The sequence below is a fragment of the Cajanus cajan genome, chromosome 3 (genome assembly GCF_000230855.2).
Source record: "Cajanus cajan strain Asha chromosome 3, NIPB_CcT2T_4, whole genome shotgun sequence".
In the NCBI taxonomy this organism is placed as follows: Eukaryota; Viridiplantae; Streptophyta; class Magnoliopsida; order Fabales; family Fabaceae; genus Cajanus; species Cajanus cajan.
This window is the reverse complement of record NC_138519.1, coordinates 58,181,142-58,253,230: the sequence shown is the minus strand read 5'-3', so window position 1 is coordinate 58,253,230 and position 72,089 is coordinate 58,181,142. Positions and strand designations below refer to the sequence as shown.

The following is a 72,089-nucleotide window of genomic DNA, read 5'->3' as shown; positions in this document are numbered from 1 at the left end:
TAAAAAAATAAAACTTTGATATATTGTTATAAGTATTGTTAGTGTTTTTTTAATCAGAATTAGAATTTTATTTTAATAATTTTTTGACATAAATAATAATAAGAAAGTAAAAAAAAAGTGAGATAGAAATAAATAACACTTTATAAAATAATTTAAAAAAATATTTATTTAATTTTGTAAAATTAAAGAATAAATGTGAATGATACTTATCATCTTAAAGATTAAAATGTGTGTCTACTCCCATACACCTATAATAGATAAAGTATATATTAGTATTTTAATTTGTATATTGTATATAATAATTATTTATATTTTGTATAATTAAATTTATAGTAAATAAATAAATATTTTTACTATATATTATATTATAATTATATTTTGTAAAATAACTTGTTATGCACACATAAAAAGACCATTCAAAGATTTGTTTTTCTTTTCCTCATTTCATTAAAAATAAAAAATATAGAAAAGCACGGATTTAGTGGGGATGTTGTTTTATGCAAGTTTCGTTACAGTGCACTAATATCCTTTTCACGAATATTTATAATTTGCATACATATTAATAGGGGTGGGTAGATGGACCTGGGTCCGCGTACCGGTCCGTAAGTCTATGGATTTCGTGGATAACAGGCCCATTTTTTCAAATCTATATGAATATGTTTAATTTTTGAGCCCAATTCGTGAATTTTGCGGACTTGACAAATTTAATCTGCGGGCTTGCGAGCTGGTTTGTGGACTTCACTAATTAATATTTTAAAATATTACGATTTTAATATTAAGTTGTGTATTTAATTTTTTAAATTATTATGACATTAAATTTATGTTTAGTTGATATGTATTTGTCATTTGAATTATTTTTATGACATTTTTGATGTTTTTATTATTGAAAGTTTGGTACTATTATTTAAGTATTTGTAATTATTTTTATTTTAATATTTAGTATTTTAAACCATTTTAACTATTGATAAATTTTAGTATGATAAAATTTAGCTTATAAATATAAAAAAACTTTTTTTCTTCTAATTTTATGTATTTTTATTTTTTAAAAATTTATCTTTTTGAACTATTATTTAGGCTCACAGACTGGTTCGTTATCCACGGATTTTGCCAGGCCGGATACGGACTTAAAAAATAAGTCCATTTATTTTACGGACCGGACTTATCTGACTTGTATAAAACGCGGATTTTACGGACCGGGCTTTAAACGAGGTGGACCGGTCCGTATACCCACCCCTACATATTAGGAAAGATCATAAAAATGAGAATTGTTAAGTTACATATTTTTAGGTAAAGATATACAACTTACATATTTTGTTGAGAACCAAAATCTTTATGATTTTTTTAAAACTTAAATTTATTTCTTTTTTAATTATTTAAATATTTTTTATTGGAAATTCAAAATAAGTCTTGTTTAGATAAATTTTTGTAGAAATAATTTTTAAAAATAAATAAATTTTCTTATTAAACGGATATATTGAATTGAGATTTCGAAAAATAGTTTTAACAATTTTTTTTATATAAATTTTAATGGATTTTAAAAGTTTTTGTAAGAATATATATCATGACTTTTAGGATATTTTATAAAAGGCTTTTAAAACTCAGATTTTAATGGATTTGTGTTATAAGATTTTAAAGGATTTTATAAATTTCACAAGAAAACATGGATTTGTAATACTATAAGATTTAATAAAAAATATATATATAAATAATAAAGAAAAGTAAAATCAACACAATTTTTTTTATCTTTTAAAAATATTTGACTTTAATGTTCTCCTAACTAATATTTCTTTACATATCTAAAGTTATACTAGCCCTCCATACATTGACATGTTCTCTTTCTTGCACTTGAGACGTTTGAATAATATGTTTAAAATTATGGTCTTTAGCAACTAGTAGTATTGAAGATGAAGATTCATCCACTAATTCAATTGAAAAATTCATCAAAATAATATTCTTTGTGTAGAACGTCATATATAGTACTATATGCTAATACAAGTCCAGTTTGTGTCTTAAATAGAAATAGTGGCCTTGACTTAAAAGTCATGAAATCTGATTTAAAAATACTAAATATCATCTCAATCGCATATTTTAAGAACGCATGACGTAAATTGAAAACTTCATTTTCATTTTCATTTTCATTTTGAAGGTCATTATCATGACCTACAAAGTCTTTTTAATATATGTTTTAAAATTTTATATTTCAATATTAAATTTTATTAAAAATGAATGGTCAATTTTTAATATTTAAAATTTTAATAATAAATAGTATTAATTGTAACACGGTGCTAGGTGAGCTGTTTAAAGTTTAGTTACTCTTAAAGGGAAAGGTAAATAAAGTTTCTTTAGAGAATAGAGCCTCATAAGTTCTTTCTCCAAGAAATCTAGAGAGAAGGGCTTTGGGACTCTAAGCTCATTTTTCTCCTAAACTTCTCTATTTGATTCCTTTCTTCCCATAGATTACTAATCTCTTCTGTCATTTCTTGAAATTCAAGCTAGCTAGAAAGCTAAGATTTTGGAGATTGAAGTTGTCGGATCGACCTCTTGGAGTATCTTTTCCTTCTTCCTCTTCTTGGCTGTTTTAAGTCAGATTCAGGTAAGGGAAGCTAGATTATTTAAGTAGATTGGTTGAAATTGAGTTTAGAAACTCAAATTTGGTGCATAGATTTGGGGATTTTCTGTTGAATTGAGGTTTTAGCAGTTTCGAGCTAAAATGGAATTTTGGTGATTTTGGCACATCCAAGGATTGCATGTTGGATTTAAGCTTGTTTTTACTTTCCTTGAGGTCTGTTGATAATCTTGTATGGATTGCATGTGGTTGAATCTTCTGATTTTTAGGTTTTGGATGGAATTTTTATAGGTTTGGGGCTGCTATTTGAATTTGCGCCGAGTGCATGTTCTTGGTGTCAGGCGTGCATTCAATAAAGGTAGTCATTTCCTTATCGCGTCGGGCGTTAGGTTAGTCGCGTCGGGCGTGATTTGAGATGAGAGCCTCTAGTTGAGTCACACCAGGCGTAAGGAAGGCCACGACGAGCGTGATATCAGATAGTCGTTATGTATGGTATTTTACTGATATTGCATCAAGCACAAGGCTGGGTGCACCAGGCGTGGAATCCACGGAAGTCTCTATCTTCGTTAGGCGGGGTGCAATGTGAATTGCACCGGGCGTGAGAGAGCCCTGGGACTTTTAGGTTGGGTTTAGGTCGGGCACAAGCTGGGTTGTGCTAGGCGTGAGTATACATGGTGTTATAATTGAATATGGTGCTTTAGCATGTTTTGATGTTGATATTGGATCATGTATGTATGGTATATGATGTGTGGTGATGTATGGTTCATATGTATGCTTAGAAAGGTATGTACGAATGCTTTAAAATAAGATTGGATATGTATGTACGTTCCTATGTGGACAATATTAATCATGATGGTGGATTGACCATGAATGGTGTATGATACATTGTTTGCATGTGGTGCCTTATGGCATGTGTCTAGCATAGGATTAAGGAAAGGGAAATTATTTTTGAACTTGAAAAGCTCACATAGAATCTCTTGAGTGGTGCTTGGATAGGCCACTAAGATGCATGAGAGTGGTGCTTGGAGAGACCACCGATATGCATGAGAGTGGTAGTTAGATAGGCCACTAGTTTTGGGTGAGAGTGGTGTTTGGATAGGCCACAAGGTTGGATAAGTCTCCTCTAAGTCCTTAGCTAATGTTAGAGCGGGGTATGAGGTCGAGGGTTATTCCCTTAACCAAATACTGGGGAAGGTACGTGATTCCTTGCAGATAGTCGGTGGACGAACTCCACAAGTGACTTGGTAATACATATCAAGGTCGTGGTAAGCTCATACCCAACTATGTTATACCTGACAATGGAAATGGACTTCCAATTGTGTAAATGACACTATCCGAGTAAACACCTAGGGCGATTTGATATCCCGATTTGTTGATAACCCAGTAGGGCGCTTCAAGCGTAAAAGCGATCGGGGTGATTTCAATAGGATGAGATGTCATTTATATTGTTATGTTGTTAGGGAGATCTCCTAGGTGAATGCGAGACAATGCATTAGATGATTGATATACATCGGTATCTTTCATGAGTTGTATTTATTGCATGATGGTTGTATGATAGAGTTCATTGTTTGACTCTATGGAAATGATTGATGAATTTGATGATGGTGTAGCATAGATGCTTATTCTTATGCTTGTATGAGTTGATTTATTTACACTCTAGCTTACCCTTCTGTTTCCATGTAGATGGTCTGTGATGATCATACTGTGTATGGGAGCAGATCAGGATTAGGTTAGAGTTTGTGCAACTGCTGTCGAGGTGTTGGATGCTTTTGTACTAGTGTCAGAGTTACTGTTGGGGTAACTGATTAGGTGTGCTTAATCGGCACTAGGATAATATTATTTTGGATGACTGTATATACCTATTGTTATGATTTGGATGTAAATATTAAATTTTCTTTTATTACCTCTTTTACATGTATATATGTTATCCCGCTTAATAATTTATCCTAGTTAACTAGCGTAGTAGTGTGATTCTACTAAATGTAGGGACCACAGTAGGTTGCTACACTAATAATATAAAAATCATTTTTAATATTTAATTATAAAATGTATATTGATAAATTATACATCAATTGATAAATAAAAATAAATAAATAAAAAAAAAAGAAGAGATAAATAAGATAAATGAATAAAAAGATAAAGAGAAAATACATAGAGAAGAGAGATAAAGAGAAAGAGAAGCAATAAAGGCGAGAGAAAAGGAAAGTGAAAAAAATGAGATGATGAAGAAGGAATAAATCAAACAGATGAATAAAAAGAAAAAGAGAATGAGATAGAGAAGAAAAGAAGAAAGAAACAAAAATGATGAGAAAAGGAAAAAAATATGAGAGAGAAATAAGAAAGACAAGAGAAAAGATTTAAGAGAGTGAAAAACAAAAGAAATGATTAAAATAACAGGAAAAAAGTCTTGTGAAATCTCAAACGTTTTTGTGAGATTATTTAATGAGTTAATTACACATAAATTATACTAAAAAATATCAAAAAATACAGTATTCAAAATAATCCATTGAAATCTTTAAATTTCTGAATACAAACAAACTTTTTTAAAGTAAAAAAGAAATCTCAATTAAATATCACTAGATTTTGACACTCCTTAAAAAAATTTAATTGTTTTAATTAAATACTATCAGATTTTGAAAGACTCTTAAAAAAATCCTAATTGTCTTTTGAATACCACATAATTTTTTTATATGAAAAAAGGTCTCGATTAAATATCACAACACTTTTATATAATAATTTTTTTTAAATCAATTAAAATCCTAATCCAATACACTCATATAATACTATTACAATAATGAAGGAGATATTTTGGATCGGTCTCCAATTTTTTAGTTTTTTTCACTTATTTTTCAAACGTGTATCATAATTCTATATTATTTATTTTTAATGATAGAATATCCTAAATATAGTAAAATTTGTTCATTTGATCATAAGATTAGACACTTTAAAACTTTGCATCTGGTCTGCTATTGCAAGAAGAAGAAAAATCTGCTTATTGCCAAATTGTTCATGATATTGATTTCTTTTTTTCTTGAGATTGTTCATCGATTAATTGGAGAAACAAATTAAAGGAGAGGAAGACAACTATTAACTGAAAAGGAATCATGCACTAAACAAGATAGTTTATAATACTTTTGAGTGGGGTAATGAACATCACTAGGAAGCATGGGAGACTATGGTATATGCTTATATATTCTATGTTTTGGATATGTTGAGCAAGTGATATAAAGTAATATATATACAATCAAACTTTATATATAGGCTAAAATACTCTCTCTTTTTATGTCTTTGTCATGAATAATTTATTATATGAGTGTCAAAAGACAAAGCATAATCAATAAGACAAATTAATTAATTTGTACTTAAGTAAAAATTAAAACAAAGTTCACAACATATCCTCACGAAAAGGTAGTCCATCATACAAACAATGTGACACCCTTACTACCCCAATACATATATCGAAATATAATAAATAAAAAAAAAAAATTAAGGAAAATAAACTTTTTAAGTTGGTAAAAGGGTTCACATAATACTTCATAACTGTTCTGACTGAAAAATAAAACTTGAAAGATAAAATTCAAGAGTTTACACATTTTTCAAAGAAAATAACATTTATTACAATACCAAATATTCTATCCTAGAGATCCTCTTGCCCCGATGTCACACTATCAGAGCATTTCCCAAATTAACGGATGGCATTCTATATACCACTTGCAGTTGGATCCTCTCCACCTAAAATATCAACAATTTATACGGTGAGAAAAGAAAAATTATCTATATGCAAAATACATTCAATCATATCACAGTATAATTTTATCATAACTCATTATATAGTGTATATATATATATATATATCAATTACTCATCATATTCACATACAACATTCGTGCCAATCCAACAATTAACACTATGCCAAGGCCTCGCCACATCTGACACAAGTGATACAAGTTAATTGCCTCACTCAACCCACACCAGACCAGGGGTCACGCCCTCCCTGTAGCATCACTTACCTAGGGGCCGTGCCGTCCCTCGCCATTTTGGTGTGAGGAAACACAATCACATTACAATCAATACAATCTCTTGCAATTAACCCTATGCCAGGGCTGCCATAAGCGACATAAGTGGTGGTGTTAACTGTCCTACTCATCCCACATCATACTAGGGTCACGCCTTCCCTATAGCACCACTTACCCAGGGGTCGTGCCATCCTAGTCATCAATGTGAGACATCACAATCATAATCATACAATATCTCAACTCATAATTCAAACTCACATCAATATCATCCATCAAATAACGTAACAATAACTAATATAATAATCAATAGAATAATTAGTATAAACTATAAACAGCGTATCAGGGGTTATACTACTCCTACCATGCTCATCCTTATTTCATATGAAAGATAAGAAAATTTCCTATAACTCTCATGAAGACATCAAGTCCTAATTCCATCATCTACTTTGTGAAAAATGATAAAAACCGCAACAGCTATAGATAAAGCTGACAGCTTGACCCCTCTTCACTAAAACATCCATATTTGGAGTTCTAGACCTCCTTTTTGGGTGATTCCAACGCCATTGGAAAGCTAAAATCCAAGGCTACAACTTTCATTAAGACCTCAAAATCAAAATATTCACGCTCAGCGCCCAGACTTGCACTCAGCGCGCCCAGCGCATTCTGCAACCAGCAACCCATGAAAACCTTGAAAATTCCTTCCAATCATGAATCCAATCCAAATTACACGAATTTGAACCATTAAAAAAAAACATAAACAATATCAAAAAAACATCATTTTAAGCAATAAATTTAAGTTTTAACCATTAATCCATGGAAATCATGAAGAAATCATGAAAACCCTAACCAAAACCTTTTCCCTTCAATCCAACCTCAATCATACATAGAACATGGAATTAATGTGATAATTCAAACTCATACATACCAGATTAAGTCTTATAAGTACTACCCTTACAATATAGTGAAAAACTAGGAATACATATATATATAGATAATAATAAAGAAAATATAAATTAACTCCAGTAAAGGTGGCAGTGCCTCCTAGTTAGGAATCCATTTATATTTTCCAAATCATAAAAATATAACAAAGATGTAAATTTTAGTCTTTTATCAAGAACATTTAAATTACAAAATAATAGGAGGCTCAGCCTTCCATTCAGATAAATTCCAAATTATAAATTAATAGGAGGCTCGGCCTTCCATTCAGATAAATTAAACGTGATTTTAAGAAATTATTCCTCTACCCAATTCCCTCATGTACTCTACATATAAATAATCCCCTTTTCCCCCGTACCTGGATGAATAGGAACTTGGGCAGAACCTCCTCCTCTTTTTCTTAAATCGGGACCGGAATTAGAGCAGAACCTCCTCTCTTATTCTCTCTTTTTATTTCTCTAGAATTTCTTCTCTCTAAAATTATGAATTTCCAAAAACCTTAAACTCCTATTTATAGAATTTATGAAGTTACTATGCATAGATTAAAATAATATTATTTCATTATTATATATTAAAAGTTACTTTTTATTAAAATATTCAAATAAATAGAATTGGAATTCAATTGAATTCCGCAGCCTCTGCATTCCACCGCAGCCATTTCCTATTCAAATTCTAATAATTGAAAAAAAATACTATTTAGAAATACGTATACATGAATAGTAAAATACGTATACATAAATAGTAAAATACGTATATATGAATAGTAAAATACGTAAAAATATGATAAACCTTCTAATAATCCCAATACATAAAAATAAAATTTTGGGATGTTACAAACAAAGTTGTCGCCAAACACATGCTTATCTTGAGAATATGCATGGATTCGGATGCATGGTTGAGAGAATGGCCATAAGATTCTATAGATGATTTTTATTTTTCTTCATGTATCTCAGACCATTTATTATGAAAATTAAAGTGCTGGTATTCTCATTCTTTTTTCTAGCTTTATTTTTGTTTTGCTACCTTTTCTATATGCTTTTGATTTTGTTTTATTCTCAGAAAATTGAACAAAGGGATGATTGGTCACCATTTGTGTGAAAAAAGTACCCGTGCTTGGACCTATTATAAACCAACAAAGGTTAAGGGAAAGCAAACTTTAGACTACATATACTACATTGCAAAAAAAAAAAAAAACTATGCTTTCTCAATTCTCATCTGACCAAATATAGTTTATATACTTTTATACAATACCAGTATAAAGATTTTAATACTATCAACTACTTACAATTCATGTTAATTATGTATTACGTTTTTCAAAGTAATCAAAAAAAAAAAAAAAAAAAAGACATTTTGTGTATCTCAATTTTCATTAAAAAAATAATAGTTTTTCAAATAGTGTGAGAACTATCTTTAATTGTAGTATGAAGGAAGATAGTAGTTATTAAAAAAAAACTCTTTTTTTTTTTAATAATTGAGGACTGTAATAGTTAAATAAAATGTAGAAACGAAAATTGGTTAATAAAATAAGTATTTTCTTTATATAATGATATCAAATCAATAATTTTAAATTATATAATTATTTTTTCCCAAATATTATATAATAATTCATAATTAAATTATATTATAAATAGATTCTAATTAAATTCTACTAAATATAAGATTTACTTTAGATTTTTGATCTATTTCATGATAAAAGTAAGAAATGGTGAAAACCAAAAGTACAATTCAGATTAACCAAATCTATTCCAACCCATAGTGACCCCTTTCTTTGAGGACACAAATAAGTGTAAAGTGATGAGTTTGTGAATAACACCAAAGGAATCACAGAGTAGGTTCTGGTAAAGTGAAGTAGAACCAAGTGTCTTCAAAATTCGCCACTATAGACCAATAAGTGAGAAGCTATCATAACTTCATTGAACATTTTGTTCCTAATGATTAATTCATCTCCTTTTTGTTAAGTATGGTTTGTGTTTATGAAGTGAAGCCCCCACGTTTTCCTCTTCCTGTCTTTTTCTTTAATTTTGTTTTGCTTACCTGATTTTGTGCAAAAGCAAAAAAGGTTGATAAGTAATGTGCCGTTATTGATTGGTTAGATTGAGAGGATTGTGAACAGAAGATACCAATTGCATCAAAATATCAATCTCTTTTGGAACTTGAAGCTCCTCTGATATTCTTTACCATCATCATTTGTATTTAAAGTTGGATTCATTAGGGTCAATGAGACAAATTAATCTGTCTCATGCAATATTACCAATTTAATCAAAAGAAATTGGTTCATGTAACCACCTTAATTTTTCCTCATGTCATTTCATTTGATTTTGGAATAAAATATTTTTTAAAAAAAATATTAGGGACATATTCATTTGAATTTTTTTTTGATTAATTAAAATTTATTAAAAACATAAAAATTGATAGATCTCATCTTATTTAATAACATTTTCTTTCAATAAAATGTAACTAATAAAAAATAAATATATTAGAAAGTGTGTATCTTCAATATTTTGTTGTAATTTGTTACTTGTTTAACAGGTGAGAAAACTATAATAACTGCTAAGAACAAAATTTAATGAAAAAAATGATTTTTAATTAATAAAACAAAAATGTTGTGAGACGGTAATAGCAACTCAAACGATCAATAAGTTTGAAATGTTACATAGAAGCATTAAATAATAAAAAGACATAATATATCAAACGTGTCGGTTTTGGGCCTTAACAATCCTTCTATTTGCAACTTGCAAGAAAAAGACATTGAATTATGACTATTGCTCATGGTTTATCATTCATGCTTTTATATTTTATTGCGATTTTTCTGCTTTTATATTTTATTTTATTGCAGAGGTTTATGGTATGATCCGGTGATTTAATAAAAAAGTTAAATTTAAATTTTTAAAAATTATTTATTAAAAGATTAATTTTAAATTTATTAAAAAGTTTGATATATTTAATAGATTAATTAATTTATTTATATGATATAATAATAAATAATATATATATATATATATATATATATATATTATTAATATAATTAAATGAATAAATTTGTTATAAAATCAAATTTTATCAATATTTTTGACACTTTCATTACTTGTATGAGATTAAGAAACTAAAAATAAAAACTCTATTAGATGCATTTTTATTTTCATTTTCCTTCATCTTTATAATTGAAATTATGTAAAATTAATATTTTCAAATGGGATATAGTAAACACTTAGAAAGTTTTTTCAAATGGGATATCGTAAATACTTATAAATAAAGATATGATAAATAATAAGTCAAGCTCAAACTTTAATATTATAAAATAAGTTTGACATGTATATTAAAAGTCTAATCTATTTTTAATTCTAATCGCTAATCGTGATATCTAAAAGAGTGAAAACTTTCATAAATAAGTTGAATTTTAAAAATAAAATACTAATCTTCAAAAAACAAATCAAACTTATAAAAAGTCAAATCAAACTTATAAAAAAAAATATATGATAAATAATAAATTAGACTTAAATTTTAATTTTATAAAACAAGTTTTACATGTATATTGAAAGTTTGACTTGACTTATTTTCATTCTTAATCGAAACGTTTAATAGAATGAGAATCTTCATAAATAGGTTGAATATAAAAAAATACTAATCCATTTCAATTGTTACACTCATTTAAATATTAATCATCTTTTCTTTAAATAATCTTTATTAATCAATAATACTTTTTTAAAAAAATAATAAATATAAAAAAATTAATGAGATAAAAAAAATTTCTTTTGAATACAAGTCTAAAATGACTTTAAGAATTTTTGTACTTAAAAATACTTTTTTATTTTTAATAAAGAAATTCTTCAAATGTTCTTTTAGATTGTATCCAAACATACTTTATAAGAAGAAGAAAAATGAGTAGACATAATTTTCTGACATAAATTAATTAAATGGTAAAAAAATTATATAAAAAAATAATTGATTGATTTCAAAAACTGTTAAGAGTAATTAAAAAGTAGTTAAAATTTTTAACAAATTTAATGCCTTCAACTAAATCAATCATATTTTTTAAAAGACATATATTACTTTCTCTATCTCAAACTGTATTTTAGTCCTTTTATTTTTCTTTTTTTTAATGTCAAAATAATTGACTTTTTAAAATTTTAGTTTAATTACTACTCTTATCATTGTAAATCTTTATCTAGTCCTTTAATATTAATACAGGTGAATTAATAGATGTAAATTTACACTAAAATGACCTTATTTAATATTTGAGAAAAAAAATTAGTAATTAAACTTTAAAATTTTAAAAGATCAATTGTTTTGGGACAAAAAATAGAATAAAAGATTAAAAATTTTGATTGAAGGGAATATTTTTTTCATTATATATATATATATATATACTCATATTTAATAGGTACATTCTTATCAATTATTTACTTTTTTTTAAATAACAATGAAATAATGGAGTTAAAATAATAAGATATTAAATAGAGTTTTTATTATTATAAATTTACATATATTAAATATCTCTTAATCTATGTATATTAATCTTAAAATATTACAGATTTATGAAAAAGAGAATAATAAAAAGAATCTTACATACAAGAACAAAGATAATAAATTCATTATCGATCCAATATTTAATTTTTGGAGTATATAAACACTTTAACATGTCAATTAACTTATTAACTTACTTTTGTTTATTTTAGAAGAATATACACATTAAAATTTAATTAGAATGCATTTTTATTTAATTTTTTTATATAATATTTTTTTTCATAAATAATTGAGTAAATGACCACTCATTGTGATTTTAATCCATGAATTTAACAAAAATTTAAAAAATCTCTAAAATTATAATTTGTCACACATTTTTGTCTTTTCATTGAGCAACAATGTTTTTTCTTTAATAGAGTGGCATATATATATATATATATATATATATATATATATATGAGATAACATGTGTTATATGTAAATGTGATATATATTTTAGATATTGTAACATAATGTTATTTTATTTTCTAAAAGTGTACCTTGATATTATTTTAGTCTCTAAAATTGTATCTTGATGTTATTTTAATTTCTAAATATTTTCATAACTTTATTTTTATTAAACAATTTTTACTTTAATATTTATACAATAAAGTGAAATTAATTTTTAAATTAATATTAGGAAAATAAATATATTCATATCATATTAAAAAAAATGTAGTTATTATTTTTATCTATAATGTGTTATATTTCATCTTCTGATTGTTAATTTTTTTTATTCATTTTATTTTTAAAATAACAGATAAAAAATATATTTTCTTGACTTTTTTTTGTATTACTAGAACTTCAAGTAGAATGAAAAACAATTGTTATCTTTTCCTGCTTTATCAGTTGTATGATTTTCATACTTTTTTCTTTTACTAAATTGAAAAAAGAATTTATTTATAAATTGTTTTTATGAAAAAATACAAGACACATTAAATTATTTTATACAAAAACTAAATTTATATGAAAATATGTTAAAAGTATAAAAATAAATATTCAATAAATTTAAGGAACTAATCATATTTTTGCAAAAATCATAGCAGAATTTGAAGAAACAAATTGCATACAAATTCACAAAACTCATAAAGAAGTTAATTTACCTGAAAAATCTAAAAAAAAATACAAATTTAAATTATATTGTTTAAGAGTTCCTATACATAATGATAATACAAAAGTTTAAAAAGAAAGAAAGAAAATGAGTTTAAAGAAATATTGTAAAATGTTGATTACTTAATAAAATAATTCTTGTGTGAAAAGTATTATTAATATTTAATTTTTTTATAAATAATGATGTCATATAAAGAAAAAACTTATAAGTATAATATTAACATAAATTTTCTCTAAAAAATAACAATATATTATTATTATTATTATTAAAGAAAATAACTGAATATTAATTTCAATTAAAGTATTGGTCTATGTTTATTTAGTGACTTAAAATTATTAATAATTGATAATAAACTTTAAAAATAGCTTTAAAATATTGTAGAAAATAACAAAAAATAAATAAAAATAGAAAACTACATAAAAATTTGTCATGGCCTGAGCCTCCCTCCACCCCTTAAAAGCTTTGCCATTACATGAATACTTTTAAAATTTAACCATGATGTACTGATAATATAAAGTAGTTTTATATGGTTATCTAATCAAAATGTACTAAAAGATAAATTTGTTTATTTTAAATAATTATTTTAAAAATTATATCGATCATGATTTTTATTGGTTCGCTATATAATTTTTTTTATATTAACAATGTATAACGGTTAAACCCATACTTTTATTTTGAAACTCTAACATAATTATATAGAGGATTTCTTACTATGTTTGATATATATGGAAATTTTCTAAAAAAAAATTATCTATGAGAATTGAATTCAGTATTTAGGGGTTATACAACAATTCACGCACCTTAATTATCTGACTAAACTAGATTTCTTTGAATTTTTTTTCTTTCTAAATTTCATTGTTAATGACATGATAAAAATATATTATGATAAGAGTAATGCAAAACTACTATGATTTTTTTTTATTTTTAAAAAAGAACAATTTGTTTAATAACTTCAAAGGGAGTTGGTTGTTAAATAATTGAAGTGGTTCAAACTATTTATACATACAAATAAAATCTAGCACATCGGCAATTCATTTTGACCAAAAGAAATCTAGCTATCTAGCATTTTCCTTAAAGTAATGTTATATCTTTCAACTAATCTTTCTATAAATTCTCCTGAAAGTTTTAAATGAAAAAGCAATGCATCTATTAATAACTTAAGAATTTAATACTTAATTGTCATATAAAGAAAATAAGAGAATTAATAATGATAAAAAAAAAAGATTGTAAAAGAATTTAAAATGATTATTCTCCTTATTATGATACTCGATCAGAAAACAAAATGGAGTGGGGGTTCAGGACCATATCCCGTTTCGTAGTGATCATTCCATTCCTTTTCTCTTTGGCTTGTGCACCACTCTCGTCGACAAACTCTTATTAAATGTTGATGGCACAAAAACTTGAATTGCTAGGACCACGTGCAAGAAAATTGTGAAACCACTTTGGCCCCCTCTATGAAACTATATAGTAGTTTTTGCATTAATTAGATCAAATTGTCAAATACTAAGATATGGGTCCAAAAAATAATCTCACCACATGCATGCAATTTTGTCAAAATGATCAACATATCAACGCGTTTTAAACTAGTATCTCTTATCATCTTTCTATAAGCCAATACCATTAATTAGGATACGTAAAAGGGGTGTGTGAAAACTAATAGACAAGGAGAAAAGTTCAAGGACTAACGTCTATATCTTCAATGAGTAGCCAAAAAATGACAATTCAAGGCATAATGGGAGGACATAACATAAGGAGGTGCAAGGTTTGTTCCCTTTTTGAAATAGGTTCGTAGCACATCATTCTTAAATGTGTAAGTTTTTCAAAACTTTGAAAAGCAAGCTATATAATGAAATAAAAATGAGGACCATGTTGTGTGTAAATTGATAAGCATCAAAGCTTTTGCATAGGGTTCCACAGGGTTGGTCTTTTTCTAGGTCATATTGCTCTTTGATGGCTGCTTGTGGGACAGAATATCACCGACTCTTATACTAGTGATATAATGCCCATTTTATAACCTTTTATCCTCCACTTTTCCTTCATCTTATTGGCCTTTCCAATAGATTCCCTCTTCTAAAAGCATATTTTTATATGTCATTTGCAGCCCCTTTGCATATGATGATAAATAGTTTGCTTTTTTTTTTTCCTCTCTCTCTCTCACTCGTTCAATTCCCTTGAAAATTTTGAATTTATATTATTTTTACCCATAAGAAGAAAAAGATGGAAATTTAAAGACACATTTCCAATTTCTATATTTACTTTAAATAATTTTTACTCTTACAACATTTTTTTAGATTCATCTTACAATTATTGGATGAAGATGAATTGAAATTTTTTATTCAACATACTGAACAATACATATATACAACTCATTCAACAACACTACGTCATCACGCATTTTTAAATCTCAGAGATCTTCTACAACATAATGAACAATTTAAGTAATTTAATCCTACCAAACCTATAACATCACATCCTTCATCTTTGGTTCAAGTCACAATGTCTGGGCCCTATGGCAATAAGTTAGAAAACAACGTTTGGCATTTCAAACCAAATCAACAACTTTTGATTTTTCAAATCTCTCCACTTTAAGTAGGAAAATCTTGTACGACTGTCAAATATAGTATAACTTAGATGTGAGGAACTACCCAGACATGCTAGCATTAGGCGTGGAAATATCCACGTCGAGCGCAAGGACAGTAGGGTGCTCTTTGTTGTGGCTTAGTGTCAGGCATAGAAATGTGACTCTGGGTGTAAGAGTAGAATGCTCTCTATTATGGCTTAGCGTTGGGTGTGGAAATGTGACACCGGGTGCAAGGAGAGTAGGGTGTTCTTTGTTGTGGCTTAGCGTCAAGCGTGGAAATGTGACGTTGGGCATGAGGAGAGTAGGGTGCTCTCTATTGTGACATAGCACCATGTGTGGAAATGTGATGTTGGATGTGAGGAGAGTATGGTGCTCTCTGTTGTGGCTTAGCTCCAGGCGTGGAAGTGTGATGTCGGGTGCGAGGAGAATGTGGTGCTCTCTATGGTGGCTTAAAGTCGAGCATGGATTTCCAAGCCCAACATGGGTTGCCTGGTGGTCCTCTTTAATGTTTAAAATGATGTATTATGATGCTTATGATTGATTACATAATGAGGAATGAGAATATATATATATACACACACACACACATACACATCTGATGAAAAATGATTTTCATCTCGATGGATGATGTAACGACCCGGCTGGTTACTACACTTACAATCACAGCACACCGGAAACCCTAAACAGAATAGAACGAGTATATAAATATAGGATCTATAATATAAATATATACAATGTTCCGATCCGACTAGCGTTAGAGTGCACAAACGAAATACAACCAAAGTAGCCAGATAGTGGCCCAACAAACAAACATCCGCCAAACAAGACTCTTCCCTCTGCCAGCTGTAGACTTGCCACTATCACCAGTCTAACCCTGCTCTGCTCCCATACATAGTATGATTATCGCAGTCCAAACCACATGGAAACAACAAAGGGTAAGCTAGTGAAAAGAAATAACATACATATATATATAAATATATGAATAGTAAATAGCTACCCCTATCAGCACATCAAATCAACACGTCAATCAGTTTAACAAAATCAGTTTAAAATACCACAACATTCATCCATAATAGCACACATCTCACATCATCAGCATACAACTCATCGATTTTACAGCATAATCAGCAATAAGCACACAATGCGTCGTCTCACATATAAGTTAGTATTGGTCGCTTGTAATCGGTATAGGTCGACCTGGCCCCTATACCATGGTCGCTTTGTACACGTGTGCCTCGACCTTGCCCACACACGGGACCACTAAGACTTAGAGGAGAACAGCAAGTTACCACTCCAAGGGTCAGCTTCCCAGGGAGGGTTTTCAACAAATTGGGCTCCAAGAGCACCACAGCCACTCAATGCACACAATGGGATGAGGAAATTTCGTAAACAACTCCTCTAGTCTTAGTGATCAACAACTCAGCCTTGCGGCCTACAACACCTCAGCCTTTCGACCTACAACACCTCAGCCTTTCGGCCTACAACACCTCAGCCTTTCGGCCTACAACACCTCAGCCTTTCGGCCTACAACACCTCAGCCTTTCAGCCTACAACACCTCAGCCTTTCAGCCTACAGCACATCAGCAACATCCAAAATCAACACACAATACAACACAACATATCAACTTACAACAATATACAACTGATACAGCTCAACATAATCAACTTACAACAATACACAATTGATACAGCTCAACATCAACAAGCAGCGTTAACCACAAGTCATCACATTATATTCATCAACTCAACTCAACAACATTCATCATTAACAACTTATACAACATACAACATATTCAAGACATAATACGGCTCATCCACCTTATTTAAAAATCATCTATCTTGTCAAATTACCCATCCAAACAACACCAATCAACCTAAGCACCTAAAACAACTTTCAACTTAACCAAATCACTAAATGTGAAATGGCAACCTTCACAGAAAACAGCGTATCAGGAGTTATACTACTCCTACCATACTCATCCTTATCTCATATGAAAGATAAGAAGATTTCCTACAACTCTCAAGAATACACCAAGTCCAAATTCCTTCATCTACCTTGTTAAAAATTCTAAAAACCGCAACAGCTATAAGCAATGCTGGCAGCTTGACCCCTCTTCACTATAACAGCCATATCTGGAGTTCTAGAACTCCTTTTTGGGTGATTCCAACGCCATTGGAAAACTAAGATCCAAGGCTACAACTTTGATGAAGACTTTAAGACTAAATTCGGTCATCAAGACCCACCACTGCAGCGCTCAATCCAGCGCTTTAGCTGCAACTCTCTGCCAGTTCAGTTTGCCTTCCACAGCCATAGCTGCAAGTTTCTTCCACTTCAATTTTTCTCCACAGTTATGGCTGCAAAACCACAGCCATGGCTGCAAGTATCTGCCATCACGTTTTTCCTTCCCACGGCTATGGCTGCGAATCCACGGCTATAGTTGTGGGTTCCTGCAAGTACATTTTTCTTCCACGGCTATAGCTGTGATTCCACGGCTATAGCTGTGGGTTTCTGAATTTCCAAAAATCTCCATGAATTTCACCTTCGTTTTCACTCAAAACCTCCATGAACTTGCAATTCAAGGAGACCCAAACCATGCTACAACTTAAATGCAATACTACCAACCACATGCAACCCAAAAACCTCAAGAATCACAACATGCATGCATCCAAAACTCAAGAAGAAAAATCATCAATGTCCAACCTTCCATCAAGAACCAAAAACCCCAACTTTACCCACATGCAACCAACACAACCAAAAAATCCCCAAATTTTATCCAACTCCGAAAACACATTTTCCTTCAAGACAGCCCATGAATCAGCCAACATCAAACATCTCATGAGTTTCTAAACTCATTTCCAACCAATCCAAGCGAAAACTAGCTTCCCTTACCTTAGTGAGACGATTTCGAGTTCCGGGAAGAGAAAGGAGAAGAATAAGCTTGAATGAAGAAGGAGGAGAAAAGAGAACTCCAATTCTCAGCTATCAACCCATATTCACTCTACACCACCACCTGGCGTCAGCCAACAAGAAAGATCCAAAGCAAAAAGGAGTGAGTGAATAAAGAGAGATGAGAGTGAGACTTGAGAGAGTAAGAGTGGGGGGAGAAATAACGGAATGGGAAAAAGAAGGGGCCTCACAGATGACATTTGATGTGGGTGACTATGGATGTTGGTGAAACGGTGAATCATATTAGTGTTTTGGTGGGAACACTTTTGTGTTGGTAGCCTAAGGTTAACTCAGGACTTAGGTACCAACTGTATATTTTTGACAATGATGGTCAGGTACCCCATGCATTTAGATGTAGGTGCACATTGAATTGCATTCTTGTGTATGTGTCTATGAATGGAATGGGTGATGTTTATAAGTGAAGTTGATGTATGAAATGTGGTTATTATATTTGAAGTATTAATTGTTGTAATTAGATTTATTTATTGTGAAGGGATGGGATGCCGAGGGTTGCAGCCCATTCTCTATAGAGTGAGATTGTTCTCACTCTCTGATTGTTGTTGGTGAATTTTGTCTTGTATGTTTTGTAGATGAGGATCCTCAATCTTTGGAGGAGTAAGGAGAAATCTAGATGTATGTGGAACTCTGATGCCAATGTGACACCGAGGAATTGGAGTAGTTTAGGAATTTTATTACTCCTTTGTTATTTCAGTATTTCTGGATTACCATTTGTTTATTACTACTCTTATTTATTTTTCCAACAAACTAGATTATTCTATTCATGACTTCTACGAGGATATATGTATTGGAATTTTTACGAGTTTAAATTGGTATTATTCTTGGTGTTAGATGGGTGTCACAATTTTTATGTGATTCTTGAGTCTAACTTATAGCTCTAAATGTCTACTTTCTAACCCAATAATCAGAACTCAATTTCATTAATCACACACAAAGAATTAAGATAAATACCAAGGTATGTTCATACCAGTATTTTTAGAATACGACATAACTAACACCTAAACTTTTTTCTCTAAATCCAATAGGTAAGAACTCTCTATAAGTTACGTTACACTTCTAAAAGACACAATTTACACATATAACTACATACCCAAATAATCTTCTCGTACAATTACCAATGCATTTCCTTAGTGAATCTCAAGAAACCCAGAAAGATCTCAAATCATACAATTACAATCTCAAAACATGAAATCAGTCATTCATTCAAGCAATTCATACAATTAATTATATACAAGAACAACAAAAAGTGAAATAGACACAATTGGTAAAACCCTTCATACATGAGCATACAACAAACGTAGGATTGGAAGTCAATCCACTACCTGGCATGCAAACCCACATCCACAGCGAGGTTTTTCACTCTCTTACTTGGATAAGCTCTATATGACGTGTGGCACCCTCTACCCCAACATACATATACAGTAATTTAAAAAAAAAGTAAATTTCATCATTAAAAACCAAATTTCCAACCACGTAAGGGTAAAGAGCTCATATTCATAAACTTAATCCAAATAACATGCCGGTAAAATTACAAAGAAATAAAAGTTAGTTTTCCAAAATAATTTAATAAGAACATCTTAAACTAATCCTATCTATGCCCCGATGTCACATGTCCTATCAGAGCGAAGCCCAACATAGAAACCTAAGCTTCATCACCAACATCCTCAGCCTCACGCTGATGATCACCTGAATAACAGTCAAAGAAAAATAACACGAGAAAAGTGAGTGAGAAACATCTCACTCTGGCTCACAGTGTAGAAATATACGTCGGATAGCCAAACATAAACAAAACAGGTGTAACGTAGATAAATTAATAATAACATCACATCTCACTCATCCAAGACATAAACCATCACTTTATCATATAACATTAAAAATGCATAAGTATGGACCCGGACTACATATTATCATGCATGTGGCGCCAGTAACATATCACATGGCATATTGCCGCTAGCAATACACGAAGAGTAGTCTAGGAGTACATGCCGGGTCACACCCTCTGCGCACTCTCACTAGAAGCACATACTACCAGGGTCTCATCGGGATAGTTAAGTCGCGCAAGATACATACCATGCACACAATGGGCGAGACTGGGACTTCCAAATCAAGCTATCCCCAAGGACTAATCCCCAAAGATTTTACACTAGGGGGCCTTCCCTGGTAGTATATTCCATATCGTACCCTTAAAAACATTTATGCAAATGATGCATGTCAATCAAGACTCTATGAATTCTCATATAACATTGTCATGTCTCATTATCATATCACATCATCATGTCTCATTGCCACATATCTTCATATCTCATGTCTCAATCACATTTCACATTACATCATCATATCACATTATCACATTATCTCATCATATTCACATAGTCTCCACAGAGCACTTTAATTTATATCAAAACTCGTCTATTTGTAAAATTAAATACATATTTGTACATCTCATCAAACAAGGAATATAACAGAACAATCAGAAATCAAAACAGAAAATATTCATATTTTGCCTATTTCTCATAGGGTTTCCCGCAGGAAACCATAAAGCACTCTAAATCATATCAAATCATATTTATTCTCAAAATTAATCACATATTTACACATTACATTCAACAAGGAATACAATAGAACAATCAGAAAGAAAAATAGAAAGCATTCATATTTTGCCTGTTTCTCATAGGGTTCTCTCAAGAACCCACAAAGATCTCAAATCATACAATTATTTACACATAAGAAGAGCAATAGAAGAAACATATATAATTGGGAAAAACCCCTCATACATGAGCATACAAAAAACATAGAATTGGGGGCCAATCCCACTACCAAACATATATTCTCACACCCAAATCGAGGTTTCTCAGTCCCCCCTTACCTCGATAAGCAGGAGCTGAAACTAAAGCCAGATCTTGCTAGTCCCCTCTTCTGGGTTCTCCCTTGGTCCTTAGAGAGTGTAGAAGAAAAAAGAGGTCAGAAGTGAAAAATGTACTTTTGGGAGTGCCGGAGTTCTATTTATAAGCATCAAGAGTGGCCAGAACGACCCGTTTCGAATCCGGAACGGCCCGTTTTGGACTCACTCATCATGCTTAAATTTCACATTCAGAAAGGTCTGTTCCAAAATCGGAACATCCTGTTCTGGCTTTGCATTTTACTCATAAAATCCTGAGTTGGAACGGCCCGTTCCAATATAGTCTTTATAGGCCATTTTAGTGGTTTGGAACGGCCCGTTCCAGTTTGAGAACTGCCCGTTCTAGGCTACTAAAAATCAAAATATTTTTCAAAAATAATTTTCATAAATATAAAAATAAATAATAATTAACCCTTTTACTAGTAGAAAATTTTGGATGTTACATGACGGGTGCACGACTTCAGAGTGATTTCATTCCTGCTCCTATTCTCCAAGCCTTGAAGCACGTACGTGAAAATAAAGGCGTAAAAGGGATTTGATCAGAAAATTTTTCTTTTAAAAAAAAAAACTAACCTCCATTTAACCCTCTAGTTAAAACATACTAACCACAATTATCCTAAAGATCTCGTCCCTTTTTAATAAAATATTATACTATTTTTTAATAAAATATCATATAATAAATTCTAAAATATATTACAAAAGCAAAACAAATATTTAATAGCCCCTATTAATAAAATAAAAATATCAAAATTATTAATTAAATATTTATATTATATTTTATGAAAAATGAGGTGTTACAAGCTCAAAACTTGTCTTCTTTATTATCAAGCATGTACATTTATGAAGATGCCAAGCTCTCAAAAATTGTGAAAAATGACCATATTTGTGAAGATTGAAGTTCATACTTTGAATGACCAAGTGTCAAATACCTCAATTTACCAACAAATACATATCTAAAGCCTATAAATGCAAGAATACTTGAAGAGAAGAATAACTTTTTGAATATTATATAAATGCTTACTTTTAGTTGTGCCAAAACTTTGATAAAATCTCTCTAAGTCTAAGTGTTATAGTCTTCGTTCAGTGGACGATTAATTAAGAAATGCTTAAGTTAGAAATCCTTGTTTTAGCAAGTGAACTTCTCTTAGTGTACTAAACCCTTGTTAGCTTGAAGAAGTTAGTTAAGAATATTGCAACATGTTGTTGCCTTTATAGCCAAGAGTGGCCTTGAGAATACTTGTCTTGTAAAGGTTTTCCAAGCTTGTGGTACCCTTCATGTTCGAAGGTAAATAGACGTAGTTTAGGTTGAGTGAACTAATATAAAATTACAAAGAGTTTTTCTCTATCCATTGTTCCTTTATGTTTATTTGTTGACCTAAAAGTTTACGAACTTATATTTGTTAACTTGCGAGAAGTTTTAAACCTACACACACACATTCAAACCCCTTTTGTATATTTCTTCATCTTCAACATGCATACAACATAATCACCTCAACTTATCAACATAATAAAACTTAACAACTTAGTCAACTCAATCAACTCACAACATTTCAACAACTTAAATCAACATGAACATCATTTAGCCTAAAACAACTTACAATTATTCAACTCTACATAAACCAATGTGTTCACCATAAAGTAATGTAATTCTTCCATATATATACAACACCCAAGAAACACACCTTTTTGGAGCATCTTGCTGAACAAGTGAAACATATTGTGGGTCCCTTCACTAAGCGAGCTAGTTGAGCTGATGTGTCGCGCTCCTTCACTTAGTGATGTTGTGTCACTCAATAAGGCTTCAACATGTTTTTTAGGGTCATGCATTTTCGTTGAGCAACCCATGCATCGCTGAGCAAGAATACTCACTTTGGGTTTTTGACCTTCATACATTGAAGACTTACTCAATGAGAATCATCTCCTTGAACAAGAATGCCTTACACCACCACGATACATGCATTTCAACCCTAAAAACTACATGCAACAAGGATCCAACACAAAATCAACACCTTTGGGTTTTTGGGTCTTCTTCCGTTAAAAACCTCAACTTCACCACAAGAACAACTTCATAATTCAACATTCAAACCACCAATGAGTGAATTCAACAACAATCACAACATAAATCGACTTAAGGAATTAAACAACAAACTTCTCATACCTCAATTTGTTAGAAAAAGACTAAAAAAAATGGAGAATTACCAAACCCTCAAGGATCGACTTCTCTCTAGCAATCCAAGCTCCTCGAGCTTGAATCACAATTTCTACAACTCGATCTTAACTTTGGGAGAAGGTAAGGTTGCTCTTGGTGGAATCATAAGGAGAAACAAACTTCCTTAGCTCCAAAGCTTTTCTTCGTAATATTTCTCTATAGAAATTTAGAGAATGAATATGAATATTTTCTGAAAATCTATATACCTACACTTGTTCTTAGTCAATCTCAATCTTAGTTCATGACTTTAAACAAATTAACTATCAAGGATTCTTTAACCTTAGAACTCTAACAAACAACTCAAAACACATCATGACAACTTAAAACACCACAAAACATCACAAATCATATATAAAACATGCATAAGAGTAAAAACACATAATATTACATGAAATATATATATATATATGAATTGTTAATATATATAAGAATTTTTTATACTATCGACCAATCAGAAATTATTTTAATATATAATAATTTTTGACATAGTTATTATAAAAATTAATAAATTCTTCATATAAAAGTAATTTGTTAAAAGATATTGTAAAAAATTTTACATTATCCATGCATATATTAATATTTTTATTATTTTATTTCAAAAAATTTTTAAAAAAGTTGTGCATTATAAAATAACGTGTATTAAACAAATATAAATATCTAACACATTGTTATGTCTGTTTTAAGATTAATATTTTGATGATAACTTTGTTAATAATTACCTTAAATTTATTTATTATTTTTGGTTAGTTGATAGTTTACAAACTTTTAATATTACAAATGCATGGCAATTAAATTTTAAATATTTTTATTTTCAATATTTTATAAAGAAAATATCATGTAAAAATAAAGATATTGAATATTCAAAAAAATACAAGACTTTTTAATATTTTATATATTTGGAAAGTAAGAGAATTAGTAAAAACAAATAGATTTAATAGAAAGTATTAGATTTATTTGTAATTTAACTATATTATTTATGTCATATTATCTTTACGTACGGGTCCACAGTCCACTATACTAAGATTCAGAAAACCCGATAAGGTTACTCTAATTCATATACACTTTTTTAACCCTCCACGTGGCCGACCAACGTATGTCCACGTTGGATTGATCGATATGATAGGTAAAATTTGTTTGGTGAGGAACCAACATATAGGGAACCTAGTAAGATCTTGTTGTTGTTGTTTTTTTTTTTTCAGGTTAAAGTAAAATCATTGGTTAGTAAGACAAAATTATTGTAAAACACAGTTGCTTAATTGCTTTGATTGCGTTCAAGTCGAAAGGTTTAGTGAGTTTTTTTTGCTACCCAAAGTTCTTATTGTAGGTTAATTACATTTACTTCGTAAAATTAACTATTTACCCTTTATATAAAAATTAATCATGTAACGATTAAGAATAACAGGGAGGATTAGATAATTAATAATTTAATATTTTATATTAAATAATCACCCACAAGGCTAGTTTAATTGAGGCCTACAATTTCACATGCAATGTTTCAAATTTTGATTAATAGAAGTGTCATTTTATACTAAATAAATTCCCGCTACATTGTTTGGTTTAGGTCACTTCATCGATGGTGAGTGGGCTCACCTGATTTATCTCTCTTTCCGTCAATTCTTTATATTTTTAATTTAAAGTAATTAGGGTTTGTTCTATTTTTGGGAATTCCATATGTTTCCTGTGTTATTGTCGAAGCATATTTAATTATGGGTGTAATTTATTATACTACTTTAGTAGATTGCACACATGTATGATACATATAATTTTCTTTAAAAAGAGGACCAAATTAATATTCAATATTAGAATAAAACTATATATTTTTCGTATGTTTCTAGAACCATTAGCAAAATAGAATTATTAGAATTGATTTAGTAGTGATGTTAAGATAATATATATAAAATTTTAAATTTAAACTTTGATGTCGTAATTTTATGTATCAAAATAAAAAGAATCATTAGCAAAACTATTTAAGAAAAAAGGTTAAAAAGGGCAATGATTTGAAATACCAGGTTAAATTTAAAATTTAATTCCCAAAATTAAAAATAAACGGATAAGTATTTTTTTATAGTTAAAAATTTGGGTAAAAATTAAACTATAAACTAAAATTACATATAAAATAAAAATAGACATAAATATGATAAAAAGAGATGTATTAATTGTAAAAATAAATAAAATATATAAATTAAAAAATAAGACATTTAGAATTATGGTAAAAAAAATTGAAAATAAATTGATGACTTGAGAGACACCATCAATGTTCGTTAATTTGATAAAATGTGTCAAAATTCAAATTTCGAATTTCAAATACAAAATATAAACTTTTTCTTTACATTTATTATAAAAAAAATTGAGATTAATTAAATTTAAATAGTAGTATTTGATAGGAATAAAAAAACATAAAAAAGTGATATATATATATATATATATATATATATATATATATATTTTGATATATTTGATGTATAAGGAGAATTCACACGATTCATTGAAAAAGAAATAGTGTTTACCCTTAAAAAATAAAGATTAATATTAATATATAAAGGTTGATGAAACATATTTATAAATTTATACATTTATGTAATTACTAAAGTCCGGTCTAGTGATAAAAGTAAAAGTAGTAAGGTTAGTCTAACAAAAGTAGGAACTAAAATAAATTGAAAGAGATTTTTATGTGATCCATGACATATATATACACTTTACTTTATTATTATTATTATTATTATTATTATTTTTATTTATAGATACGTCTCCTTTCTTCTTCTTCTTTTTTAAAAAAAAAAATCTAAAATACCCTTCTAATTAATTTTTTGTTTTAAATAAATTTTTTTTAAAATTTTTTTTATTCACCTTCTCCTTCATCATTCTTCATTTTTTTTTTCTTCTTTTAATTAATCTCTTTAATCACTTTATTTTTTTTTTCTCTCTTTGGTTCTTAATTTTTGTGATACTTTCTACCTCAAAACATAATAAATAAAGATCTTTGTACTTAAAAACAATTAAAATAAAAGTATTTTTAAAATACTTAAACCTTAACTAATAGTAAAAGGGTTCATAAAACTTAATTTCAAAAACTTTTTAACCAAATCATAAACAAAACTCAACATAGTTCTTAATGAGACACAAACTACCTGACTACATAAATCTAATGGAAAACTGAGAACGTTATTAACAAAATCAATTCTAACTATACATGTACAAAGATATAAATTCTTCATCCTAATGTCACACACTATTAGAGAAAATCCAATATAACTTAGAAGACTCTAAGTTTCACTTTCATCAAACTCTTATTCCTGTATATGATCTAATCATTCAAGTTTCTCAACACTTGTTTATTAGACTTAAGCTAATAACTATATATATTTACATGATTATTTCCAAACCCAAAATAAATTACATGATAAAATGGGTTGTAGGAAAAATATATATCAAGTAACATTAAACCCATTTTCATAAAACAAAACTACACCAACTAATTAATAGTAGCCCAAATAAATAAAAATTCTAACAAATCCCCCTAATCCACTTTTAATTAGGGGATGTCTATCAAAATCTAGTTGAAGTGTTACAGTCAACCACAATTACCTCACACCAAGGTCTAGGTAGATGACCTTTGAGACCATCCTACATAAACTCATACTACCTTGCAAACAAAACATAATGGACTCAATCACACAACATCAACACCACAACAAATGCAAAGACTATGTGGTGATTCTTTCCAGATCATAGCCTTGGATTTATCCACAACACACCAACCCCTGCTTGGATCTCATCATTTTCAACTACAACCTAAACTTACATGCTCAACATCATCATATCTCCTCAAGATGTTTCATCATAAACCAACCACATCTCATTATCATTCATTCATCATAGCTTAAGGTATTCAATATCATCACATAATTATCATAACATTCCCACCATAACATCATCATTATCCCATCATCATACATCATATAACATCATATCAAGTAATTGCAACATATTAGACTAAAAACTCAAACATGTGTAACCCTTCCCTTATATCCTACTTTTTATTTATTTATTTATCACAAATACTAACTTTATTTATCATTTCTTTTAATTCTAATACTATTTATTCCTCACAAGCTCCTTCATTACTAAATTATTTAGAAAGATCATTAATTTTGGAAATGGCATGACACCTGACGAGGTTAAACTCATGCCCAACATGGGAGATAAGGGATCTCTCTACCAGATTCATGCTTGGCGTGGTAGTACTTGAACCTGACATGGAAAAGCTAGAGACTTCTCTACCTAATTTGGAAATGGCATGGATGCTCCCATGCCCAACATTGAGAAGTCAGACATTCTTATGGAATCAATTCGCCTAGCATGATTTAGGTCACGCTTGATGTTACCTTCCCTAAAAAATGAAGTTAAAATGGTGCTAAGCGAGACATCCCTCGCCTAGCGTAGAGTAGTCAAGGACCTTCTAAGCATCCCTACTCGGGGCATGGCTCTCTCCATGCACAGTGTAGAAAACTAGGTTCATTGTGCCCTGTTAGATCAAAAGACGATAATGAAGCTAGCTTAGAAATGATGGATGAATCTCTTCAACTAGGTCTAATGTGATCCCTATCTTCTTCCATGGATTCCAAGGCTTTAAAGAGACCAAAAATGGTGGAGAAGGACTAGAGATGGGTGTGCCACTTCAATGAGAAGATGAGCAAGAGTAGAAGAACTTGCCAAAAGGAGGAATTCTTTGATGAAATTTCTTAAGGAGAAAACTTCTCCATGAGAGAGAACTAGACTTTTGGAAGAGAAAATTCAAGTAGTATTCCTCACAAACACAAATGATGAAAAGTGTTCGGTTTTGTACAAGAGACACAAAGATATAGGGTTTGGTAGCTTGTGGTGCAAGCTAAGCTAACTTATGTTAAAAATAACCTAGGTTAGGTTAACTTGAACTCAAGATTACTAACCTAGTCAACATAACTAATTTTGTCCAAGCCTCCTTTATATGTCACTATCTTAGATCTAGAATGGTCAATGAGAGCTTGCCATGTCACAAAGCAAGGAAAGTGTGATTTATGTCACTATCCTAGATTTAGAAGAGCCAATAGGAGGTTGCCATGTGGCATGGTGTGTTCATGTTTGGACGTCCAAGCCATTTGCATAAGCAAGTGGATGTCCATATGGTCCAAAAGGAAGAGGTTCTTGGGCCATTCAAGCATAAAAAGACCAAATGCCTTTTCTAGTTGCACCCCTTCTAAACTACTATTTACACCCCTAAAAATACTAATTATAAGAAAATAAATTCAGACACTACTTGACCAAAAAATAAAGGGTCAAAAATAAGGAAAATATTTACGAGAAAAATATACATATAGAAGAGAAAGCAAGCTAGTAAAAGGGACCCAAAACTCAATAAAAGTTTGGGAATTCTTCTTTAAATCTAACTTACTCGTCTTGACTCCTTTAGAACTTGGCCCCTTAACATGATGTCATCATTACCAAATCTTAGAAAACTAGGTTCATTGTGCCCTATTAGATTTAAAATATGATCTTGGATCCCTCAAGACATCTATTTTAATGATAACAAACTTAGACATTTTTTTAGAGAAAAGTTTTCATATCACACTATAAGACAATCAGTTATGATGACATGTAGTCCCTCTGATGAACCACTTCGTATGTAAGACAAATACATTTAATATATATCATTAATGATGCATGATAACCAAATCATATTTTTCTATGTTATTCCTTAAGAGATTGAAAGGAATAAAAAGTTGCTACGGTACTTGCACTTCAAAAAGGAATGGAGACATGCTTTGCATCAAAGAAAGAACAAGAAAATCCCTTGAAACATGCAAAGTCTTAGAAAAAGTCATTTCTGAATAACACATACAACAATTCTTTTCGTTTGGTACCATATAGGTGATAAATAGTCTTCTTTATCAGATAAGAAGTAAAAATTTGGTAAAACTCATTTAATGCTCACATTTAATACATCAATAAACAATTCTTTCTATAAGGAAGGAATAGGAAGATAGACGAAACAACCTTGTGAGAGACACTCAAGAATTTACAACGGTCATCTTCATGAATCTCCTGTATAAAGAAGCTTGAAGACTAAAAAAGAAATATAGAAAACATTGTAAAATCATATTCATTATTTTTGTAATAAGTTTAGTATACTTAATTTGGTTGTATCACATCTTGATAATAAGACTAAATAACAAGTGATTTTTCAATTTTAACGTCATGTTATTGCATGAAACCTAAAGAGGCTTTGTTGTAAAAAATACTTGGTAGTTGAACAACAACTGATCATAGATTTTTAAGATATTCTATCAATTTATTTATTTTTATTTGTTTCAGAAAAATCTTTTATGAAGTGTGATTTTTACATAATTTCGAAAAGTATTTTCTTGAATAGTAAATTTAGTATTTTAGAAAGTAGTCTCTAAAAGTATGTAAAAAAAACACTTTTGAAAAGTACTTTCTACAACACTAATTTTACTATTCTAGAAAGTAGTTTCCTTAACTATGAAAAAATTCTTCCAAAAAGTCATTTTGTAACATTATGTTTTGGAAGGAAATTGCAATTATAAAATTTTAGTCTGTTTTTAAATCCTAAAAAGTAGATGAAGAGGATGTGTGTAAAATGAGACTGAGTGTTTGAAAAAAATTGAATATTGAAAACAAAGGGAGAGGAAAAGGGGTGCATGTGAAAAAAGAAAGGAAGTAAAATGGAGGAAGAGAGTGTTTGAAAGGAGGGGATGCTTGGAAAAAACAAATTGAACTAATGAATTAGAAAATCGATATAAAATTTAAGGGTATTTTGGGGGTAAAAGGTATAAGGGAGGTGTATTATTAGTGTAGGAAGTTGTATTTAACAAAAACCTTTTTATACTTGAAATAAACGAGCTATATATTGGGTTTTTTTTTTATCAATATATATATATATATCAGTTTCTTCTTTACAAAATCTACTATCAAATAATTTTTAGTTGGTGGGTCTAAAACTTGAGTTTATTAGTTGGGTTCTATTTTGGCAAGATTGATGGATCCTGATGTTCCAAAGCTTGTGAGTTTTTCTACCGGTGTAAGAGTTGTTGGTGGGTCTAAGGAAGTCCTAGAGGAAGAGTTGTTTAAATCTATTGCATCTTATGTCAACGTAAATGGTGACTAGGATCTCTGCAAACTACAACACCTCATTTCGAATGATGTATGACATATTATCATTGGTCATCCCCCTCCCTATTCTCATGAGGAGATAGACATGGTTGCTCAAGGCACCTCATCGGATGGAGATTTCGTGAATGAAGAGTGCTTACAATTTGATTAAGAATCTGTCAGATAATGTTTCTCATCTAGTTTTTAATCATATCTGGGCTTGGAAGGGCCCTAAATGCATTAAGTTTTTTATTTGGAAGGCTGCTCAATCATGTTTAATCACTAATTATTTTAGATTTTGCAGAGGTATGTTTGACTATGCCACATATCCAGTTTGTTTGGAGAGGGACAAAATTGTTTTGCATGTTCTATGGGACTGCATGGTTGTGGCTACAGTGTAGGATGTTTTAGTTGACAATTGCTACCCATCATTCTTTCGTGGTGATGATGTGCTTAAGTGGATTATGTCAAACCTTAAGAATAGTGGGTCATTGGGGGGCAACGTTTGTAGTAGTTTTATATTTGTTTTGGTATCTGAGAAATATGGTAACTTGCTGTAATGTTCAAAGAATGGTGGTCAAGCTATCCGAGTTTGTGTTTAGGAACTCCATAAATTCAAGTTTGGTGCTCCTCATCAACTTTTTATCTGTTCTTAGGAGAGATTATCTGTACACTGGATTTTATCACTTATCGACTCTTACAAGTTGAATTGTGATAGTACAATGAGTGATGAGGTTTTATCTTATGGAGGTATAATGCACAATGATGTTGGTTCTTTTGTGGTGACATTTTTCTACAACTTGGGGAAATACTCAATTGTTCAACCTAAGATTTAGACCATTTATTCATAACATACATCTTGATGGTCCTATTATAGTGGAGTCTAATTCTACACTAATTTTTTTGAATGATTGTTGAGATATCACTCGTGTTATTCTTTGGTTAATAAAGTGATAACTATTGTTGGAGATTATCATGAATTGATATGCACACATGTTTTTAAGGAAGCAAATCAAGTTGCGAATAGTTTCACAAAACATGGTCTAACATTACAAGAGGGTGTCAATATTTATAAAAATTCTCTTTCATGAATTATGATTCATTAGCTCTGACATTTCATCTGTATCTTTCTTTAAAGGATTTTAGTTTAGACTTTTAGCCCCCATATATATATATATATATATATATATATATATATATATATATATAAATAACTCGTAGACTATCCACTAGTATATATACAAAGTCTCAAGTTAAAACTCTATTGTCATCATTATAATTCCTACATATAAAAATAAAAAATTACACATTTTTTTGGAATGTATAAAAAAATATAAATTTAAATATAAATTTCATTATAAAGATGTAATCAAAGAAGATAGTTTTAATATAATTACACAAAAAAATAAATTAATATTTATCGTCTATCTTATAAAGAAAAGTTAATATATTTTTTTTTTGAAGAAAAGATGATAAATGAAATAAAATTCACATATAAAAACTACATTTTATATAATAATATAATATATAACTTTTGTGGTGATCTGTGTGATTTACAAACTTAATTATTTTAAAAATATATTTTTAATTTATGTTTTCTTACATATGATTTAAGAATTATATAATATAAAATTTTATAATAATTATAAATAATTAACCTAATTTAAGTTTCAAAAACATTGTTTATAGTTATACACTACCATATTTGACTGTAAATAATTCATATAATATTCAATGAAAATTAATTTGTGTCTCTAGTTCATTTTCTTAAGGAATTTAGTGATGGAAGTTTGTATTTCTTATTCTTCATTAGGGAATGTTATTTTACTGTTGATTGATATTCTTTTCGTAAAAAAATATAGTAGTAGAATTTTAATCTAAAATCTGTTCATATTTGATAATGTGTCAACATTTAACATTAATTTTATAGTAATTAACTTTCAAGTTCAAATTTATTTTTTTTGTCTATCATAATTAATGCATAATTTGTTTCTTAAAAAATATTTACTCAAATTTAGTTTTCTTTTTCAACATGCTATGGTGAAGTCCTTCACCTAAAACTTTCCATACGTTAATACTATTGATTGAATTCAAATGTTTCATACATTTTATATGCTTTCTTTATACTCACAATAAACACGACACAACTATCATAAATTTTAATAGGAAGTTGTGACAAAATTTTTGTGTAAAAGAAATATTAAAATGATAGTTGTTAGTACAATTAATTAATTCTACATTTATGCTTTTTTATTAATAATTAAAAATTAATTTTAATTTAAACATAAAATTATGGTTAAAAGTATCACTATATTACTTTATTTTTAAAATAATTTTCAAAATGACCAATTCGATGAGAGAACATTATACCTTTTGATTATAAAAAAAAAATATTAAAAATTGCCTATGAATTTTATGACTTAATATTTTATTACATATAAAGTCTTTTGTCCAAATCTTTTCACTTTGTGGTAGGCAAGAATATGCTTCAAATTTTCTTAATCTTAAATTTAAGGTCTTTTTTTTACTCCAATCCTAAATTTAAGGTTGAAAGTCGTAAATAATATGTCTGAAAAATCTATACACTGATATGGTTTTCATTAATCTTTTTATCTTTTTTATTTTTCTTGCTTTTATTAGTCAAAAACTAATGTTATTTAAAAAAAAATCTTAACATTAGAGTAAAATAATGTTATTTTTCAAAAAGAATAATCTTAACATCAGAGTATGATGACGCCACTTAATTGTATTTAAAAAAAAGCCTTGGTATTTTTTCTTAAAAATTTATTTGTCTTAAAACTCTTCTAAATTCTTTGGTATACGATTCAAAATTTAAAAGTAGTTTTTAAATTTTAAGTATCATTTCTTACAAATTTCAATTTTTTTTTTCAAATGTTATCAATCGTTTATCTATGTATTTACCTTTCCATCGAAAATTTTAAATTGTTTTATTTGAGATACAAATATTCATTTCAATTTCTTTTACAAATGTTATAAAACTTCTTTGAGTACTATGAACATGACAAAACTTGTTAAAATCTTTATAGATGAGTTCATTCTAAAAGTTTTCACTTATCTTGTCATACTCATTTAGAATAGGAATCATTATCATAATCATTTAGATTAAAAGAAAATGAAGGGTGACAATTATAATAACTCTTAAGATTCTTTTAACAATTTTTCTAACACAACAATCTAAACTCACCTTTAATACATTCTGTGTCTGTTAATATGAAATATAACTATTAATGAGATATTATGTTTTTAATGTAAAATAAAAAAAATAAAGTGAATTAAGATTTTACCACACATTATATTGAAGATAAACAATTTTATTATTAATAAATAATTTAAAAAACTAAAATAATAATCAAGTATGGAAATGAAGAGTTAATGTTGATTTTAACAAGAAGAATTAAAGTAAAGTATTACACTTTACATAAGGTTAAATGATGGTTTAATGAAGTAAAATATTAAAGGGTTATTATATATATATATATATATATATATATATATATTAAAAGAATCTCACTTTGATGAAATGGTACATCTAGCATGACCAACAATGAAAGGATAGATCATGCACATGAACTATTTAATTTCAATGCAAACTTGTGACCTCTAGCTTGTTAGGTCATGAACATCCTCATGTGTCCTTAAAATTCACAATAGATACACACTCCAAAGAGTCTTGTAATTATGAACAGCTGCAGGTGCATATGATGTTATCCGAAATATTTATTGAAAGAAAAACACATCCTCATGCACAGTGACCATTTTTTTATGCAAGGTGTGAAAGTGTGCAATAGTTTTTGTCGATTAATATATACACTGCACACCCTTGACCCTGCACATAGCACAAGTCCTCTCATGAAATTCAGCGTTGTATTCAAACTTCCCCTTATACCGCGCACTAAGCCCAAGTATCCGTTTATTTAAAACTATTAATTAATGTTAGTTTTTGGGTTCACCTCATCACTTGTATTTTCTATGTTTTTCTTTCTTGCAAGAAAAGAGAACCAACCAACTCAGAGGGTGTGTGACCGTTTCAAAAAGTAAGAGAGAGAAAGGGAGAGAAGTGAAAAAACAAAACCAGTAGATAACAACAGAGACTGTCACAGATCATTCAAAGTACTTTGGTCTAAAAGTCTCAGTTCACTCTCCACACAGTGTTTCTCATAAGAGGAGGCTGTGGTTGGTGTTATCAGTTTTTCGGTTTATCTCAGGATATACTTAACATAAAATCAAACATCATTGTATTTGAGGTATTTGTCAAGATCCTTTTTATTTTACCCATTTGGCTATTCTAAAGTTGTTTAGTTTTTTAAGATCCCTCACCATTTCTGGGTTATTTGTGACATACTGGTACAACGGGTAATAAATTGGTGGTTGGTACTTTGTTGGGTTTGCATAAAAATACGATTTTGATCCAATCCCTTGTGCCCCTTTTGTGTATTTTTCATTGCCCATTTTGTATCTCTCTTATTTTGTGCAGTTCTGGTTCTCTAATTTTAGCATTGGATTTTTCTCTGCCTTGATCACAGGGGTTAGAGGGAAAGAGGTAATAGCAATTTTCTTTCCCTTTTTCATTTGAATACCTTTTGGTGAGGGCTTTTCGGAATGGAATTCGTGCTTATTACGGTGTAAAGGTGGATGAAAGAGAAGGGAGAAGAGGTGGTTCCCCTTTTTCTTTAATTTTTTTTTTCTTTTCTATTTTTTTGTCCAAATTTTCTCCAAATCATAAAAGCTTCTAATTGTAAAGTTTTGGCTTTAGCATGCAAGTTGGCTGGCTCTGGTGAAAAAAGAGGGAGCCTCAAGCAAAGAGAGACACCAATAGAATAAGCACTCTCAAATTAATCATGCAAGATATGAAGCAGAAGCAACAGGGAAATGAAGAATCTAAGAAGAAGGAGCGTCACATTGTGACTTGGAGTCAGGAGGTGCTTCTCTCTTCAGCAGTTTGTATTTTTTGTTAATTCTTTTTATACTTATCAATCCATTGAATTTGGTTAATTCTCATATTGGTTATGTGAGTTTCAGGAGGATGATATACTTAGAGAGCAGATTGGTATTCATGGAACTGAAAAGTACTAACTCCTCTTTTGTAATTCTTGTTTTTGGCATAAACACTACTTCTTCCTTGATGTGTGAAATTAAAGGGATTTTCTTGCAATTAATTATATGCAGTTGGGCAGTTATTGCATCTAAGTTCAAGGACAAAACGACAAGACAGTGCAGAAGAAGGTGAAGTTTTTGAATTTTCTTCATGTTTTGAATTTTGATCTTGACTGATTCAGGTGATCTTGTTGGGTTCTTGGTTACTATCAATCTCATGCTAAGTTACTAATCAAATTTCAGATGGTACACTTACTTGAATTCTGATTTCAAAAAAGGTGGATGGTCAGCTGAGGAAGACATGCTCTTATGTGAGGTATATTGATGCTCCCTGTGTTCTGAAGCTACTCTCATGACTCATCTACAATGAATGATGTGGGAATTTAACAACTTTATTTTATAATAAAAGCATATGGAACTTTGAAAAACTGGAGATCATTTTTTTCCTTTCTGTCTGATGCTCTGTCTTTATCCAAGTCGAATGATGTCCTGTGATTCATGTAACTGACCTCACCTATAGAGATGAGGTTTTTGTTGTTGTTGTTTGATGCCTCTATTCAGTAGACAATATCCATTGATAAGCTAGAGCACTGAGGAGCAGCCTAGCCTATTATTAGTAGGTTACAACCAAATCAACCTAGATCTCATATTTATATATACATACTCCCAGGGACGGAACCAACTACACTTCATTACACATCGATAAATGTGATTTTTGTGGCCTAATTTCTGGCCATTTTCTCTGTAGGCACAAAAAATATTTGGTAACAGATGGACGGAAATAGCAAAGGTGGTTTCAGGCAGGTAACCAAAAATTCATTATTTTCTTCATAAGTTTGTGTGAATATGTTAAATAACCATTTTATGAGGTTAACACCTGATGCTTTCTGTGCAGAACGGATAATGCTGTGAAAAACCGTTTCTCCACACTCTGCAGAAAGAGAGAAAAATATGCAGCTTTAGCAAAAGAGAACTGCACTTCATACATCAATTCAAATAACAAAAGGATTATCCTCCAACATTATAATAATATGGATACAACATCAGAATCTGGAGTACCTATTGGGAAGATGAGGTACTATACACTCTATGTATCAATATACACAAATTCTAAAAGGAAAAGGGTTAACATGTTGTCCTATTGCAATGTAGGAGGGCCCATATCCCTGATGATGCAGAAAAGATCAAATTTGGGGACCGATCACATTTACAAAACAGAACTCAAATAAATCAGCAGCCAAGAGCACCATTTGCAGTATTAGCTCAAAACTCCAATAACTTAAACAACTTGCCAGGCCAGGATCATGCTTGCAATCCCAAGTTTAACAGTTCTGGTAGTTGTCTTTGAGTTGAACTTTAGTTTTGGAACTTGATTCACAAATTGTAATATCTGAAACAGAAAATATGGTAGAATTAATATATTCAGGAAACAAAACTTTGGCCATCTTCTCATTGTAAGATGATATTGGTTTATCATTCTTCTGCAGCCCAAAATAACAAGAGTCAAGGGACATTCCTCAAAACCGATGACCCAAAGAGAAGTGCATTGATGCAACAGGCAGAGTTACTAAGTTCACTAGCTCTTAAAGTTGATACAGAGAACATGGACCAAAGTCTTGAAAACGCATGGAAGGTGAGGCTTGAAAATTTCTAAACTTGCGTCAGTTTTGAATATTGAACACCTTATGTGCTTCCTTAAAAATGAACTCACTGTTTTTCTGATGAGTAGAGCCCAAAAGTAATGGTTAAATCTTTAGAAATTCAACATCAACAACAAGCAACTTGTCATTTGACAACCAATTTATATGAATAAATATGAAAGTCATTTAACATTTTGTATCTTGGTTTAGTTCTTTAGCACTTGGTAAGCATTGAAAGCTAATCGAAAGTTATTAGGCATTACAATTTCCTATAGTTTCTATAAGATTTCTAATTTCTCTAGTTAGGACTTTTGAAGAGAAATGAGTCAAATAAGTTGTTAATCTTACTCATGAAAACTTTGAAATGGTTTCATAGATCATCTTGCAAGTATATAATCAAATGTTTAAAACTTGGCTTGATTTTAAGATGCCCATCATGAGCTGATATATCATATATGTCGTTCTTGAGCATATAAATATGAAAATGTCATTCTTTATAGACTTTAAGTACCATTTAACAGTTGTTTGAACTGATGCCAGGCTCTTCAAGAGTTTCTGAACCGAACCAAAGAATCAGATATTCCTGGACACAAGATTCGAGATTTACAGCTCAAAGATGTTGAAGATATGATTGAGGACTTGATGAACGGCAGTGAGAATGGCCAGGCTTGTTGGAGGTACTTAAGTTCTTTAAAACTAGTACTTCACACGTGGACTCTGTTAAATGTCTAATAGTTTCTGAATATGTTCTAGGCAAGTGGAACGTCATGAAGATTCTCCAGGAAGTTCTGGATACAGTACAGGATCAACTCTCCTGTGTCAGTCAGCTGGTGATAATTTGGATCACTCATTGCATGAGGATATTGGAACTGAAATAAAGTCTGAGCAATTTGGAGATGAAAAAGGAGTAGGTAGAGATGAGAAAGGGGTTCTTTCTACTGCAAATGTAGATCAAGGTTAGATAATCTATTTCCATGATAAGTAAATAAAAAGAATTTTACAAGAGTTTTTGGTAAAAAGATCTGTTTAGGTACAATAACTACGAAAAGAAATGCTCCTAAGCTGGAAATTATATTAAGGCTTAGTGTTTCATATTTTCCAAAATAAATGTTTTTTTTTTTCTATATGCTAATACCCTAATATTTTATTGAATCATAAGTGATAATATGATATTTATTCTGGCAGATGTTTTACCATATTGTGAAGAACAAATAAATAATGATGGGATTGTTTCTACCTCGTCAAGATTGGAGTTTAGCTCTCCTATTCAAGTAACCCCTATGTTCAGATCCTTGGCAGCAGGAATTCCCAGCCCACAATTTTCAGAAAGTGTAAGTAACCCAAGAACTTAGTCATTGATTAATTTTAAGGCCAACAGAAAGATTATATCAAGTAGCATGATTATATTGTTGGTAATGTGATATATTAGGTAGACAAATGAACCCATGTATCATAACACTGGTATCAATGGTACAATTAGTTAATGATCGAGCTTGTTGTAGGGGGACTTTTGGGGAACTTGTCAATTCTCTTGCAACATGTTAAAACAGTAAGCTTTAGATTTTAATTAAGAAAATTAACATGATTAGGTGTTGGATTAGTGCAATCATGATCTTTTTCCTTTTTCTGGTTTAGTAAGATGGATGCCAATTATACATTCCAAAGTAATCTATCAATAATTAATCAAATAATCTATCCTTACACCTCTAGTGTCAGTACTCTTTAGATGAAACCATAGACACCTTATCTCCATTTTCACCATTTTATGTAACAGATATTAGTATTTCCTTTAATAAATCTCAAGTATTCCTCGATCTATTGCAGCTTCTAGGTTCATTCAGGTTCAGTTATGGTGAGCTTTTGAAATATTTAGGCAATCCCTACCTAATATTGTTGATGCCGGTGAAAAAGAGATAAATGAAGAAGACCCTGTTTGTAATAAAGTATTTGGGTGACATAAGGATAATATACCGGTGAAACTAATGTGATACATATGCATGGCATTTTTTTAATCTTTTTTTAAGTCATTTGCATTTTATAGCTTATAGATTATGTGGTAAAAATCTTACTGAAATTTTCCATACATAGGAAACACGTAATGATATAATAGTATGTATTCATGCTGAAAGCTTTTAAAGCTGGAAAGCTCTTAGTAAACGATACTTAATTTTGTGGCAAGATTTAGAGTGGAAGCTGTTAGATTTTATTATCATCTGCAACACAAAATAGACATCTACCATGCATGCTGCTTGAACGATACTTCATTAAGCTCTTTAGCATGATTGGATTTCAGTTAGGAACCCCAAAAACATGGTTTGGGAAAAAGCTACAAGAGACGAGCTTTTTGCCCAAATCATGGTTTTTGTTTGGGAGTTTTCCAAAGGAAATCCAACTTTTTGTCTTACTTCCCTGCTAGTGTAGATTGCATGTTAGTTTACAGCAGAGGGATTGAAGGTATTATGACTCACAAAGTCGGGAAAAGAGCCTACATATCAAGCACATTCTATATACTCAGAGGCATAAGTTTAATCTATATTCTGATACTGAGCATAGGACTTTCCGTCTGTTGCATTAGATAGTTTTTTTTTGGTAATGACACCTTTTTTTGGTCAATCATTAGAATATATCGAAGTTTGACACTAGACTAACCATTATTTCAACACTTTTTTCTTTCAGGAAAGGAACTTCTTAAGGAAAACACTCGGAATGGAATCTCCATCCATCAACCCAAGTGCCAAATCATTACAACCACCACCGTGCAAAAGAGCCCTACTGCCTAGTCTATAATCCATCTGAGATACAAATTATGATCCATTCTTGCCCCTTTCTCATCCTTGGCAAGTCTGGCTTGTGGAGATCTTCTCTACATCTTTAGAGAAATGTTGCAATTTCACTCCTAAAATTTTGAGAGGCTTATGATCCCCGAGAATGTTACATATATAACATTCTTGCCTTCTTCAACATATCTAACATCATCCTTTTCCTCTCCCTCCACCCCCAACTCAAGGTTACCTTTTTGATACTTGCACATAAAATTGGCTTGCTCAGTGTGTCATTCTTTGGTTTGTTTTCTTTTGATATTATTCTGGGTTTGTTTTTCTCCAATCCAGCCTTTTGTCTTGAACCCTTTTTATGTACAGAGCCTGTTGTGTAAACACTAGCATCCTGATTCCTGAGTGTGTATTAGCATTTGCTTAGATTACTACATATAATGAATAGAAGCATAGGTAGAAGAGAGAGAAAAAAGCTTAGCAGTGAGAACATGATTCTTATTTGTTGTTGAGTGTGTGCATAGGTTATTTAATAAATATTTTTTCCTTGTTGGTTCTGATGTACTGAAACTTAATTATAAGCGAGTGGAAATGCATTTTGGTTTGGTGTGCAAATACCTTTCTGTTCTGTGTTATTTTCCTGGATTTAGGGACAGTCAAATGTAGAGAATTCTCCAAACTAGGAAGAAGAGAAGTGGGAACTTCTCAGGAGAAAATCAAATAGGCACAAACAAATATGTCCTCTATCACTTAACATGAATAAGATAATTGGTGTTTTTACTTCACAGTTAAAACGAAAATGACAAATGCCTTTGCAACCAATTTATTCTCAACTAAATTCTGAGCAATGAAAGCTTCATTTCATTTTCTAAAACAACCGCAAAAGAAATGAGGAACATAATTAAAATTATAAACTTACAGGATTTACAGGACACTTGTAACCCACCTGGTAGAGGCATGCTTCTTTGATATGGTTTGTTTGCTATGAAGTGTGGTCTTGTTCTGCGTAGAACTGTGTGGCCACTGCATTCTTATTTAGATACCACAAAGACAACTAGTTCATGGTTGGTGGTGGAATGGAATATAGAAGACATGTAATGATGACTAAGGCAAAAGCAGTGGGCGAAAAGAGAGAGGGAACGCCCTACAAAATAAAGTGCATGCCTTTGCACCAAAGACTCACTTTTACTCGTTTGATTTGACCAACCAATTTTCTCTCCAATTCAATTCCCTTAACTAAGCTAGAAAAAAGGCTTAAAGTTATTTTAAGATGTATAATGCAATTTAAGAGAAATTGACTCCAATTATGAGAAATTCTAAAATGCTAGAGCTAGAGAAACTCAGAAGTACTTCTAGAATAAGAATGTTTTCTCTAGAATGGAAAATGTATCATTTTAGATGCGTCATTGTTCATCTTAACTATATTTTTAACATTTTAAATTCATTATTCATCTTAACAATATTTTTAATATGAAAATATTTTAAATTCAAAATGAGATGACATACATGACATCCAACAAATCTCATGGTGCAAGACCATTTAAGAATTTCAACTGTACTGGTATCCATGTTCAAGTAAGCTAATTTAAACAGAAGTTTATAAAGCATTAATCTAGTAAACATTGACCAATTAGACCCAACCACAACAATTTTTACATTCTTTTTCTTTACACCCTGCACACACTAATCATTGCTATTGAAATTAGAGCTTCCAGATCTAAAACAGGGGTAAACAACATTCAACTACAAATGTTTATTTGAACAAATCCAGAACTTTTTAAAGAGCTTGAACGGGTCTTATTAATTGAACAAAATCAAGTTCAACTATTTAGCGAGGTTTCTTTAGCGTTAATACCAGAATAGTATTCACAAAAAAAGAGAGCAGATAACAAAAGCTGGGAAATATGTATAGAGATAATACAGTTTTGGTTCCTGATACTGTATTAAGATATAATATACATGTCAATATTGATTTATATAATTAATAATAACTTATGTTCTTTAATTAAATTGTCCAAGGTTCAAATTTTAGCTTTTAATATGAAATTTAATGGGAGAATACTCATCTTGTATACACTTATGATATTCGGTAGAGATAGTCATATCCTTCAATAGTTGATACTTCACACAAATATTACAGTTATTAAAATAAAATAAAATTATAGATATATGTGATAATTATAGTACCAACCAAGAATGACCTGGTTTTATCTTTAACTATGTTTTAACCCCAAGCGTGTGGTTCAGCGGTAGGGGTTGATCTACGCTTAAACAAGGTCAGGGGTTCGAATCTTGCCTTGTGTATGCAGCCGCGTTAAATCTTGGGGCCAGCTATCCCACCCTTTGAGGTGCCTCCAACGTAGCGAGGAGATTAGTCACTGTTGTCGGCGGTGGATACTCCAGGAACGAACCAAAAAAAAAAAAAAAAAAATGAAACACTTTTAACTTCTCAAAAAAAAAAAAAATATCCATACAATTACATACCATAAAAACACATCCCGTTGCTTTGTTCATAGGGTATTCAAACTCAAAAGTGAAGACACCACAATGCTAACAAATTTGCCAGTGGTAGTGATGGTGGTGTTAGCCTACAGCACCACAACAACAAAAGAGAAAAATATCCCATGCTGCATCTGGGTGCTGCTTGCAAAAGCGAATCGCCTCATAAACATGTAAATAATATTATATATGGTGCCCCAAAAATTCATGCCCAACATAACATCCCATGCACTTGTGGTTGGGTACCTAAGCAAAACAAGCCAATAGTGAAGAAAATTAATGCAACAACATATAATCATTGAATCAAAATTTGTGATGTTATCAAGCAAATTGGTGACTCACTCGAAAAATAATAAGGCTTAAATTTAAATGTTTTTAGTATCTTAAAATTGAAGTAATTATTTTGGCCCTTATTTAAAATTGATTTTTTTAGATTTATAATTTTTTAAAAAAATATTTTAATCTCTCAAGACTATCAATATTATCATTAATAGAGATATATTAAGTTAGTTGTACGTTATTAGTTAAATTTAATGGTGATATTTTTATTAAGAAGAGTACTAGTAAGTGAGTTTTGCATAGTGACAAATAAATCTTGTTGGACAAATTTACTAATAATATTTAGCAAAGAGATTAGAATAAGTTTTTTTTTTTTTCAAATTACATAGACTAAAAAATTTAATTTTGAATTTTAAGGATAAAAGCAAACTTTATCTTGTAGTTAAAATGAAATGAAACTTTCCATAGTCATGTTACAGAGATGGGGGAACCGAGGAGTAAATGTAGATGAAAGACAAAAAAAAAAGAGAGAGTATATATTAAATTCTTGTTTAGATAAACTTTTGAAGAAGCACTATAAAGATTAAAAACATAGGAAAAAATGTAATAATTTTTTCTATAAGTTATAAGTTAAAAAAAATAAGATTTTAAAAAAGTTAATTAGAACGAGTTTTTACAAATTAGTTTAAGTATAAAATAATTTTAGCTTATAAAAAAATTTATCTTAATTTTTACTTTTTTCTTCTATAAGTAATTTTAAAGAGCTTTATCTAAATAAAACTACATATAAAATATATCAAGGAAGTGCAACAGCAAAAATCATACAAATTTGAAATGCTACATCCATAGGGATAAGTTTTTCTTATGGTACCTTGCTTTTATCCTTTACTTGATGAGGTGAATTTAAAGAAAGGAGGGGAAGGAACATGGATTTGAAGGAAGTTATAAAACCAAAAATGAGAGAATTTGCGTGGAATTAAGAAAACAACAAAAAATGTCGTTCGATTATCACTTACTAATTATATTGACAAAAACACTTGACATATTCGATTATGTGATGATTATATGATATTATAGTCATAACATATGCATAATGCAATTATGTAATGATTATAATAATATATGATCGATACATATTGTATATAGAATCGAATATGTAATGAATTTAATATTATTTTATTTATTTATTTTAAAGAATTAATTGAAATATAATAATTATTAGAATAAATATAAGTTAAGATTAGATAATTTATTTTTATATATAAAATATTATTTTAAAATACTATTTTCTCTGTATTTTAATTACAAATTCTAGATGGGAAAATTTTGCATACTCCAAGAATTCATTAGAAAGCTTCTAATAAGAGAAAGTCATAGGTCATTTTAGAGTTGATAAAACTTTAAGTTTCTTAAATGAAAAAATTTATTAGCCACACATCAGAGTAGATGTCCAAAAGTTTTACTCTAAGTGCGTAGCTTGCTTAGAAGCTAAATCTAGAGTAATGTCTCATGGACTTTACACACCTCTTCCAATAGCTAGTACCCCTTGGATTGACATTAGCTGAATTTTGTGCTTGGTCTCCTAATAACCCAAAGGGGATATGATTCCATATTTGTGGGTAGGGGACCATTTTAGTAAGATGACTCATTTTATACCATTCCACAAAATAAATGATACTAGCCATATCTCAAGACTTTTTTTTTGAAAAAGTTGTTAGATTACATGGCATACCCAAAACAATAGTGTTGGATAGGGATGTTAAATTCCTAAGTCATTTTTAGAAAACTCTTTGGGAAACACTTGAAACTAAATTTCTACTTTTTACTACTTGTCACCCACAAACTGATAGGCAAACAAAAGTAGTAGATAGATCCATTTCCACTCTATTAAGGGTAATCATTAAAAACAACGAGAAGTCTTGGATGAACATCTTCCTCACATAAAGTTTGCTTATAACAGGGTAGTTCACAAGACTACCAATCTTTGTCTTTTGAGGTTGTTTATGGCTTTAACCCTCTTACTTCTCTTGATATACTTCCACTCCCTAGTACTATTTTCCTATTACATAAAGAAAGAGTATTTAGGACTGATTTTGTTAAAAAATATCATGAGAAGGTTAAAGCCCAAATTGGAAAACAAACTCAAAGATATGTTGATTACAACAACAAAAAGAGAAAGAAACTTGTCTTTGAAGAAGGAGATTGGCTTTGACTTCATTTGAGAAAGGAAAAGTTTTCTTCTCAATGGAAGTCCAAACTAAGTCCTAGAGGAGATGGTCCATTCCAAATCCTCCAAAGAATTATTGATAATGCATATAGGCTTGATTTAACTTTTGAGTATGGTGCTAACACTGCATTTAATGTTTGTGATCTTTTACCTTTTGCAGGTACAATTGACATTGGTCATGAGGGGCTAGATCCGAGGCTAGATCCTTCTCAAGAATGAAGGGATGATGGAGGACCATCCTTGAAGGTCATAGGACCTTTGACAAGGTCTATGGTTAGAAGGCTAGAAGAAGTTATTAGAGAAGATGTGTTTCTTAGACCTGTGCCTATCATGAGCATATAGTATGTGTTGTCCTAGTTGCCTAGTCTTCTATTGTATATAATTTGTATAGTTTTTTTTTTCCATTCCTTTGTATATAGTAGTTAAATGTATAGGTTGTTTTTACCCTTGTCTTTAGGAGTGTATGTTTCCTTGTTTGTAAGTCATGCCTTTAGGATTTAGAAGCATGTTCCTTATTGAAATGTATTCCTTTTGACCTTGTATTCATGGTCACTATTTTTAATTTTTTTGAGTTTAGTAGTTGGCGTGGAAATAGTCATCTAGTGGTGTGGCAATAACCATTCTAGATGATGTGGAAGTAGTAAAGGTGTGAAAATAGCCAAAAGTGATATTGGACTTGGTTTTCTTCTCTTGGCTCAAGGAATTGATTTGGCTTGATTTAACCTTTATTTGGTTAACAAATGCAAACCAATTCCTTGATTTTTGGTTCGACCAAGACTAGCCAAGAACACCTTGGTCACCCACCTTTGTTAATTTTCACCCTTGGAATTACTTCTCCAATCACTTAGAGACAAAAGAATACTTGACACTTGCTCATTGATTCTTTTAGATATAGTTGTCTCTTACATGTCTCAAACATGTCTTCTAGAACTTGTTTGTGAATGGTGGAACTAGATCTAAGTGTTTCCTTGTCTCCTAGATGTCTAGCTTCCTTTCCAAGCTACCTAAGACTATGACTTCTTCTCCAAGCTACCTAAACTCTATATATAGGTGCTTGGAACCATTTGTAAATAACTTTGATCATATTATAGTGATTTGGCTGAATTTATTCTTCAACTCTCTCTTAAAAGCTTAAATTTATCTTTGATTTACTTTCAATTCTCTTATTCTCTTCCTAAGAGTGTGGTGAGATTTAAAGTGGTTTATCTTCCTCTTTGAAGTGGCAACACTTGAAGAGAGTTTTTCACCATTGAAGGTGATTTTAGAGGTTTCTTCCTTCATTGGAGACCTTGAAGAAGTTTGAGGATTGTCAAGAAGAAATTTTTTTAGAAAGAAACTTGAAGGAGAAGCTACAATTATCTAGCTCATCCTATGGGTTCCATCAAAAATTGACCATCAATTGATAGAATCATAGATTAAAAGCCAAAAATCACTTATTAAGCCATCAGTTACATATATTCACATACTCATACCATATATTTCCTCATACAAATACTAAAATGCATTTCTTTAAGGTTTCCGCAGGAGCTACATACAATCTAAGATTTACAAGACTAGTTTAAAATGTGAAATTAAATGCTAACACATGTTAATAATATCAATTAAAGCATTGAAGAATCACATGAAATACAAAAACACAAGGTAACACATAATTTGGGATTTCCCCTTCATACAACAATGCAATTGAGAAAAGATTGAGGTCAATCTCACTGTCCAAATGATTTAGATGAAGGCTAGATGAAGGGTGTGGATCTCCACAGTGATCTCCAATGATCTTTGATTCTTCTTCCTATTCTTTAGAGCATGGACTGTAAAGAAAAAATGAGAAGCGTAAAAAGTAACCTAACTCTCCACTTTTAAACTTCTCTTTAGAAGCTTCTTAACTCATGTTTAACCTTTAGTAAAATACTTTAACCATGGTCACACTTTATAATTAAAATAAAATACATAAAATAATTATAAAAAAACACATACTTTTCTCCAAATACTTATTATAACCAAATATCATAAAAGTACATATTTTTCTAATAAATATTACACAAGACCATTTTGCAAACATTTATTAAAAACACTCATAAGTATTAAAACTTCTAAAATATTTTCTAAAACTCATTTAATTATTTAAACATCCTTTTAATAATTTTAGAAATTTTGAGGTGTTATACTTTTCATTTTTCTTTTGGTTTAATAATTATTAACCTTAAGATTAATTTTAAGTAATTTAAATAGAAAAAATCATTTCAAAAACAAGTATCAATTATAATTTTAGATTTATATTTATCCTTTATTCCTTTGCTGCTTACTCGTATATTTACTTGTTAGAGTTTAATTTTAATTAATGAGCTAATAAATTATTTTTTTACATTATCAACTGATTAAATAGAAATCATCTTAAAAACTACTTTTAAGTTAGTTAATACACCGCAAATTAACATGTATGGTAAATTTGACTACTTTTATAATTTAAAAGACATATCTACCACGATTTTTTTTTTGTTGACATTTTAATTTTTTTACATGAAGAATGCATAAAAATTAGACTCCTTAACAAATAAAAAACATACTCATGGATAACAAATTTTATAATTAAAGAATCGTCACCGTGAACATTAATTGGGACTTTTTTGAGAAGGAATAATTATTTGATTGAAACTACCTTTATTAGTTTTTTTACTGATTGTAATACTTTGCTAATGATAAATTAAACCGTGCTCCACTTGTATGGATTTGGTTAGGATGCATAGATTTGGTGACACACATTTGTATTTGAATATTTAGAATATTAAATAAAATGTTATTTTTATTTTAAAGTAAATTTATCTTAATTTAAATATTTGTATAAAAAATAGAATCGGTCTAGTTAGCATACAAAGTAAGTTATTTTCACACCTAGTAAATTATTTTCACACCTCTAGATTTAATAGCAAGTTTGATTATTTTGTGTGTGTGCATACGTCAATGCTCGATACTTGGATGAGTTATATTCTATGAATGATTTACTTTCTTATTTTTTTCATAACTTGACCTGTTATCTGAATTTAAACCATATTGAATTTAGTTATTTATGTATACTTACAAATGATTTATCTTTTATTATATCAAGGGTGTGAGATCAACTAATACCATATATTTTTAAGTTGAATCAATATATCCGTAATTATGAATATTAATTATTGTTTCTAAAAAAAGAAAAAAGAAAATATTTGTGGTCCATATCCAACATCTCGAGTTGGGCCTTGGTTAATGAATTATCCCGACATTGACAGTTGGATTTGTTTTCAAGAAGTATGTATGGGTGTTCCTGAGTGAAGCAAAAGACAAGAAATTTGAATATTTGTACCCCGATTTCTTGCAAATGTACATACAATACAAGTGGAGTAGTGAATTCTTTTACAAGTATATTGATATCATTTTCTTTATGGATTTTGTTCAAGAGTTTGAAGCTTCAAATAATAATATTTTGTGTGTATATTCCCACTAGGTTTAGAAATCCACTTTAGATGTATGGTATCTTGTTTTTTTTTTGTTTTTTTTTTTTTAACTTTTATTTTTAATTTTTACTTACGAGAGAAAGAAAAAGAAAAAGAAAAAAAAAGAGGCATAAACTACTCTTGTTTGTAGGCCAGCTCAAGGACTAGGCAAAAAAAATATTTTTTTAATATTCTTCAAAAAAAAAATTATATTAATATTTATATATTTTTTTTAAAGTTCCATAACTTAAAAATTATTTTTTATATTCTTAAATTTACGTTAAAAGGTCTATCTCTAGTATATATAAATAATATAATTATTTTTTCAAGATTCATATCTAAAATATTTTTATTTTTTTTATCAACAGAAATTATTATTAATTTAAAAAAAAACCCTCCCTTTAATATTTATTTTAAGTCTAATAATATGTTGGACTAGTTTTGCTCAAGGTAACTAATTCCCAACGGGTAAGCTAAAAGCAAATGCTCAATAAAACCAACAAGGTTAACATAGTGATGAGGGTTGGAATAGTACATACAGATCAATTTGATAAACTTGATAATTTGAAACAAACTAATTAAAATAATTCAATTTATTTTTTGTCTATGTTCAATCTGAGCTAAACCAATTAAACTCAATGTTGATTAGTTTGATGTAAGATTTACACATTTAAAATCTGAACCAACCCAAACAAAACTAATTAATTTATATGTTATTATTTTTTATTTGCTTAACAATTAATATTACTACTAGAAAAATTAAAATTAGAGAGAGAACGAATCCGTCACTAAATTATAAAAATTCCGTCACAAAACACATTTGTGATAGAACTGATTCTGTCACAAAAACTGGCGTCACAAAATATTTAGTGAGGGATAATTTAGTCCGTCACAATTAGTGACGGAACTAAGGCATCACAAATAATATATTTTCTGTCACTAATTTCTAAAAATAAATGTTCATAAATAAATAAAAATCCATCGCAATTTGTGACAACCTCTAACTCCGTCACAATTTGTGAGGGACTAATTCCGTCACAAATTTATGGGGATATGTGTCTTTTAATAACGTCACAAGTTGAGAGGGATGTGTGTCCGTCACAAATTGTGATGAATAAAATCGATCACAAAATTGCGATGAATAAATTCCGTTACAAATTGCGATGAATAAATTCAGTCACAAATTGCGATGAATAAATTCAGTCACAAATTGCGATGAATAAAATCCGTCACAAATTGCGATGAGTAGAATCCGTCACAAATTACGAACTATTGATCTTATAAAGGACTTTTTTCATAACTATTTGTGAAAAATATGTCTTTCTCCTCTAGTTGTGATATAATTTTTAATTATGAATATAACAAGTAATTTATTAATTAATACAAAAAATTGAATTTATTGTCTATTTGTTTAAAAAATTAAAAAAATAAATAATTAAGAAAAATTTCTCAATTTTATAAAAGCATGTAACTATATACGAATATAAGAAAGTCAAGCATACGATAGATATAAATAACACCAAATATAACAAAGTTTAGGACTTTAGTTGATCCCTAATGTATGATAAGTACTATAGTAAAACTTAAACATAACAAAGTATAAGTTTAAAGCATAGTAGATATTAATAATAAATAGTAAAAGATAATGCATCCCTAAACATCTATATCATGATCATCATCTAACTCATTATCATCAGATTGTATAGTGTCAGCATCATGTGTAGGAAGAGGTTGGGGAGGACGAGAAGATTGAGAAGCTTGCCCAAGAGAAAACATCTCCATAAATTGCTTCAGTTGCTCACGAACCAACCGAGACTCTTCCTGTGAAGCACGAATCAAATCTGCATGGCTTTGCAATTGTTCTTTCAATGTTTTGTTTTCTTCAGACAAATTTGAAACAAGATTTTTCATTTGTTCATACTCAGGATTTGAGATACCATCTGAGAATCTAGAAGAAGAAGGTTTATACTTCCCAGGCTCTGAATCTAAACCAAATATTCTTCATTTATTGTTCACACCACCAACAACATCATAGAAAATACTATTTTCAGATTGCACACTAGATGCAGCATCTCCTGATAATTGTTGAGACTCTCTTTCAGATAACCGTCTTTCATACTCATTCTATAAAAAGAAAAGTAAGAAACAAAAGTATATAAACATTAATGACAATAGAAGATCTCATGAATGTCATGAATGATGTAGAGAATCATCAACAAGAACACAAAAAAAATACTTAGTAAAAAGTCTAAGATGTAACTTATGAGCAACATCACTAGATAAGTATGAATTCCAATGAAATTAGTAACTTGTAAACCTAGATGCAACACCAAATACACATGAATCTCATTGAATTTAGCAATTAGTAAACTAAGATGCAGAGATGGTGGCACTTCACATTGCATGAAACTAAAATTGAGCACAACCAATAAGGTGAAATGATTCTATGTTAACATAATTCACTAAAAAATTCAAATCATATAAAAAGTTACATACTATAAATGGTATGGCTTGCAATTTTGAGACCATTAACTGTAACCTTTCTTAATATGTCAAGTCGACAGTGAAGGACAAAACATGATAACTTTCACAGCACCATAACCATTATTGAAACATAACCATTATATGTCAAGTCTTGCAAACATAATCATTGTTATCTCTCTAACAGAATCAATCAACTTCTTCATAATTCAATATATATAAAATTATAACTTACTGCCATAGTAGTCAATTCCGGATAGCGGCATGGAGCGGCCGACCCTAAAACTGGGATAGCGGGATGACGCGGAGCGGGATAACCGCTATTTAAATATTAATTTATATATATTAAATAATTAATAATATATATATAAAAGCTAAAAAAACAAAAAAAATAACTCTAAATTCATGCATTAAACATTTTCAATAATTAAAAGTTCATAGTACTCAAACAATACATAATATAAAATGTCTCCAAAACAAGGTGTTAAAGCTCTAAGTAAAAAATTAAACATTATAGTTTAATCTTCTTCCTCATCAAGATTAAAGTCTTCCTCTCCCTCAAATTCATCACTCCCACTAGCATTAGAATTATATTCTTCTTCTTCCTCTACATCATCATCCTCGTCTTCTAGTACTTCCATCACTTTTTTTCCTTTATCTTTCTTGGATGTAGATGCAATTGTTGATGTCTTGTTCACTTGTGTTTGTCTCCTAGTGTATTTCAAAGGTTCACCGGCACCACTTGCTTGGGCAACATCTCTCCAAGTCAAAACATCATCATCAAACACCAAGTCATCTTCAAATTCATCCTCATCATTCTCTTCTCCCAACATCCATTCATTGTTATCATCAACTTCATTCAAAGCAATTGGATCAATTGCATCTTGACACTCAAAGCGTTCTTGAAGAGCTTGATTATATTTAATAAAAACCAAGTCTTGAAGCTTTTGGTGCTCAAGCTTACTTCTCTTCTTTGAGTGAATCTATAATAATTTAACAACATGATGTTAGTTAATTTTCCATTTTCAATAGTAAACTCAAATTTAAATCCACTAATTCATTAACTTACATGCTCAAAGGTACTCCAATTACGCTCACAACCAGATGAGCTACACGTCAAGCTTAGTACCTTAATGGCAACAATTTGCAAATGTGGTGTATGTCCTCCATACATCTTCCACCACTCAGCTATAAATGAAAATATTATTATATAAATAAATTATCAAATAACTATAAAATTTGTAAGTGAAGTTGAAGCTTAAGAAAAGTCTCACTTACCAGGAGCCATTTTAACCCTTGCTCTAACTGCTGCAGGAATGCCAAATCTTCCTCCTGCCCTTTTATATATTGCCAATTGATTGTGAGCATTGTCTACAATGTCATTATTTTCACAAAGCCTATCAATACATTTGAAAAGGCCATCCACCACTTCATCATCAGCATCCATTCTTGTTGAATTTTTGTAATAAAACTCAGGATTTAGATAATATCTTGCTGCATGCAACGGATGATGGAGTTGACAATCCCATCTTCTATCAACAATTGCAAATATATCCTTATATTTTTCTTCATTATGATTAAAAGAATTTTGAATTGCCTCCTTAGCCCTCTCCATTGCTTCATAAATGTAACCCATTGCCGGTTTTTTTTCATTATCTACCAACCTCAACACACGTACAATAGGCCCCATAGCCTTTAAAGCATAAACAACATCACTCCAAAATGTAGGCATAAGAACAATCTCTGTTTCTTTCTTCCCCTTAGCTTCTTTGGCTCCTTTTGATTGCAACCATTCGTCGAAAGTAAACATCCTTCTAAGATTTGCCTTTAACTTATGCAATCGTTGCAAAGTAAGGAAGGTGGTAGCAAATCTTGTAACTCCATCCCTCACCAATTCAACCTTATTTGTATACTTCCTCATGGTGTTTAGGGTCAAGGTATGATTATAAATGTAACCCACGAGCTTGATGCCTCTTTGTATTACCCTTTTAACTTTAGGGATCTTTCCAATATCTTCTAGCATCAAATCAAGACAATGAGCAGCACATGGAGTCCAAAATAAATGTGGTCTCACAGTTTGTAAAATTTTGCCTAAAAACACAATAACAAAATAATTAAAATTAGAATTTATAACTTATAATCGTATGAGTATAAAATTAGAATATAATTGATTCTTACCCGCCATAACATAATTGCTTCCATTATCTGTTACTACTTGAACAACATTTTTCTCTCCAATTTCCTCAACAAAACTATTTAAAAGTTCAAACACCTTCTCACCGCTCTTGGTATATTCAGAAGCATCCACACTCTTCACAAACATTGTTCCCATTGAACTATTAACTAAAAAGTTAATCAAAGTTCTACTTTTCCTATCTGTCCAACCATCAGACATAATTGAGCACCCATATTTTACTCTCTCTTCTTCATGGCCCTTCAATAAGCCCTTGGTGTATTCCAACTCTTTTTTAAGGAGTGGCACTCTTAATTCATGGTAGCTTGGTGGCTTTAAATGGGGACCATAGGTTCCAATAGCTTCAACCATCAATTTGAAGCTCTTTGATCTAGCAACATTAAATGCAATTCCATTCCGATAAAAAAAACAAGCAATGTATTGAATTACCCTTGCTCTTGCTTCCTTGTTACAAGCATCATTTAAACTTGCTTGCCACAACCCCTTATTCAATTTGATACTTTCTTCTGCCTTTCTAGTAAAGTGCAAATCAAGGGGACCTTTGACATTTATACCCCTCCTCTTGGAAACAGAAGTGGCTTCACTTGATGTAGATGAAGGTCTCTTAATTCTAGCAATGGCTTGGATGTCATCCTCCTCTTCATTTTCATCTACGCACTCCATATATACTTCTGAGGCAATTTTTTTACTCTCATAGGCAGCCTTCATTTCCAATTTTAGATCCTCAGGAATTTTTCTACAAGCACCTACATCGCCTTTTATTCCAAGTTGATGTCTTTTTGATCTAGTAATTCCACCAGTAGATGTTTTCAGACAAAAATCACACGTGACACTCTTCCTATTATTTTTGTCTTTTAAGCTGTTCCACTTCCAAAAGACATCAATATTGTCACTAGTGGGCTTAAACATTTATGTTCTGGGAGTGGGACCAGAATTGGGATTAGTTTCAGTTCCAGCAGAGATTGATTGGCTCATGATTAAACTGATTATCAAAGACAAAAATAGCCTAATAAAAATTTAATAGAATCAGAAATTAAAAAAAATATGCTGCTGAAATAGAAATAGAATTTTCTGAAATTAAAAATAAAATTTTCTGAATTAAATTTAATCAAAAATTAAAAATAAAATTTGCTAAATTAAATTTAATCAGAAATTAAAAATAAAATTAGCTGAATTAAATTTAATCAGAAATTAAAAATAAAATTTTCTGAATTAAATTTAATCAGAATTTAAAAATAAAATTTTTTGAATTAAATTTAATCAGAATTTAAAAATAAAATTTGTTCAATTAAATTTAATAAAAAATTAAAAAAAAAATTAGCTGATATAATTTAATAAATAATTAAAAAAAAATATGTTGCATGCTGCATAAAAGACAGAATCCTCGAAGGAGAATAGAAGGAGAATAAAAGACAAACTAAGTGGGCGCGTCGAAGCTTGCGGCCACGTTGGAGCTGGAGGCGCGTCGGACCTGGAGGCGCGTCGGAGTCGGAGGTGCGTCGGAGTCGGAGGTGCGTCGGAGCTGGAGCCGCGTCGACGATGGAGGTGCGTCGGAGCCGGAGTTCGTCGGAGCTGCACGCTGCACGCACAATCGCCACGCCAGAGAAGAAGAAACAATGAGAGGGAGAGACGAGAGGAGGGGTTTGGTTTGGATAAGTCTGAAATCGCGAGAGGGAAAGGGAGGATTAGGGCAAAAAAAGCCCATTGAAGAGACTGACTTACCCTTAATGAAGGGTAAGTATGAAATCGCGCCGCGATTCCGCGATTTGGGCCGCTCCGCTCCGCCTCCGACGCGGCCGCTCCAGCCGCTACACAAATCCGCCACGCGACAGCAGCCAGATTGCGGGGTGAGGCCACTCCGCTCCGGAGCGCCGCGATAGCGGCCGCTCCGGCCGCTATTGACTACTATGCTTACTGCTATCCTTTCTGCCTTGGAAGACACCCATCTATCCCCATTCACTGTCTTATGGGTCTTTTGGAATAGGTCCCAACATGTTGGAATCATATCTGTAGCTATTTTCTGAAGGAACAAAAAGTAATCCAGTTTAATTTTAAATTTTGCTCCTTAAAAGAATAAGTAAATATTACTTACCAATCTCTTAAAATGCTTAGAAGTAGGAATGGATCCTTTAGTATGCAATGAACCATCAGAAGAATTTCTATTATTAGTATTAGTCCTTGACTTTTCTTTCCAGTTCTCATCATTCCATTTCTGTTCAAGTTCTACACGTTTTTGCTTTGGAATCCAACTCCCTAAATCAATGCCTCATTGCAGCCTATACATAGCATTTGAAAACCCTTCAGATGGTTTATGGTCAAATGCTCTTCTTATTTGTGCATCATGATCAGGCAGCCACTTGAAATTTCTCTACATCAAAAATTTATAAAATTTTATTTAAATAATGTGCAATTTAATGCAATGAAAATATAAAATGGTTATTATAATATTTTTAGTTCTTTATACCTAAAACTCTTCAAACCACATGTTTGCCACACCTTCATTAGTACTTTTAACCTCTCGATAATGACCCTTCAAACTTCTCTTTGATTATTCTTGAAATTTCACGGGTAGGGTGAATTGGTGGGTCAAATCTATAAAAATAAAATAGAAGAATTAAAATAACTCATAACACGAAACATGTTTATATTGATCTAAAAGAAAAGAATTATTAATACTTACGTGTTTTGTGGACCTGAACGAATCCAAATACGTCCATCAGAGTCTACACTTCCAATTTCTAAAGATGGATCAATAGAGAATGATGATCCAACAATTGGACTACCAGTAGCATCAATGGAGGGATTTGTCTGTGGTGTTTCAGTCATATTTGGGGATTGTGTTAAAGAAACATGAGGGGTAGGTATAGACTGGTTAGTTTGAGGAACTAAATGTGGTTGGGAAGTGGAAGTAACATGAGGGGTAGGTGTAGCTTGGTTACTTTGGGGAGTTGTAGGTGTTTGGGAGGTGGAAACATGTGTAGGTTGTGTAGTACAATGTGGGGGTTCTCCAATAGAATGTGTTGGCTGAGAAGTAGAAGGTGGTGGCACAATGGTGGTACCTCTACCTCTCCCTCTTCCCTTACCTCTACTAATACCTCTACCAGAGTGCATCTCCCTCTTCCTCTATTAGTCATGTTATTACTCATAATCTATATACACAATGTACAACATTAAGAAATGAAGTTTATTAAGACATCAAAAATAAGTTCAAGATTAACAAATAATATCTACTATATAGTAATATATGCATATCCACAACAACCATAAGATTATGACATCAAAGGCTATTAATGTACACATATCTTAATGAAGTTTATTAAGACATCAAAAATAAGTTCAAGATTAACAAATAATATCTACTATGTAGTAATATATGCATAAGATTATGACATCAAAGTCTATTAATGTACACATATCTTAATGAAGTTTATTAAGACATCAAAAATAAGTTCAAGGTTAACAAATAATATCTACTATATAGTAATATATGCATAAGATTATGACATAAAAGTCTATTAATGTACACATATCTTCTTCTTCTATGTCATTTGGAACTTCCTCTGCTATGCCCATAATATCAACAAGACTTTGTTGAAAATCATCATTTGAAATAACTAAAGGCATTTGTTGTAGATCATCATCTTGGTAAGCAACATTTGTTTCAAATTTATCATTTCCTAATGATTGAATTATATTGTGTGCCTTGGTTTTTATGACACCAAACCAACCTTGTTATCCTTCAGGAAAGGATGTAAAATAAACTTGTTCTACTTGTTGAGCTAGTATAAAAGGATCATAACTAATCATCATTTGAAATAACTAAAGGCATTTGTTGTAGATCATCATCTTGGTAAGCAACATTTGTTTCAAATTTATCATTTCATAATGATTGAATTATATTGTGTGCCTTGGTTTTTATGACACCAAACCAACCTTGTTATCCTTTAGGAAAGGATGTAAAATAAACTTGTTCTACTTGTTGAGCTAGTATAAAAGGATCATAACTATGATATCTCCTAGATTTTTTTATTTCAACATTGCCATAAATATCTATTTTTGTCCCTTGAGAACTGGAATCAAACCAGTCACATTTAAATAAAACCAACTTTTTGTTAGGCCACCCAGTGTACTCCAATTCACAAATATCAATTAACACTCCATAATAATCATTTTTCATTACTTCATATTGGCCTCCTCGCACAAAAATATGATGGTTTATTGTACTCATTCCCTCATTTTGAGATTTAGTTACAAACTTATATCCATTGATAGCACAATTAGGTCATTTTGTGACTTTTCTAATAGGGCCCCATGCCAAACTCCTTAAAATCACATCAATCACATCATCAATTGCATTATCAGGGTTAAGCACCTATATTTGATACTTTGTTAGTCAAAGATAATAAAATAAGATACCTTGTTTGAAATAAAATAATCATTTCATGTACATGTGTTTTAAACCAAGTAGAAAAGTTCATAGAAATTTCCTTGTCTAGGTTGGCTTCATTTATCTCAGGATTCAATTCCTATAACAAATGCGAGTACATACTGCATATCCAAGATGAGGATTTAGTCATTTTCAAGTGTGATTTAAATTTATCACACGATGTTTATATTAAATATACTTACTTTAAGTAAGGAACCACCTCTGGACAATTTAAAAGCACATATAAATGTGCAACTTCCATTTCCTTCTCTTCCAATGTAGTATTGATACGTTTCCCAAAAAGATGACATACATAATTGAAAATTGACAATCGAGGATATGAAGAAGATTGTTCACCGTCATCATTTCGTGACACTTTTGTTCTCCTTGATGGAATATGGGAAGGATAATAATATGATGCAAATGTCGACATCTCCTCAAGTAAATATGCTTTACAAATTGAGCCTTCCACATAAGCTTGGTTTGTAACTTTCTTTTTTAACGATCCTATAAACCTATGGAAAAATTAAGTCTTAAAATTCAAGCAAAAAAAAAAAAAAGGATTGTAAGATTCAATATTAATAATAACTAACCTTTTAAATGGATACATCCATCTATATTGAACAGGGCCACCAACTCTTGCTTTATATGCTAAATGAATTGGTAGATGTTCCATTGAGTCAAAAAAACTTGGAGGGAATATTTGTTCTAGTTTGCACATTATGATTGGAATGTTATTTTCTAACACACACAACTTCTCTTCTAAAAGCAGGGACGAAGTAATTTCTCTAAAGAATTGACTAAACTCAGTAAGAGTGTTCCATATAGGCTTAGGCAACACTTTGAATGTGAGTGAAAGCAAACGTTGCATAAACACATGACAATCATGACTTTTCATGCCAAATAACTTTGCTTCCCTCAAGTCAACACACCTACTCAAATTGGAAGCATAACCATCTGGAAGCTTGAGACTTATAACCCATTGACAAACAGCTAGTCTTTGTTATTTGGTTAATGTATATTGAGCCTTTGGCTTTACAAGGTTTCTAGTCCTGCCGACATGTAGTTCTAAACCTCTACGCTTACAATGAACTTCCAAGTCCTTTCTAGATTTGATAGTATCCTTTGTTTTTCCTTTGGTATCCATGACTATGAACAAAATATTGAGAAATAGTTTCTCTCAATGTGCATCACATCAAGATTATGTCAAAGAAGATTTGTCTTCCAATATGTTAATTCCCAAAAAATACTTCGTTTTGTCCAATTGTGCTCTTTCCCATAGCCTGATGGATTTTGTTCTTGGGATTCTTCAATACTTGGTAGATGTTGAATCTTTTCCCATATTTCTTGACCACTTAACCTCCGTGGAGGAGTTAGAACCTCAATTTTGTCTTTTGTAAATGAAGTCTTATTCCTTCTATATGGATGATCTTGTGGTAATAATCGATGATGGCAATCAAACCATGATGTCTTTTTACTACATGTAAGGCTAAACCCTTTATCATGATGTCTTTTTACTACATGCAAGGCTAAACCCTTTATTATTTTTCATACAAATTGGGCAAGCAAGTCTTCCCATTGTCATCCAACCACTTAACATCCCATAGGCTGGAAAATCGTTGATCGTCCACATCAAAGCTGCTCTCATCAAAAAAAATTTCTTCAAGGACACATCATAAGTCATAACTCCATCATCCCATAACACTTTCAATTCATCTATAAGGGGGCGCAAGTACACATCAACTTTATTCTTTGGGTTGGATGGCCCAGGAATTATAATGGTTAAGAACATGAACTCTCTTCTCATACACAACCACGACGAAAAATTATAAGGAGTAACAATTATAGGCCAACAAGAATAAGTCCTACCAGTTTTGTCAAATGGAGGAAAGTCATCAGTACACAACCTTAATTGAACATTTCGAGCCTCTTGAGCAAAATCAGGCCATGTTTCATCAAAGTGTCTCCAAGCTTCTGTATCTGAGGGGTAACACAAAGAACCAAGTTCTCTTTGATGAGTATGATGCCATTTCATTTCATGAGCTATTTGCATTGAAGAATACAATCTTTTCAACCTAGGAACAAGCAGGAAGTACCACATACTTTTAAGTGGCACTACTTTGTCCTTACCTCGTCTTGTAAAACGTTTATACTGCTGCCTGTGACTACTTTACAATTTTGGAACATCTCATTTTCCTTGTAGTACAACATACATCCACTTGGACAACAATCAATTTTCATACTTCCTAACCCCAATTCAGCAACTGTTTTCTTTGCTTGGTAAATATTTTTAGGAAAACGATTTCCATCTGGCATTATATCTCCCATAAATTGCATCCATTCATTAAAACATCCTTCGAATAAACCATAGTCTATTTTCAAAGTTAAAACTCTTAAAGAAGCGGACAAAATAGAATATTTATCACAACCATCCGATAAAAGAGATTGTGCATCCTTTAACATTTGAAATAATTTTTGTGCTTCTACATTTGGATCTTCCATCATTATGTTGTTGTTGTCATCATCATGTTGGTCAAGGTGGGTGCCAATTTCCAGTCCAGCAGCATCCATGACCAATTGTTGATAATTATCAAACATTTCCCTAGGCCCATTACTAGCATAGTATGATTGATCTGTAACCATAGGAGGAATTGGGGGTATTGGTTCACCATGATTTGTCCAATGATAATAGTTAGCCATGAATCCTTTCTTGCAAAGATGCACCCTTACTAAGTCAGGTGTTTCATATCTCCTACACTTACATTTCTTACAAGGGCACCTAATCTTTCCTTGTCCAATATCATGTTCATCGTGTTACAAAGAAAAATTCACAAATTCATTAATCCGACAATAAATTCTTCTGTGATACTTCTGTGACAATCCACTCTATTATCCATCCACCTTCTATTTTGAGGAATATTCATTTCTTATGCATATAATAAGACAAAATTAATTATTATAACAATTTTAGTTTATTTCCTCCTGTGACACTCCTATAAGCATTAAATGAATTTTGTATATATATATATATATATATATATATATATATATATATATATATATATATAGAGAGAGAGAGAGAGAGAGAGAGAGAGAGAGAGAGAGAGAGAATGAGGGGTTTACTTCAAGAATAACACTTTGTAGAGTTACTCCACTCAATAATAACTCATACACTACATTAAATTTCAATGATTTAACCATTAGATTAATTTTTTATAAAATAAATCAAGTCTACATTTTTTTACAAAATTTAAAACTATTTTGATAGTTAGTTATAAATTAATTCAAATAACAATACATTAACTTATTCAATTAAATTAAATTTCAATTTGAATTAATATAATAAAGTTTCAAATAGATTTCAAATTTTATAAAATTTATAGACTTGATTTATTTAATAAGAACTTTTAATTTAAAAATTAAATTGTTAAACTTATTATAAATCAAGAATTATTAAATGAAATAAATCTATCAAGAATTACTCTTGTATAAGTAAATATCCTCCCAAATTTATCTATTATATTAGAATAGTGAATAAAAAAAATTAGAATTGTTATATTGAACAAAAATACTTTTAAACATTCTTTTTCAATGATATATAGTTATTTAACTGATTTTGTTGAGATCATTAAGTTATTAAAATAAAGTTACTTTTAATTAGATTATAATAAATAATTAAATTTATACTATTAATAAAGATAATATATCTTTTTTTTATATATATATTTTTTAGAACATTTTGTCCTTATAACTTTTGAAGTACTTTTTCTGTTTCATAAAATTTATAATATTAATAACGTGATATTTTATTTTGGTGTATACTTTTTAATCATTTTTCTCTTTTAACTTTCAAAATATTCTTTCTTTCTCATTATTTTTTATTTAATTATTATTAAAAAAGTGTTATTAAGTGCGCTAATACTATATCATTTACCATTAAGTTATTCAACAAGTTTCTGATTTATAATTGTCAACTAATTTAGTTACGTGGACCTCTACATTATATAACTCGAAAAGCAGTACAATAGTTCTATGTAAAACATAATATAGTCATATTGCAAAATAATAAAATTTAATCATAAACATCATCGCAAAATATAAACAAATTTCAGGGTTTTCCAAATATTAGTCATGGCCTCACTATCATGCATGTATAGTAATACTTTTTTTCTCTGTCTATAAACACAGAAATAAAATTAACAAGCATATCTTAGAAGTACGGTGAAACAATTTGTTTCCTCTAAGTTAGAGTACAAACGTCCACTAGAACAATTTAATAGCAAAAGTCTCGATCTATTAATACAAAAAAAAATGAAAATATAATCTATATAAAAGATAAGGAGTATATTATAAATTAGGATAAAAAAATTCTATAGAATCTAAATAATAATTCTTTTTTTTTTATTTTTTGTATTAAAATCTTAAATAACAAATAAAACGAGACATAGGGGTTATATAATTAAATATCCATCAAAAAAGTATTAAAGTTTAGTATTCAATAGTGGCTTTAACATAATTATTTGTTTAAAATTTGTTTTCAAAAAGTTAGTTATATTAAACAAGTACTTTAAAATGATAGAAATTTTTATTCTAAAAAATTAGAATATGTGAAAATTTTCTTATTGGATTAAACGATTCAATTTCTTCCAAAGAATGCTTAAAGTACTCAGACTATAGATTACCTATGTTTGGGCCTAAATCAGGCCAGGAGATAATTGAACCAAGAAATCTATTTCTAGTTCTGTGCATACTACCCAACAGCCACCAATGAAGCCCTCAATGATCATCTAATTGTAGTATTGTGATTGACCAATTGATAAAAGTAATAAGGGATAATATCAAACACTGAAATCACACACAATACAACAATACACTTGTTATCCTAGAGACAAAATGTCACCTATTACAGAAATACAACAGTGCACTAGTTGTCCCGGAGAGTCTCTTCCAGAGAGTATTCTTTGTCCGCAAACTGATAATAATTCACACTCCTAATTACAAAACCTACAATCAAATATATATTTCTAATACATAACTACCAACAGTTATTTTCTACACATAACTGCCAACCTAGAGATTCTAATAAATAACTAACTACCAATAGTTATTTACTTATTTTCTATGCATAACTGTCACCCTAGAGTTTTTATACAGATATTTAACCAATTCAGTGGAATATGAGAAACAAATTGGATCAGGCACTACTTGAAAATATATGGAAAATATGGAGAAGGTAGTCTTGCACAGTTGGAGCTTAGGCTGGGAGAATAAATCAGTATATTGTTGAGAAGCACGCTTTGATCTACTTTTTGTTTTGCTGTCACTTTTTTTGAATAAACGAGTTTTCTCATAACAATCTTTTTTCTCATCGATAATAATTAGAGATATGATTAGTTAGGAGTTTGTTAATAGAGCTACCAGTTAGTTTGTGTAATCTCTTTGTACTCATGCTTCTTCTTTATCAATACAATCTCATGTTCGTTTTTATATAATTTTTCCTCACTTTTCACTTCTAAACCATGAATTCGAACATGTATGTACTATTTATACATCTTAAATTCTTAACCTTACCTGTGATGTCTGAGTACATGGTATACGCAGTTGGATTAGTGAGAGATAAGTGGTATATGAGCAGGCTATACGTTTTTAATTTAATCTTGTTGCAAGTTCTTGATATATTAATCATTCTAGTTTTCTTAGTTCAAATAGTTTCAAGGTTAAGTATGCAGTGGACATCGTATGCCCAGTCGGTATTCGGTTGTCAAGAAAAATGCTACTAGAGGTATGCCAGATGCATCAGTAAAAAGACATTAATGAAACATTAATAAATTTGGAAGATACAAATATTTCAACATTTTGATTGACCCAATTAAACTAGAAGTTACTGCCCAAAAAAGAGTAGCAGACACAAAAGTAGTAGTATAAGGGAACAAAAGCCACTAGGCAGGATGGCTAACACATTTGATTCCTATCACATTAAATAAATAAATAAAAATAAACATTCATAATTAATATCATCTCTGGTCTTGTGTATATAAATAATAATTGATTAGTTCAATAAATTCCATTAAAAAGTAATTAAATCGATTAATTACTTTTTATCCATAGGAAAGATTTAAAGACGCCCGCTATAAGATTTAAACTTATATGAAGGATATGATAGGCGAAAAAAAGGTTTCATTTTCTAAATAAATGACAGCGTCCTATGGCCAAATAAAGGACAAAAAGAATAGAAAAACTGTGAAGAATGAAGGAATAAAGATGGACTAGCAAGTAATGAACAGAATGTTTTTTATAGATGATGTAAAAAATTATTAAAAAAATCTACAATAAATTATTACGTTTAGTCAATTTTTTTAATTTAAATCATGTTTTCTCATTTAAAAAAATTTAATTTAAACTTATTTATAACTTAACTAAAGATAAAAGAAATACAAAAGTTTTGGTCTTCACTTTATTAAAAAATAACCTCCATATAACTGTTATTGATGGTTATCCAATTTTATAGTTTTGTTGGTTTTTATAATAAAAATAAGACATATATAATTTAAAACAGAAAAATTATTAACGATTGAAGGAGGATGGAGTAAAGCAACCCTTGCATTTCAAAATCAAAGTGTTAATGGGAAATCGAATATGCATTCCAATTCATCAAAGTAGTAGTACTTTCCATTTTCATTCGAATTAAATCTTAGATATAAGATTCTCAACCTCTCCATGTTCTTTGCTAATCAAATTGCTATTTATTTCACTTCACATTCTTTTTCTCTTTCTCTTACATCTTCGATAATACTATTTATTTTAGAGATATGAGTACTTTTTAGGTTGTCATGACAAGGGTTAAATCTTCACTAACACAATTATATCATTTTTTTTCTACATGCATGGTGGTATTCAACATGAACATGTAATATAGTTTGATGCTACGGAAGTTTATGGATTCAAGACCATCAAAACAAGACTAAGTGAGGACCATGTTCATTTTTTACACATCGGGATACTAAAGTGAATGCTATAAAACACGAGTTTGTGGACTAGTTTTATATTTTTATAATTTTGTTACAATGATTTTGTAATATAATTTTGTTGAAATGATTTTGTAATTTTAAGGGAAAGATTTTCAATCCATGAAATTATAATGATTGTGCATGTTTGTAAATTATCACTTGAGAGTGCAAACGAGAGGTTATAGTTGTTTGAGGCAAATTTGTTGATGTTTCATTCTATCGTTGACTGTGGGTGGTTATTACAATGTCAATTAATTCATATGCTATTTCCCTTCCTTTTTCTTTGTGATACATATAAATATATAGTTGTAATATTTATTCATTTGAATCAATTCTAACTTATATTTTTCACAATATTAGGACACTTGAAAATGCAAGATCGAGTAACATATCTCCATTTTTGAGGTTGTGGTTATTTCTTTCATAAACTATAAAAAAAATTTCATGAAATGTTCAATATCTCATATTGATACTTGACATTGTATTATTTATTTTTGTACTTTTTTAAAGTCAAAGAAATTATAGATGATGTATTCTATAAAGAATTGAAATTTATTTTTGAAAGATACGACATTATTCAATTTAATTATTTATTAATTCTGATATATGTTTTAGTTCATGTTAATGTTAACTAAAAATAATAGCAGAATGACATTAAATTTCTATCATAAATTGTAAGAAAGCTAAAAATCGTCCTGAGGTGGAATCCTTATTTGGTCTTCCTATTAAGGAAATTTTATGATCGTAAAACATCATGTTGTGAAATTTTTTTTATATGATTATATGCCAACAAATAAATTCATTCCATAGATAAGTTATTTTAAATTTTAAGATAATATACATATAGAGGCATGAAATGCCTCAGCCCTACTAGTTTATTTTAACGATTATTGATTATTGTTGGGTCTATTAGGATCACTTGCTACCGGATAGATGTCTAATTTTTTAAACTTCACATTTTAGATGTTTAGTCTTTGATGCAAGGAGAGCATGTTAAAGATTTGACATCGACTAATGAAATGATAATATTAGTGCATATTAGTAGGTAAACAACTTTTGTAACACCCCAATTTTCAGAAGGCTCAAAGCCCAATAAGGGTCATTTAGTAGCCCAGAACGGGCCGTTCCCAAACTGGAACGAGTCGTTCTCAAACTGGAACGGGCCATTCTCAAACTGGAACGGGTCGTTCCAAACTACTTAAAAGGCCTATAGATGATAGTTGAGAACGGCCCGTTCCGGATCCTTTCATCATGTGTTAAATTCGCATCTAGAACCACCCGTTTTAAAACTAGAACGGGCCATTCTGGAGTTGAGTTTAACTCATAATGGTCATGTTTGGAATGACCTGTTCTCAACTAGCATCTAGAGGCCTTTTTAGTAGTTTGGAACAGCCCATTCCAGTTTGGGAACGACCCGTTTCGGGCTACTAAATTACCCTTATTGAGCTTTGAGCCTTCTGAAAATCTAGGTGCTACAATTTTTACTTTATAAGTCAGTTTTATAAAATTGAGTTAGATCCATGTTTCACTTCTTAATATACTATTAAAATTAAAATGAAAAATAGGGGAAAATCTATAATTTTAAAAATTGAAAGAAATTAAAATCATGTTATCAAAATTATATATACTAGAGGGGCTGAGGCACTTCGTGCCTCTAATAGTTACACACAGAAAAATATTAAAAATTACAGATAGTTATTTAGAAAGAATATATAAAGATTTTTTTTATTTTAAGGGGTATAATAGTCCACTAAAAAGTGGATACCAAATGGATAATTATCAAAATATATCCCCTTTATAATAGGTATAGATAAAACACGTTCATCAAAATTTATACATAATTATGTACATGTATAAGTATTATATAAAATTGATTAAGGAGTATTGGAACTTTTATATATGCCCAATGTGAGTTATAATCACTAGTAGAAAAAGGTAATTTACATCACTGTATTCTCGTCGGACAAAGAAAAATCCGACGTTAAAAAAATGCGGTGGCATTTTTGTAATTATAATCAAGTTTTTTACGTTGGACCTCATAGAGGCCGACGTAAAAAAAAAATCTACGTCAGATATAGCTTGTGTCCGACGTAGATTTTCCAATTTACGTCGGCCCCTACGAGGTCCGACATAAAATATCTACAAATTTCAAATTTATTTGCGTGCGCGTCAATATTTAAACAAGAGATCTTTGAGTGTATGTGCAATTCGAGTCTTATGAGTTAAGATTTCGTTTGAGTGTATTGCATCTGAGTGTACGTTTGTGCGTTTGGGTGGTTCTTGAGTTTTTGACTGATTGCATTGGGCTCGCGTTTGAGGTTAGTTTGGAAAATCCTTTCTTAATATATTAGCTAATATGTTGAAAATAAATGTATGTATTGATCTATTAATATATTAGTTAATATTATCCTCTTCTTCGCGTTTGGGTAAATCATCGTTTGTTAATATATTAGTTAATACTAAGTAGAAAATTCTTCACGTTTGGGTGGATCTCCAAGCAGAACGGGACGTTCTCCAAGCAGAACGGCTCGTTCTGCTTGCACTCGTTATGTTTTTTTTGTTTACAACAACTTTTTTACGTCGGCTCTTGTGAATGTCTGACGTGAATTTACATCGACTATCACAACCGACGTAAATTTACGTCTCCTGCATTTACGTCGGACCTTTTTCTGACGTAAAAAGCTTAAAATAACCGACGTAAATTACTCTTTTTGTACTAGTGAATATTTGTTGAAACATATTGGATTTATAACTTCATACTTTCATTGATTTGTTACTAATGGAAGGATGATTACTAATGGTTCTTTGGCTTAATGCTTAAAGCATAAGAAAAACTAAAATTGAAAAGCATATACACTTCATGAGTTTCATCTTCAAAAAGAGGAAAACACTTGCAAAATTGTTGTGTGAAATAAGAGAAGGTTGTACAAGTCAATTATTGTTACTAATCATCATTGCTATTATTTATCCACTTATACCTCACTTCACTTTGTTCAATGGTTTTTGATTTTTAAATGGGTATGTTTAAGTGCACTCATTTTTACTACACTTCTTGTGTGTTCTTATCAATAAGTCTGTTCCTGTCAAAGTCATGGTTAAGCCAAGTACTATAGTACTGATAAAAATTGATTCACTAGAGTGTGGGATTGTTTCTCAAAATTTGTTAGATAGGAATCATTGTACGAAGGGTTTCAAGGTTTCTTGTTTTCTTACTTCTTTTCCTTGATTTAGGAGCAATTAAAGTTAAAAAAAATAACTTGTAAATTATCCTTGTCACTTTTAAATTTAAATTAGATTAATTTATAAGTTTGTTTTTAAGCATAAAAATTAAGAAATTAAAAGATATTATTTTATTAACAAAAAATAAGAAATTTTTAATTTTTTAACTAAAAATTTAAATTTCAAAATTAAAAAATTATGAAATTAGAAAGATATTTTTCAATAAACAACTAAATTAAAAAATAAGAAATCAATAACTTTAGAAAAATAAATAGACACTTGTAATTTCTTTAGTTAAATTTATAAGTATTTTTTTATATTTATTATATTATAATTAAATTATTAAATTAAAAATTTTATTTTTAAGTATAAGTAACACCATAATTATATTTTAATTACACATTCATTTTTAACTTTTTTTAGCTAAAAAATTAAATTAATACTCTTTTTTTTAATTTCACAAGTTTTTTTATTTTAAATATTTTTTTAATGAATGTCTTAATTTCTTATGCTAAAAAATGAGAATTTTTTTATTTAATTAAATGAATTTCATAATTTTTTCAGTCATTTCATGAAAAAAATGTTTTTAATTTTATAATTTTTTTAACATATTTTCTTTAATTATGTATAATTCTTAGATATAAAAGTTTCATAAATAAAATTTAATATTTTGAGAGGGAACAATTCATCACAAATTTCGTCACAAAATATTTTAAGGTATTTGTGACGAAATTTGTAATGACATACAAATGTTAACTAAAATTCCGTCACAAAATTTGTCACTGACTTATTTTGATGCATTTTTGTAATGGAATATTTATAAACGAACGTAATTCGTCACAAAATCCGTCACTAATTTTTTTTTTATTTAGTGACGAAATTTGTGATGGATTTTTTAGAGACGAAATTTAATCTGTCACAAAATCCGTCACAAACTTCAATAAATGATAATCTGTCACAAAATTTAAAATTCCCTCAAAAAATGCGTCACTATTAGCGACAATATTATTTCCGTCACAAAAATTCGTCACAAATATTAATTTTTCTAGTAGTATATGTATGTATCATTTTGATTCTTTTTGAAGAGGTTTTTTTGTTACAATATGTATATTTTTTTCATTTCTTCTTTCAAATACTTAAAAGAAACCAAGAGGAATTATATTATAATATATTCAGTGCCATTTGCACATATTATAGTGTATTCAAAATCCTTAAGTAGATTTAAAAAAGAAACGTAGAGAAACCATATTGAAAATATATCAATTTTTGATAATATATCAATTTAGTTAATGTTAAAATATTAATTTACTTTGAGAAAAAAAATTATTTTGATAAATTTTTTTAAATATTGAATATTTGATAATTTGAACCGAACTAACCCAATAATATTAAATTAATTCGATTCAAATTAAGAAAAATATTTATAAATTTAAATCAATTAAATTTAATTAGTTTAGATTGAATTTTCATCGAAACTTAAACCAACCTTACCCAAAAACTCCCCTTCATAATACAGTTATTATAATTCTAATAAATAAAAAAAATGCTCGATGTACATTACTGATTCACACATGATCACCTGGTTTTTATTGTCTACTGTCCCTTTCTTATCCAAGGCATCTGTTGTCTTGTATCTTGCTTTATGTTATGTAATTTTATTAAATATTTTTATATTAGATTCGTTATCCGTGTAATACTTGGTTATTTTGATAATCTGTGAAATATAATATCTAATTTTTTTCATCATATAATAGTTGTATGGTAAAAGTAAGTCATTAGAGAACCAAAAAAAAATTAATTTTTTTGTACATACAAAAACCAATTAAGATAAAATAATAAACCATAATAATGAGAACATTAATAAAAAAAAAAGATTTAAATTTTAACTCCCCTTATACATATGTAGAAAAAAGTTTAACAATGAAATGTTAAGCTTTTAACATTAGGAATATATTGTCTATTCTCGCAATGATCATATACATAATTATTATATATTAATATACTTTTAAAAAAATATAAGTATATTAATTAGAAATATATATCTGATCTTATATATTTATATTTTTGTAAAAGTATATTAATATATATTAAGTTATATTTATCAAATTATTAGTTTATTTATAAATATAGTAAAAATATTATTGATATTAATTTATCAGTAATATTAAAATATTAATAATATATAAATTTTATTTATTTAGTAATAATAAATATATATCATTTGATATATTAAAAAAAATATAATATACGTTCATTTAAATAAGCAAACAATTATATAGTTTTAAAACATTATATATATATATATATATTAAAATTTTAAAATTATTAAATTTTTAATAAGAAAGACTAAAATTGCACAATTATGATATTTGAGAGATTAAAATTGTTCAATTAAAAATTGTGAGACTAAAATTACACAACTGTAATCTTTTAAGGACTGAAATCACTCAATTAAAACCTTAGGGATCAAAATTGCATAATTATAATACTTGAGCGGTCAAAAACACAATTCAGTCAAGAATATTCTATTCTCAGTTTTGGAACGGGCCGTTCTGCTGCACTGGTGGTGTGTTAATTTTTTGCATCTGGAACGGCCCGTTTCAGTTGCAAAATTAACACACCAAAAGTGCAACCAGAACGGCCCGTTCTGGTTTCATAACGGACCGTTCCGGGTCTAGGTGTTTTCAAAAAAATTGTCATCCACATAGCATCCACGTATGCATCTACGTGGCATCCACGTGACCAAAAGTTAACTCCGTTTAAATAATTTGGACGGAAGTCTCACATTGAAACCAATTAATTAATTTGGGACTAAATTGAAACCAATTAATTAGTTTGGGACCAAATTGAAACCAAAAATAAAAGTGGGACTAAATTGAAACAAACAATTAATATAAGGGACTAAAATAGGGTTTTAGCCTTTTTTTATTACTAAAAAGTATTTTTTGTCAAGCATTAGGATAGTCTTTGTCAGAAGTTTGACATATATTAAATAAGTGGATGTTTTCTACTAGCTTTCAGGATTTGATCCTAGTTACCTGATTAAGCAATATGAATCCCTCATCATTTCCGTCAACCCAAGTCACACTACAAGAAAAATGTAAATTTTTGACAGAAAATTTCTGACGGATATGGATCCGTCAGAAATTTTCAATGGAATTTTCTGTCAGAAATTTGCCGTCAAAAATTTCTGACAGAAATATAAATCCGTCAGAAATTTCCGATGGAAACTTTCTGACAGACAATTTTGTCAGAAATTTCCTTCGAAAAAATAAATCCGACAGAAAATTTCTAATGGAATATTCCATCAGAAATTTCCGACGGATTTATATTTTCGTCGGAAATTTTCGACGGAATTATAAATCCGTCGAAAATTTCTTATTTTTAATTATTATTTTTAATTATTATTTTTAATTTCTTATTTTAATTTCTTATTTTAATTTCTTATTTTTAATTTCTTATATATATTTGTAGTATTAAAAATTTTATATATCTTTTAAAGGTATAAATATATATTATAATTATTTATTACAAGATTTTTATATCTACAATTAGTATTAAAGATGAAAATAAATTAGGTAACACTATATTTTATTATAATTTAGTTGGTTTGAACATAACTTTCTTTAAAAATTATATTTTAAGTATGACTTCTTTATCTATCATAGATATTTTTTAAATGTTTGGGTAGAACTACGTACAATCATAAAGACTTATTTTATAATAATTTAACACTATTAAAAATATAAAATAAATATGTTAAATTTTATAAAAATAAAATTTAATTTATTTATGATATAAATATGTTTTTAACATCTAATATATA

The 72,089-nt window shown here is 29.9% G+C and overlaps 2 protein-coding genes and 1 long non-coding RNA gene across 3 annotated transcripts; 1 reads left to right on the top strand and 2 right to left on the bottom strand.

Annotated features, from left to right (window-relative positions):
- Positions 1-35,740: 35,740 nt before the first annotated feature.
- On the top strand, positions 35,741-41,076 carry LOC109798438 (transcription factor MYB124). The gene is made up of 12 exons (XM_083070997.1): positions 35,741-35,875; positions 35,976-36,022; positions 36,123-36,179; positions 36,294-36,366; positions 36,799-36,854; positions 36,946-37,125; positions 37,203-37,384; positions 37,538-37,683; positions 38,231-38,367; positions 38,444-38,646; positions 38,876-39,021; positions 40,367-41,076. The coding sequence occupies exons 1-12, from the start codon at positions 35,795-35,797 to the stop codon at positions 40,475-40,477; spliced, it is 1,419 nt and encodes a 472-aa protein (XP_082927123.1). The 5' UTR covers positions 35,741-35,794; the 3' UTR covers positions 40,478-41,076.
- LOC145955805 (uncharacterized) lies at positions 37,042-41,596 on the bottom strand. The gene is made up of 2 exons (XR_014432500.1): positions 41,408-41,596; positions 37,042-37,440 (listed from the first exon to the last, which is right to left on the bottom strand). It is a non-coding gene; the product is annotated as an uncharacterized LOC145955805 (long non-coding RNA).
- A 10,296-nt stretch (positions 41,597-51,892) lies between these two features.
- Positions 51,893-53,999, bottom strand: LOC145955804 (uncharacterized). Its single transcript, XM_083070996.1, has 4 exons — positions 53,596-53,999; positions 52,696-53,508; positions 52,487-52,605; positions 51,893-52,400 (listed from the first exon to the last, which is right to left on the bottom strand). Exons 1-4 carry the CDS (start codon positions 53,960-53,962, stop codon positions 51,936-51,938), a joined length of 1,764 nt encoding a protein of 587 aa, XP_082927122.1. The 5' UTR covers positions 53,963-53,999; the 3' UTR covers positions 51,893-51,935.
- Positions 54,000-72,089: the final 18,090 nt, after the last annotated feature.

Bases quoted from the DNA above. Each gene is read 5' to 3' on its own strand.
- LOC109798438 (XM_083070997.1), top strand. From the start codon at position 35,795: ATGCAAGATATGAAGCAGAAGCAACAGGGAAATGAAGAATCTAAGAAG. The intron at 37,385-37,537 runs GTAGTTGTCTTT...ATTCTTCTGCAG, and splicing joins TCCCAAGTTTAACAGTTCTG to CCCAAAATAACAAGAGTCAA. The intron at 38,368-38,443 runs GTACTTAAGTTC...AATATGTTCTAG, and splicing joins AATGGCCAGGCTTGTTGGAG to GCAAGTGGAACGTCATGAAG.
- LOC145955804 (XM_083070996.1), bottom strand. From the start codon at position 53,962: ATGGTTGAAGCTATTGGAACCTATGGTCCCCATTTAAAGCCACCAAGC. The intron at 53,509-53,595 runs GTAAGAATCAAT...TTGTGTTTTTAG, and splicing joins AAGCAATTATGTTATGGCGG to GCAAAATTTTACAAACTGTG. The intron at 52,401-52,486 runs GTAAGTTAATGA...AAATTATTATAG, and splicing joins ATTGGAGTACCTTTGAGCAT to ATTCACTCAAAGAAGAGAAG.